General features: G+C 46.8%; 3 protein-coding genes across 9 annotated transcripts in view; 1 reads left to right on the top strand and 2 right to left on the bottom strand.

Annotated features, from left to right (window-relative positions):
• The first annotated feature begins 1,623 nt into the window (after window positions 1-1,623).
• LOC148882701 (voltage-dependent calcium channel gamma-6 subunit-like) lies at window positions 1,624-7,666 on the top strand. Of its 2 annotated transcripts, none has more exons than XM_089023937.1 (6): window positions 1,624-2,149; window positions 3,342-3,452; window positions 3,547-3,622; window positions 5,654-5,728; window positions 5,941-6,078; window positions 6,169-7,666. In XM_089023937.1, exons 1-6 carry the CDS (start codon window positions 1,922-1,924, stop codon window positions 6,378-6,380), a joined length of 840 nt encoding a protein of 279 aa, XP_088880063.1. In that variant the 5' UTR covers window positions 1,624-1,921; the 3' UTR covers window positions 6,381-7,666. The 2 variants fall into 2 exon arrangements, with proteins under 2 accessions (XP_088880063.1, XP_088880062.1); XM_089023936.1 differs by having other exon boundaries at window positions 1,625-2,149; window positions 3,514-3,622.
• A 4,265-nt stretch (window positions 7,667-11,931) lies between these two features.
• LOC148882702 (voltage-dependent calcium channel gamma-4 subunit-like) lies at window positions 11,932-50,474 on the bottom strand. Of its 5 annotated transcripts, none has more exons than XM_089022976.1 (10): window positions 50,318-50,474; window positions 38,245-38,618; window positions 38,038-38,138; window positions 37,141-37,239; window positions 36,836-36,926; window positions 23,760-23,873; window positions 21,065-21,319; window positions 19,776-19,859; window positions 18,697-18,837; window positions 11,932-12,945 (listed from the first exon to the last, which is right to left on the bottom strand). In XM_089022976.1, the coding sequence occupies exons 6-10, from the start codon at window positions 23,788-23,790 to the stop codon at window positions 12,164-12,166; spliced, it is 1,293 nt and encodes a 430-aa protein (XP_088879102.1). In that variant the 5' UTR covers window positions 23,791-23,873; window positions 36,836-36,926; window positions 37,141-37,239; window positions 38,038-38,138; window positions 38,245-38,618; window positions 50,318-50,474; the 3' UTR covers window positions 11,932-12,163. The 5 variants fall into 5 exon arrangements, with proteins under 5 accessions (XP_088879102.1, XP_088879101.1, XP_088879105.1 ...); XM_089022975.1 differs by having other exon boundaries at window positions 37,128-37,239; XM_089022979.1 differs by lacking the exon at window positions 18,697-18,837 and having other exon boundaries at window positions 37,128-37,239.
• A 16,120-nt stretch (window positions 50,475-66,594) lies between these two features.
• grin2da (glutamate receptor, ionotropic, N-methyl D-aspartate 2D, a) overlaps window positions 66,595-71,214 on the bottom strand; it is a 124,503-nt gene continuing 119,883 nt past the window's right edge. The window contains exons 19-20 of one of the 2 annotated variants that reach the window (XR_016118582.1): window positions 68,869-71,214; window positions 66,595-66,651 (exon numbers count right to left, since the gene is read on the bottom strand). The exon at window positions 68,869-71,214 is cut by the window's right edge and continues 4,580 nt beyond it. The gene's annotated coding sequence lies outside the window, so the exon portion shown is untranslated. Of the gene's footprint in view, window positions 66,652-66,747 lie in introns of those variants that run through there. The other variant, XM_089022994.1, reaches the window with a different exon arrangement.

Here is a 71,214-nt window from a genome sequence, read left to right on the forward strand (position 1 = left end):
ATCTATCTATCTATCTATCTATCTATCTATCTATCTATCTATCTATCTATCTATCTATCTATCTATCTATCTATCCCTCCTTCCCTCCCTCCTCCCTCCCTCCATCACTCCCTCCCTCACTCCCCCTCCCTCCCTCTCTCTCTCTCTGAGAGAGAGAGATTTATATATCTAGATACAGTATATGTTTTCTTTCAAATATTAATCTCTTTTCATATTGTATTTATTATTATTATTATTGAACGTTTCTTTCCAATGTTTTGGATTGGATTGGATATGCCTTTATTAGTCTCACAGTGGAGAAATTTACATTTCACAGCAGTAAAGTGATGAAAGGAATGAAAGTAGAAAAACAAAATACATTCATTTGAAATTTTCAAATCACCATTTCACAATATGTGAATAATATGTGAAATGTATAAAATACTGTATCTCGATTTAGACTCTGAGCGCGGAGAAGCGGTTTGGCAAAGAAGTTGACCGCTTGTGTTTGGTTTATATTTGATTCAGATTCATTTCAATTTAGATTATATAAATATTTTTTAAGGACATCCGACACCATTTTTTTGTTTCCTAACTGACACCAGAAAAACGTTTCCAAATCACGCAGACTGATATTTTTAGTCAAATGAAAATCACCAATAAAAAAATTACGTGTTTATCGGTTTGAAATAAGTAGGAATTTTATGTTGCCAAAGGACTCTTTGTAATTTTTCAGAAACTCCTGCAATGTACGGTACTGCTACTCCTCTCCTTTTTGAATCTTGAGAATTATTGGTTTCGTTCGCTATTCTTTCTTTCTGACATTTGTTGAATGACCACTGAGGGTACCCACAGTTAGTGAGTGCTCTCCTGATATGTTTTGACTCCTTTTCTTGACTCCTTTTCTCTACCTTCAGTGCTAGTTGGTATTAGTTTAGCCCTATGCTGTATTTGAGATTATACCCGGGAGAGGCCACGCCATGTATCTATGGCCTGCCAAAAATACATAAAGAAGGGTTCCCCCTCAGACCCATTGTTTGTAGCATTGACTCCTCTACATACAATGCTGATGAGGGTCGTTATGCTGATGAGGTGATACCGGGGGGAGTGGGGGTAATAGACCAGTCGTTAGTCAGGAATGTAGGAACAATCAGTGGGGCCACAGGGAGGGGTTCCCCTGCCCCCCCAACCTGAGAGTAGGGACCTATCATAGCTGTGTCCGGCGCCACCATGTCTGGACATTAGGGATATATAAATGGGGCCGATACGACCAGTCAATAATAATAATAAATAATACATTTTATTTCAAGCGCCTTTCAAAACACCCAAGGACACTTTACAATAAAAACAATAGAACACAGCACATAACAATAAAACCATAAGTAAAATGATAAATAATAAAATAGCAGAGAGAATTAGACATTATATATATATATATATATATATATATATATATATATATATATATATATATGTGTGTGTGTGTGCGTGTGTGTGTGTGTGTGCGTGTGTGTGTGTGTGTGCGTGTGTGTGTGTGTGTGTGTGTGTGTATGTATATATAAATTTATATCTAACAATGTATAAATATATACGTATATATAAAGTATTCTTGGAAAAAGGCGTGACATATTTACTGATTCTCTTTTGTTTTTCTGTTTGTCCAGACAGAGTCCATCTGGTGCCAATCGTTTTCTTCAAGATTTAGTCACAATGGTTTTTTTTGTTGTTTGTTTTTTCCCATCTTTTTACCCCAGCTGACATCTTGTCCCCACCAATAGACGCACACGTCCGACGCTGGCACAGGATGTTTTTGAGAACATGCTTTTGCACAATCAGCCATAAGCATTTTTCATTTTTCTTGTTTTTGGGATAATTTTTTTAAATGTTTGTCCATATTTTTTTTCCTATTAGTGAAAGGTGATTTATCCATTTTTTTTCTTCAATGATGTGGTCCACCTTCCTGGTGACGGACGAGGAGGGTCTAGCGGTGGGCCCGGCCGCTGCCCCAACAGTGGGGGGCGGTGTGCCGCCCGGCAGTGGCGGTGGTATGGCTGGAGGGGCCCAGGCCATGGGTGGCCTGGCAGGACTCATGAGCGGCCGCAGCACCTTTGGTGGCAACAAGCGGCGCAGGACTGGACAAAACGCCCTGACCGAGGCGCAGGAAGGCAAGGTGTGTTGACATGTAGCTGCAAAATCCTCAGGCCTCGGCCACAGGGCAAAACAACAAGAAAACATGGATTGACTCATCGGCACTTGGAATGCTGCGTTTAACATGAATGTGATTGGTTCATTTTTTTTTGGGGGGGGGAGGGATTAATAATTAATAATGAATAATTAAAGGACAACCGACGCCTGCGGACAAGTTGTGTCCATAATTTCTAAAATAACTTCAAATGACTTCTACTGAGCGTATTTTACAAAGATTCCACCGCATATAGCTACATTTTCCGTTTTAAGACTCGCGCTGAATATTCAGGAAGTCTTGTTTTCGAGTTGGTGACGATGCCTGACGTGACGTCACGGAGGGAACGCCCCTGACTGAGAAAGCGACCCACAATGCATTTTGGGTACTTTGTTTGGGCTGAAAACTTTGTGTTGATCCGTGTTGATGGCGAAATTAGAAGGAAAAAACATAAATAATGCGATAGTGAATCATTGTGTGTTGCACCAAGACTACTATTTGATACTAGCTGACACAAATTCCCAACAGACAAAATAGCCCATTTCCAGCCGAGCTTGGGCGCCCTCTTGTGCATTTTCTGGGTGCTACATTGTAGTCCAGACGCCTCAAAATGTGACGGAAGGATTTCTTTAATCGATTGCAAACATGTATGCTTTCCTCTTCAGAACTATTTGAATCATGTTCATAACTGGATGAGTAACAAGAAAGAATCTTCTCCAAATCTGAAGCCATTGTTTTGATTCTCGAGCAAGGCAAGACGTCCTGGCGTCACATCACGAACAAGGGGGCGGGACTTTCTGGATCTGCATTTTGAAGTAGTTTTGGGACACTAAGTCATTTTTATTGGTGTTTTGCATTTGACCAAAAATATCAGCCTGCGTGTTTTGGGTATTTTAGATGCTATGAAACGTTTTTCTGATATCAGTTAGGAAACAAAAAAATGGTGTCGGTTGTCATTTAAAATAGGAAATCCGACATTTTAAACCACCTTTCACATTTTGAACTTTTATAGAACTCATTTTATCAAACACAAATTTAATTTGATGTTTTTCAGGTTCTCAAAATTACAGTTTCTTGGTGCCGTAATCGCAATTTGCCAATGCCAAAATATGTAGAGGGGTGCTTGTGACTCAAATTTTAGATTTTGCACACAAAAGAACATAATTTAATCCATGCACAGATCAAGCTGGCATTCTTCGTGGCTATCGTGGGTGTCATCCTAACCCTGCTGGGCGTGGGCACGGAGTTTTGGGTTGAACTGGCGCCACCCAAAAATTTCTACAGCAACCAGGTGAGAATGCGGGCTTAGTTGGAGTCATGGGGGTGTCCGGGGCTGACATCTTGTGTGTCAGACATGTCCAGCGATGCACTTTGGTCTGTGGAAGGCTTGCACCAAGCGATTGTGGGTGACTGACATCGACCCAGACAGAGAAAGCTGCGGGCCTGCTGAGCTGCCCGGAGGTAAGCGCCTTGAAACATGTCGCCATATTTGGATCGTCTGTTATCTGTATTGTCACTGTCATTTAATTTTGTTTCATTGATTTTCTTTTTTTTATTTTATAGGGGGCGGGGTTGGGTTTCTTTCTATCTATCTATCTATCTATCTATTTATCTATCTATCTATCTATCTATCTATCTATCTATCTATCTATCTATCTATCTATCTATCTATCTATCCCTCCTTCCCTCCCTCCTCCCTCCCTCCATCACTCCCTCCCTCACTCCCCCTCCCTCCCTCTCTCTCTGAGAGATTTATATATCTAGATACAGTATATGTTTTCTTTCAAATATTAATCTCTTTTCATATTGTATTTATTCTTATTATTATTGAACGTTTCTTTCCAATGTTTTGGATTGGATTGGATATGCCTTTATTAGTCTCACAGTGGAGAAATTTACATTTCACAGCAGTAAAGTGATGAAAGGAATGAAAGTAGAAAAACAAAATACATTCATTTGAAGTTTTCAAATCACCATTTCACAATATGTGAATAATATGTGAAATGTATAAAATATACTGTATCTCGATTTAGACTCTGAGCGCGGAGAAGCGGTTTGGCAAAGAAGTTGACCGCTTGTGTTTGGTTTATATTTGATTCAGATTCATTTCAATTTAGATTATATAAATATTTTTTAAGGACATCCGACACCATTTTTTTGTTTCCTAACTGACACCAGAAAAACGTTTCCAAATCACGCAGACTGATATTTTTAGTCAAATGAAAATCACCAATAAAAAAATTACGTGTTTATCGGTTTGAAATAAGTAGGAATTTTTTGTTGCCAAAGGACTCTTTGTAATTTTTCAGAAACTCCCGCAATGTACGGTACTGCTACTCCTCTCCTTTTTGAATCTTGAGAATTATTGGTTTCGTTCGCTATTCTTTCTTTCTGACATTTGTTGAATGACCACTGAGGGTACCCACAGTTAGTGAGTGCTCTCCTGATATGTTTTGACTCCTTTTCTTGACTCATTTTCTCTACCTTCAGTGCTAGTTGGTATTAGTTTAGCCCTATGCTGTATTTTAGATTATACCCGGGAGAGGCCACGCCATGTATCTATGGCCTGCCAAAAATACATAAAGAAGGGTTCCCCCTCAGACCCATTGTTTGTAGCATTGACTCCTCTACATACAATGCTGATGAGGATCGTTATGCTGATGAGGTGATACCGGGGGGAGTGGGGGTAATAGGCCAGTCGTTAGTCAGGAATGTAGGAACAATCAGTGGGGCCACAGGGAGGGGTTCCCCTGCCCCCCCAACCTGAGAGTAGGGACCTATCATAGCTGTGTCCGGCGCCACCATGTCTGGACATTAGGGATATATAAATGGGGCCGATACGACCAGTCAGACTTTAGTTCGCTGACGAAGCCTCTTGGATAGGAGGCGAAACGTCCGAAACCTTCACTTTTGTACAGATGACGGCGGAAGAAACCTTCTCATCGATGGACCACTCCTGTACAACTGAGAGCTTACACAGACGTTGTGTAAACTTACACCTTCTTTATGCATGTTACCGCAATTGGCTGTGACACGCAACGATTCACCATCACATTATTCATGTAGTTTTCCTTCTAATTTGGCGATCAACACAGTGTTTGCAGATGAAAAAAAGTACAGAAAAACATTGTGTGTTGCTTTCTCGGTCAGGGGCGTTCCCTCCGTGACATCACTTAGGGCATCGTCATCAACTTGAAAACAAGACTTCGTGAATATTCAGTGAGAGTCTTAAAATTACTTAAAATAACTATTTGCGGTGGAATCTTTGTAAAATGCGCTCAGTAGAAGTCATTTGAAGTGATTTTACAAATTATGGATGCAACTTGTCTGGAGGTGTCGGTTGTCCTTCAAGCGGAGGATTGAGCAGGGAATGTATTTTGATTAAATGGGTTATTTTGAAATGTGTGTCATTGAAATCATTTCCTCAAATTTATTTCTGGATATGTCACATATTTTTGATGAATATGTTACTTGCGTGTGTTTGTCTTTCAGAATCTAACTGCACATACTTCAAGTACTTCACGACGGGCGAGAACGCAGTCATGTTCCAGAAGACCACAAGTAAAAGTGAGTTGGGACCATCATTTTATACCTTCACTTGAAAAGCCTAAGCTGCTCCCTATCACAGGAGTGACATTTAGACCAAAAGTGGGCTTTTGCGTTTGCGCTTTTGTCACCTTCCTTCTAGCCGTCATCCTCGCTTGCTGTTGTCACGTTTTTTTCCGGAATGGACTTTGTTCAGGCATACCAAACAGGTTGCTTTTGTGTGCTCGTGTTAGGCCTAAACGTGGCGTCGGCCATGTTGTCGCTATTCAGCCTATTGCTGATGGCGATGGGCGGCATCTGCATCACCATGGCACTCAGCAAGGAAATCGCCTTCTTCCTCAAGCCCGCCTCCGTCTGCTTTGTCCTCTCCGGTAACCGCAGAATAAAATGGAGCATTTGTCCATGTAAGGCGGTCCGGGCTGTGTCTTGTGTGAAACATCCCTTTGTCGCCCCCTCTCTAGGTGTACTTGTGCTGCTGTCCTTGCTGATCTTCCAGCAGTCAGTGTGGTCCCTCCTGGCCAGTGACCACTCTGTGCCACTGCACTACAACTTCTCCTGGTCTATGTCATGCGTGGGCTGTGCCGGTGCCATTTTGATTGTGGGCGGGCTGCTCTTCCTTCTGCTGGCGTTGCCCTGCAGCCTGTGCCAGAAGTGTCACAGCAGTGCCAGCTAGTGGTGGAGGCGCGACTGCACATAATTGCTGCCGCCTCCGCGGAGACTTGCCATTGCAGACATACACGACTTGGAAAGCACAACTTTTTGTTGTTCCTATCAGTGGTGCTTACCCTCGTTGTCCTCACTAGTAAGGCAATTCAGCTCACTAGTACAATAACAAGTTTTAAGATGGCTTTTGGCAAAACGGTGCTCAATGTAACATTCTTCTCCTACTAGTCAGGCGCTATATGTTGAGAAGTATGTGCATTGTTTTACAATCTTGCTAGCACACAGGCATTGACAAGTTCCTAATTTGGCCTCATTATCTAACACCTAGTTCTACCAGTAGGTTATGAAATGTTGTGCTACTAGTCTTTCATATTAGTTTTTTTTCATATTTCATGTTCGTCAGCCTAAAGTGAGAGTCGTAATGGAGGAAAGTAGGACTAGTATAACACAGTGGTTGTACTACTGAACTGTACCAGTGAGGACAAAGTGTGTACTAGTACAAGGACCTAAAGATGGATATTCCGAATGTGGAATCAAGGCCATGCTTGGAAACCCCTTTGTGTGGCAAATACAGTACTATGTGATGCCATATTGGATGTGGCAAAGTGGGGTGACGATGCCTAGTCGCTTTGCTGCTTGGTGATGTCACAGTAGTCAGATGACCTTTTACAGAAGAAGACTCAGAACAGCACAATTTGGCCACTTGGAGGTGAGGAAGACCCAGGTAAGCATAATATCGCCAGCTGCTTGCTTTCCCCTTTACACAGAGAATTTGGTCCGAAGTAATGATAGCGTTGTCCCAATTTACAGATCATTCTTTGGGAACTTGGAAATTATCTTGAAAGACCATTTTCTTGAGATGAGGTAGTTTCTCCTGAAACCAGAATCTTCTCACGGGGCTACCTTTTTCAGCCATAGTTGCCAGTTAACTTGTATTAGTTGCCAGGGCACATTTGCCACATCCAACATGGCGATCAAGTCGATTGTATATCGAGGGGAGTGACACCTTCCAGTATGTCTCCGGCTGCTTCCGCACATCCAACACAAAGTCTTAAACCACACAAACAATCCTGCTTCGATTCCGTCATCATTTCGCTCACTCTGCAATTCATCAAATTCAACAAACGGCTGTTTCTCACTAATAGAAGCCTCATTTGATAACCTGTGATGAACAATGTTGTCAAGGAAAACGATAATCATAATGTTGTGTGTGTGCTCTTGTATGAAGAAAAAAAAACTACTTTTCTGTATTTTGGATGTGCATGTCGTCATTTTCCAGTAAACTGTCTTCCTTTCTGCCTTTTTTGTTTATCTCTGAGATGATCATAAATGTGTGTCCGAAGAAAGCATGTTCTTTTTTTGCTGTGTGGGTGTTGTGTGGGTTCAAATGCTTTTCACTTGATTCAGTGGTTGAGGAGGGACAAGTGGCAAGTCTGGTCTTCCCTGCTTAAATTACAGCCCCCCCCCCCCCACTGGATGAGTGCAAGACGAGGGATGAATGTGAGTAATTAACCTTCCTATTTACTGGCTACTCAAATTGCATTAGCTTAGCTTGTCGACGTACTCTGCATTTCTTTCTAGCAGGACTCTGCAAGACCACACAATTTTTCCAAAACAACTTTATTAAATGTCAGAGTATCCTTTTTGTAAATGTATATATACACGTACCTTTAAATGACAACCGACACCATTTTTGTTTCCTAACTGACATCAGAAAAACGTTTTATAGCATCTGAAATACCCAAAACACGTAGGCAGATATTTTTAGTCAAATGCAAAACACCAATAAAAAATATTTAAAGTGTCCCAAAACGGCCACAAAATGAGCTGGAAAATGGGGAGATTCAGAAAGTCCCGCCCCCTTGTTCGTGACGTCACGCCAGGATACTCATTCACAAACTGCCTTGCTCCAGAATCAAAACAATGGTTTCAGAGAGTTCAGATTCGGAGAAGATGCTTTCTTGTTACTCATCCAGTTATGAATATGATTCAAATAGTTCTGAAGAGGAAAGCATAAATGTTTGCAATCGATTAAAGAAGTCCTTCTGTATCAATTCAAGCCGTTGCGAGCGATGAAACTGGTGAAGATCTGGACTCCAATGTAGCACCCAGAAAATGCACAAGATGGCGCACAAGGTCCGTTGGAAATGGGCTGATTTGCCCGGTGGGAATTTGTGTAATCTTAGACCTTCTTTATGCGTGTTACCACAATTGGCTGCGACACACAACGATTCACCATCGCGTTATTTATATAGTTGTCCTTCTAATTTCGCGATCAACACTGTGTTTTTAGATGAAAAAAGTACCCAAAATGCATTGTGTATCGCTTTCTCTGTCAGGGGCGTTCCCTCCGTGACGTCACTTAGGGCATCATCATCAACTCGAAAACAAGACTTACTGAATATTCAGCGCGAACCTTAAATTGTAAAATATAGCTATATGCGGTGGAATCTTTGTAAAATACAGTCAGGTCATTTAAAGTGATTTTACAAATTATGGACACAACTTGTCCGGGGGTGTCGGTTGTCCTTTAATTATATGTCTGAGTTATATTGCTTCCCTTTATCTTTTCAGTGAAAGTGGTTGAGAAAAGGAGCTGATGATAGACGCCCCCCACACACACCCCTCCCATAAAATGTATTTGTAAAATGAATCATGTCGACTCGGAATGTGGCAAGTAGCTTATTTTTGTACACAAAACGGGAAGGAAGCTTCCCCTTCTCAGCACTGGCACATTTTGAGAATAGATATATTCATACAGAAATCACCAAGTATTAAACTATATGGCTTTACATGAACACTTTAAAGACATTAAAAAGTATATTTTCACATTATTACTGTTCAAATACCATCCTGGACATGTTGATAGAGGGAAAATTAACAACCCCCTAACCCCCAAAATACTCAGTTGTTCACGTGACTCCACCGTAATCACAAAGTACAACAGTCTTTAAATAACAAGGCGTGTCTATTCAAAACTAAGGTGCTCAAGTGCGCCCAAGGTTTGAAGCATACCATAAATCCGATAATTCTCATCAAAGTTCTTCTACACGGCCAAGGAGTAAATTGTCATGCCGTGTTTGACATTCAGCACTTGGGACTAAGTCGTTTCGTCCTGTTTGAGGCTCAGATGTTGAAGCTGACACTTGAAAGATGGAGGCAACCACCCCCCCCCCCTTGTCCCCTCAAAAAACTATCTTCTATCGATATCCTCCGATCATTTAGCATTCAAGTGTGACATCATCAACGTGAGACTTTTTGCTCTGCGTCATGTGATGTCTTCCTCACATTGTGTTCGGAAAGGACGGCGTCGAGTTCCTGAGAGAAAGAGATCAGGAGCGTGCACGGGTAGAAGCACTCTCAATTTTCACAGTTTTCAAAAAATACGACAACCGCGGCCAACGTCCGATCGGCCTTCTCGTCTCCAGTTTGCTGGCGGTTGTCTTGTGCTCACAGAATGTGTGTGTGCGTGTATTTGTCTGAAATCTCTTATTAGCATGAATGTGTGCGAGAGCCTGCACTTGGCAATGTTTGTGTGTGTCAACCTTTGTATTTGTGAGAATGTGTATTTATGTCTGCATTTGCAGATTTTCCAACGTGTGTTTTGATGCCTTGTGTGTTTGTGTGTGTGGGTGGCTGTGTGAATGTGTGGGTGGGTGTGTGAATGTGTGAGTGGCTGTGTGGGAGGGAATGTGAGTGGTTGTGGGTGTGCGTGAGTAGGTGTGGATGGGTGAATGTGCATGGGAGTATGGGTGTGTGTGCGGGTGTATGTGTTGCCGGGTGGCTGTGTGGTTGGATGGGTGAGTTAGTGTGTGGGTGTGGGTGGGTGTGTGGCTAGTTGCTATGGAAGCACCTCTCCAAACTTGGGGTTCCACCCAAGTTACTTTGCATCCTCCAGCAGCTGCATGACGGGATGCAAGCCAGAGTACTCTTCGGAGAGCTCCAGTCAGAGCTCTTTGGGGTGAACGCTGGAGTGAAGCAGGGCTGTGTCTTGGCGCCAGCACTCTTTAATATCCTCCTTTCTGCCATCACATGCCTATTTCACAAAGGCATCGGACATGAAGATGGCACCCGCGTAGAATACCGCCTCGATGGAAACCTCTTCAACATCAGACGGCTCCAGGCCCACACAAAGACAAATATCTGCCACATCTGCGAACTTCAGTATGCTGATGACTGTGCTGTACTAGCTCACAGCTCAGAATCTATGCAGCATGCTCTCAATACCATTTCTAACTTATACCAGTCTTTTGGTCTCCAGATCAACATAAAAAAACAGAGCTCATGTTCCAACCTGTGTCGCTAACTCCCACACCACCCAGCCTTCACATCAATGGCATTTCACTAAATGTAGTGTATTGTTTTACCTACCTTGGCTCCACTTTGTCCACCAATTGCTCCCTTGACATTGAAATACACAATCGTATAAATAAAGCCTCATCATCGTTTGGACGTTTACGCAGCAGAGTGTTTATGAACCGTAACCTGAGAATTGGAACCAAGATTGCCGTATACAGCGCAGTATGTCTGTCCACTCTCCTCTATGGGGCAGAAACATGGACCACAAACCGCCGGCACTTAACTACCCTTGAGGCCTTCCACATCCGGAGCCTGCAGAAGATCCTTGGCCTGTCCTGGGAAGATCGAGTTCCCCACTCAGACATCTTTCAGCACACAAATTCCATCTGCATGGAAGCAGCGGTTGCAAAAAAACACCTTCGGTGGATTGGACACACCATCCGCATGCCCGATAGCCGCCTACCCCGCCAAGTCCTCTATGGACAGCTGAAAGATGTGAAGCGCTCTGCAGGGGGGCAAAAGCGACGCCTCAAGGACTACACCAGGGATCGCCTCAAGCGAGCCAACATCAACATCACGGAGCTCGAAGCTTTGGCCTCAGACCGACAAACCTGGCAGACCACTTGTGCCAGGATAGTCTCTAAAATACATCAAATCCACATAGACAGACAGAGAGACACATTCAACGGCACCAGCGGGCGGCTGGTACCCCCCTGCCATCCGGCCTCCCATGTTCCATCTGCGGACGTGTCTGCGGCTCAAGGATTGGGCTCTATGCCCATGAAAAGTGGCACTAGCGACATCGTCGCTAAGCCCCACCCCCCCCTGCCTCAACATCCCCTCCCTGGGAGTAAGCGTCATCATCACCTATAATGGACAGCTAGAAGTGAAGAAGTGTGAGATGTGTTGCTGGGTGGATGTGTTGCCGGGTGGACGTGTTGCTGGGTGGATGTGTGGGTGTGCAAGTATGTGTGTGTGTGTGTGTGTGTGTGTGTGTGTGTGTGTGTGTGCGTGCGTGTGTGGGCGTGTTTGTGGGTATATGCGCATGTGTGTGTGGGCGTGTGTGCGCGTGTTTGTGCGTGTCTGCGGGTGGATGTGTTGCCGGGTGGATGTGTGGGTGTGTGTGGTGTTTGAGTGTGTGTGCGTGTGTGTGGGTGTGGATGGTTGTGTGGGAGCGTGTGCGGGTGTATGTGCATTTGTGCGTGGGTGTGTGTGCAGGTGGATGTGTTGCCGGGTGGAAGTGTGGGTGGGCATGTGTGCGTCTGTTGGTGTGGGTGGGTTGGAGGCTGTGTTGGTGTGGGTGTATGGATGTATGGCTGGCTGTGTGTGGGTGTGTGTGTGGGTGTGATTGTTTGTCTACTTGCTGTATGTCTAAGTCATTATGGCTGCAGAGTCCAAAAAGTCAGGACAGGTCATTGGATTCTTCATCAGTCTCAGTCTCCAATCATGTTTGGACCGTCACCCCGCTTTCTTCTCGCCCTCACCATCCAGCTTTCAAACGGGCGTGGTCTTCCTGTTGAGCGTATCTGAATTGCTGTCACGGTCCCGTTTGGCCGTCAGCCGGTCCAGCGTCCCGGCAAGGCCCCTCTCCCGCTCCATGGTAGCACCCGACATGGCCGGCTGAGCGGCGGCGGATACCGCGGAAGTGGCGACGCTGTTCAGCTGCGCGGCGTTCTGTCCGGCGGCTGCCAGGTTGGACTTGGAGCGCGACGGGAGCGTTCCGCTACCGCCACCGCCGTCCTTGGGGAAGTAGTTATGTAGCTGGTAGAGCGTGGCGCGGTCCATGGTGCCGTAGAGCGGCGCAGTGCCGCCACCCAGGCTGCCCAGCTTGCTGTCCCTGGAGAGGGTGTACATGGAGATGTCACCGCTGTCGTGGTGGGGGTTGGGTAGAGTGGCCACGGAGAAAGGAGGCGCCGACGGCGGCAGATTAAAGGTTTTGGCGCCGACGGGCGAGGTCTCCTGTGAGTGGGACGGTTCGGTGGAGCGTAAACTGGAGTGCGAACGTCGGCGGAAGCGGTAGCTGGGCAAGCGTAGCATAGCGTGCGTGGTGTTCTTAAAGAGGTCAGTGCGAGAACGGCACCGCAGCTCTTTGCTCTTCTCGATGTAGATGTTCACGGCCAGGACGCCCACCATCTCGGCTAAGATGAAGGACAGGCCGCCGAAGTAGAAGGACCACCCGTATGAGTAGTGCCACTTTTTGTCTTCGTCCTTTTTGGGCGAGATGTCGCTGAGTGCCGCCGAGATGTAAACGATCACGCCAATGATGTTGCTCAGGCCTGCATCCAAAACATCAACTGCGTCAGATAGCTCGACGCTACTCTGAGAATGTCACCCTTCTTACTTTTTACAGTTTAGCCACTTAGAGATGAAAGTTCTTTAGAATTTCAGATTTTTCAAAAGATCATGAAAGTTCAGTTTCTTGTTTTGCTTTTACCAACAGTCTGTCGCTCTCTGCTGTGTGTGTGTCAGCGTGAACATTGGATTGGATTCACCTTTATTAGTCTAGCATTGAAGATATTTACATTTCACATCAGCAAAGTTTTGAAAGGAAACATGTACACATTGGCCCGTCTTTTGGTTTCAACGAATCGGCGCCGACCCAACCAACGTCTCAGATTGAAGAAGCTTTGATCTACGACTGTAGTGGGCCTCATCAACAACGACGAGGAGACAGCCTACAGGGACGAGGTCAGCCGCCTGGCCACGTGGTGCAAGGACAACAATCTCCGTCTGAATGTGGAGAAGACGAAGGAGACTGTTGTGGACTTCAGGAGAGTGCGCCCCCAGCATGCTCCACTAACCATCGACGGTGCTGCAGTGGAGAGAGTGAGCAGCACCAAGTTCCTGGGAGTGCACATATCCGAAGACCTGTCCTGGAGCCACAACACGGCATCAATCACCAAGAGATCCCACCAGCGCATGTACTTCCTCCGCAAGCTTAAAAGAGTTGGAGCCCCGACCCCCATCACGACCGCCTTCTACCGCGGTACCATCGAGAGCATCCTGACCAGCTGTATCACCGTGTGGTACGGCACCTGCACTGTGTCCTGACGTAAGACTCTGCAGCGCATCGTGAGGACAGCTGAGAAGATCATCGGTGTCTCTCTCCCCCCCCTTCAGGACATCTACAACACCCGCCTCACCCGCAGAGCCATCAGGATCGCTGACGATCCCACACATCCCTCCCACAGCCTCTTCAGCCTGTTGCCATCGGGTAGGAGACTGCAGAGTCTCCGAGCCAAGACCAGCAGGCTCAAGGACAGTTTCTGCCACCAGGCAGTCCGGACACTCAACTCCCTCCCAGCCCTGCCCAGCCTGCCCCTTCCCACTGCCACACTCACCGAACTCTGAGTACACGCTACATGCTGTACGATCATCCTGAACTCTATTTTTTTGTTCTTTCTCATTTTTTTCTGCAAGACCTCACTTCAACCCTTTCTTGTTGTTTGTTTTTGAAATACTACATTACGTCACTTTATGTATGTCACTTCCTCACTTTACATATGTCACTACCTCACTTTACATACATCACTGCCTCACTTTCCAGACGAACACTACCTCACTTTACATACAGAAATTAGAAGTATTGTCTGTTGTCAATTGTTTGTCTTTTAGCCACGTTATAAGTGCCTTGCATGTCTTGCACGCTGAGTCCGAGAGGACATTAATTTCATTTGTGCTGTATGTCATGCATATTAGCACGTTTGACAATAAAGCTGACTTTGACTTTGACAACAACAGCTAAACTAGCTAAGATTATAATACAGCGGGAACTTGGCTTATGAACTTAATTGCTTCCCAGACAGAGTGTGTAAGGTGAAAAGTGTGTATCCCAAAAAAATAATTTCCCATAGGAAACCATTAAAATGAGAATGATCCGTTCCCAGGTCCCCATAAAACAATTTTCTACTTTCTAATTTTCTAAGCCTTAAAATATACCTTATTTTATGTATAATAAATGTGCTATAGTATTATGATTAAAGAAATAAACTGTACTGTACGATAAAGTCATTTTATTTACCTTTGCGATGGTCGTTAATGGCTTGATGGAATGGAGTGTCCGGTTTCCTCAGCATTAAACACTTGATTAGGAACATGGGCTTCTTTCACCATCTTGAGTATAGTTTTTGCTTTTTTGAATGTTGCTGTGCCGATGACCATTTTGTGTTTGGGAGCCTTTTACTGAGCGAGTTGCTTGTTCTGTAGCCACAAAGGGACATATGTCTTCATGTGCCGGTCCCAAGCCCGGATAAATACAGAGGGTTGTGTCAGGAAGGGCATCCGACGTAAAAGCTTGGCCAAAACAAACATGCGGATCAAACCTCTAAAGATGGAGGACACTGATTTGCTGTGGTGACCCCTTGAGGGGAAAAGCCGAAAGGAAAAGAAGAAGAAGAAGAGGAATGATCCCTGGTAGGTGCTTTCTCTGTGATAATTGTATCTAGTTCATCAATTGTGATCTGTTTATCTGGGTTAACAGCTTTTTGCATCAAGTGTACAGATGACTTGTGCGGGTTATTCGTGGAGCCTGATTGATGGGAAATTTAACTTTCCAGTCTACACTCTGCTTTTGAACTATCAAAGTTGAAATGGGTCCAAATTTCACTGTTTTCTATCAATGTTCTCACCATTTTACTGGTTTTTTCCCCTTTTCTCTTTTTTTGTTTCAAGCTCTATCCTCTCCCTTTCGTGTGTGTGTGTTTTCTCTCTCTCTCTGTCTGCCTGTCTCTTTAATGTTTAAACCCCCCCCCCCCCCCACTGCTGGGTTCTTGACCAATCACGTGGCTTTAACCGAAGACGCCATTTTGTTCTTTGGAGAACGGCCTCAGTCTCTCTCTCTGTCTCTAACCCCATCCCCCACTGCTGCGTTCTTGACCAATCACGTGGCTTTAACCGACGACTGGGGGCGGGGAATAGAGGACAAAAAAAGTCTGCTGCCATTTCCTTGTTTGAAGAACGGGCTCATTCACGAACGACGCATCACTCACTGTGGCAGCTCCATATGTGTCCCGAAAAATAGTTTGTATGCCAAAGTAAAATTTTCATAAATCTAACGTTCGTAAACCGAAAAATTAATAACAATAATAATAAAATAATAATAATCATAATAAATTGTTTTCTTTAAAAAAACTCTCAAGGACACTTTACAGACATAGGAACAACATATATATATATATATATAATCCTTAAAATCCTCGTCTCACCCACCATGGGTGGTGTCTGTCCCCCATTTCAGCTCGGGTCCTCTACCAGAGGCCAGGAAGCTTGAGGGTTCTGCGCTGTATCCGTGTTGTTCCCAGCACTGCGCTTTTCTGGACCGAGATATCCGATGTTGTTCCAGGGATCTGTTGCAACCACTCGTCCAGTTTGGAGGTCGCTGCCCCGAGTGCTCCGACCACCACAGGCACGACTGTCACCTTTATCTTCCAGGCTCTCTCCAGCTCCTCTCTGAGCCCTTGGTATTTCTCGATTTTCTCATGTTCCTTCTTTCTGATGTTTCCATCACTCGGGACCGCTACATCCACGACAACGGCTTTCCTTTCCCCTTTATCTATGACCATGATATCTGGTTGGTTGGACATTACCATCTTGTCAGTCTGTATCTGGAAGTCCCACAGGATCTTTGCTCGGTCATTCTCCACCACCTTGGGAGGTGGTGAAGAATGACCGTGGGGTTTCCAGTCCATACTCCGCACAGATGTTTCGGTAGACTATGCCAGCCACCTGGTTATGGCGCTCCATGTAGGCTTTCCCTGCCAGAATCTTACACCCTGCAGTTATGTGTTGGATTGTCTCAGGTGCCTCTTTGCACAACCTACACCTTGGGTCTTGTCTGGTGTGGTATATACCTGCCTCGATGGCTCTGGTGTTCAGGGCCTGCTCTTGGGCAGCCAGGATGAGTGCCTCTGTGCTGTCCTTTAGGCCAGCCCTCTCTAGCCACTGATAGGACTTCTTGAGATCAGCCACTTCTGCTATAGTTCGGTGGTACATCCCGTGTAGGGGCTTTTCCTCCCATGATTGTCCCTCATCCAGCACCTCAACCTCTGTTGCCCATTGTCTGAGACATTCTCTGAGTACATCATCCGTTGGAGCCTTCTCTTTGATGTATTCATGGAGCTTGGATGTTTCATCCTGGACAGTGGCTCTCACACTCACTAGTCCCCGGCCTCCTTCCTTACGGCTTGTGTACAGTCTCAGGGTGCTGGACTTGGGATGGAACCCTCCGTGCATAGCGAGGAGTTTTCGGGTCTTAACATCCGTGGTCTGGATCTCTTCCTTTGGCCACCTTATTATTCCTGCAGGGTATCTGATCACTGGCACGGCATAGCTGTTTATTGCCCGGGTCTTGTTCTTGCCATTGAGCTGGCTTATGAGGACTTGCCTCACATTAGGGATATATAAATGGGGCCCGCTGGAGGTAGCCTTTGGTCGTAGCCACTTTCCTTGTTGCTAGTTCGAGGTTGCCATTGGCCTGTAGTTGTGTGTGGCATCGAGTCATATGCTTTCTTGTAATCAATCCAGGCTGTGCACAGGTTGGTATGTCGGGACCTGCAGTCTTGTGCGACTGTTCTGTCAACCAGCAGCTGATGTTTGGCACCTCTCGTATCTCTACTAATGCCTTTCTGTGCTTTGCTCATGTATTGATCCATGTGTCCACTTATCTTAGCCGCAATGATGCCTGACATGAGCTTCCATGTTGTGGAGAGACAGGTTATTGGCCGATAGTTGGAAGGAACTGCACCCTTTGAGGAATCCTTCATGATCAGGATTGTTCGCCCTTCGGTTAGCCATCCTGGGTGAGTCCCATCCATCAGCAAGTGGTTCATTTGTGCTGCTCGGCGCTCGTGGAGAGCTGTGAGTTTCTTTAGCCAGTAGGTGTGGACCATATCCGGGCCTGGTGCCGTCCAGTTTTTCATACCTAGGTACTTGTAGCTGTTTTCAATGTCTGCTATTGTTCTCTTCAGAGTGAGAGCCATTGTGCCTTCAGTGTGGACTACCTAGCCCCCTCTTAGTCACCATCCGACTACATTTCTCCAGCCCGAATGACATTCCGATATCACTGCTGTAGATCCTGGTTGTGTGGATCAGTGCTTCAGGAGTCTATGTCCCTTTCGCTTTTAGCATACAGCTTTATGTCATCCATGTAGAGGAGGTGACTGATCGTAGCTCCATTTCTGAGGCGGTATCCATAGCCTGTCTTGGCGATTATCTGGCTGAGGGGGTTCAGCTCATTGGTTTCCGTGATCGTTCCGGTCGGAATCGTTCTCAGTGCTGCATTCACAGTTTCCATGAGACTTTCAGGTGGTACTTCACAGAGCCGTTGTAATCGGTTTCTTAGTTGCCCAGTTTTCATTCTTGCCATGATCTGATCTCTCAGGTCAGTTGCTGCCTCGCTCAGCATTTCATTCATTAGGGTTGGCTTCCCAATCTCATCATTCATTGGGGCTTGCCTCCCAAACCTCCGATGCAGAACAGCAGCGGGGAGAGTGCATCACCTTGGTATGTCTGTGTAAGCTCTCAGTCGTACAGGAGTGGTCCATCGATGAGAAGGTTTCTTCAGCCGTCATCTGTACAAAAGTGAAGGTTTCGGACGTTTCGCCTCCTATCCAAGAGGCTTCGTCAGCGAACTAAAGTCTGACTGGTCGTATCGGCCCCATTTATATATCCCTAATATATATATATATATATATATATATATATACAGTAAAGTCTCGTTATATCGATATCGGATATATCGATAGTCCCGGTTATATCGATACTATTTCTATGCACGCACGGAGAAAATTACATGCAAACAGGGTCGGATATATCGATAGTCCCGTTTATATCGATATTTTTTGGACTCCCTTGAATATCGATATAACGAGACTTTACTGTACATACATACATATACATATACATATATATATATATATATATATATATATATATATATATATATATATATATATATATATATATATATATATATATATATATATATATATATACACATGTGATGTGTGTGATTGAAAACATGTCCTGACCTGCAGCCACAAAGAGAATTCCACCTCCCAGGATGACGTTTCTTTTGCTCTTGTCAAAACCGCTGGAAGCCACGCAAACGGCGCCCAGCAGCAGCAACACTGAGCTCAGGATGGGGAATATACTGGAAGCGCGCACCACACCTACACACACACACACACACATACACACACACACACACACACACACACACACACACACACACACACACACACACACACGCGCACGCACACACACACACACACACACACACACACACACACGCACACACGGTTGTTGTAATTTGTTGACGGCGACATGACACCAATTGCCTCTCATTTGTGATTAAAAAGCATTTTTCCCAAGATTTTTTTCATATGTACAAAGTGACATCATGTGCCAAAACAATATGCTAGCGTGTGCCCACCGAGCAGTAGTCAGGAACAAAATGGTGTCTTTATGGATGACACAGCGAGCACTAGAACATCATCTTCCCAGCTCGGCTGAAAATAATTCATGAGCTGCTTTTTTTATTGTCTGCATGAAACACACACCACGCGCACATGCACACACACACACACACACACACACACACACACACACACACACACACACACACACACACACACACACACACACACGCACGCACAGACACATGTACAAACACTCATACACACATGCAACACACTTGCACTCACAATCACTCATGCATGTGCGCACACACACACACACACACACACACACACACACACACACACACACACACACACGCACACACACTCACACAATAACACACACACACACCTAAACATGCACACACACACACAATCACACACGCACACAATAACACACGCACACACCTACACAATCGCGCAGTCACGCACACACACACAAGCACACACAATAACACACACACACACAATAACATGTACACACACACACACACACACACATGCACACACACACACACAGATCCAACAATGTGACTCTGACATTGTGTGCATTGATGTCCGCCCACGAGCTCCTTGTGTCCTTCCCGCAGCAACCCTTGTGAGCGTATGCATGCATGTCCACGTGTGCGCTCGCCCAACGTGTCACTCACGCAGCAGGTATTCAGCGGCATCTTGGTCGTAGTCGGCGTCATCCGGGAAATGGTTGATCTGCGAGCACACTCCTCGTTTCAGACCTGATGGGATGGCGAATATGAAGAGAAGCTCAGTCGGAAACCGTCGCATATGTATCACGATCGTTCATTTATCGCTTATTTGAATGACCGGCAGTTGTCGCTGCCCCAAATGACATTTTCATGAGATGGAGCGTTCTGTCTGGAGAGGGATTGGCCTGGTATGTCTCACAATCATGGTAAAAAAGGACAAACTGCAGGTCTGACCCTTGAGCAAGACCAGGCGTCCATGTTGCCATCTACCAAAATGGCTGCCACTTGAGCTTATGATCGCTTAGGTGCATCACAAACATCATCATTGGCCTTAGTGGCACTCGTCAAAGAACCTCAACAAATAACCGCTCAAGGCGCTAATTTGTGTTTGTTTAGCATGCCCAGAAAGCATGTTGCAAATCATGGAAGTGTCATTTGGGCCACAAACCACATTTTGCCATGATCGGTGACACGGATGACTCATTTGACGACAATGAGGTTAAAATCTTAGCGAAAGAACATAGATGGTTTGAAAGGGGAGTAAAAGAAGCTATTTTCATACAACAGCAAAACCCTTCACTAAATCGCCACGGTGGGTTCAATTTGGATCGTTCGTACAATAGACTGCTTAGGCAACATAGGCTTAGTTATGGTGATGAGGTGATACCAGGGCAAATTGGGCAATCAGTCCAGTCGTCAGTCAGGACAATATAAGCAATCAGTGGAGCCGCAGGGATTAGTCCTCTGCTCCCCCAGACCTGAGAGCAGGGACCAATCATAGCCGAGTCCGGCACCGCCACGTCTGAACAGTAGGGATATATATAGGGCCGAAACTACCAGTAAGGCTTTAGTTTGCTGACGTAGCTTCTTGGATAAGAAGTGAAACTTCAAAGAAGTACATATGACAGCTGAAGAAACCTTTTCATCGATGCCCCAATAAAAACACCCCCAAAAAAGCACAAACACACACACACGATTGTATGAGATGTTGCAAATAGCTGAACATCGCTTACCCCCCTCCTTGTTAAATATTCATATATACCAGGAAATTTTTGTTCTATATCATGCGGTATTGTTTTAATGGGCACCAATCACACAATTGACCCAACTTTTCATTCCGTGTGCTGTCATTACACGGATGAAGACCTCGACGTGCACACCCACGGACACACGCATTTTTTTTTTAAATCAAGACGTTCTCGCACAAAGACAAAACGCTCTCAAGGAAGTGGTACCCTCAAGGCAGCAGATCCTCCAGAGTCCAGAGTGCGTGAGGGCCCCGGGGTCCTTCTTGTCTTTGGGGCTGTCATCCTGTGCCGAAGATGAATTGGCGGTGCTGTTGCAGATGAAGGCGCGCGCGTACAACCAGTAGTCGGTACCAATGGCCACCGTCATCAGGGCGAAAGCGGCGAAGGCGCCCATGCTGGTCAGAAGCACCTGAATACCTCGCTCGCACCACGCCAAGGCCGGGTGCGCCAGGAAGCTTGGTTCTGCACCGTCATCATCATCATCATCATCATCATCATCATCATCATTGTCACACGTGTGTATGTATGGTACAGTGGTGTACGTGTGTAAGTATGGTACAGTGATACCTCAGTTTACAAACTTAATTGGTTCCCAGAAAGTGTGTCTAAGCCGAAAAGTTCATCTGCCAAACATTAATTACCCATAAGAAACCATTAAAATTAGAATAATCCGTTCCCAGGTCCCCATAAAACATAATTTTCTATGAAATAAGCTACAACAAACTACACAAAATATACCTTATTTACGTCTGTGTAAGCTCTCAGTTGTACAGGAGTGGTCCATCGATGAAAAGGTTTCTTCAGCCGTCATCTGTACTTCTTTGAAGGTGTCAGACGTTTCGCTTCTTATCCAATAGGCTTCGTCAGCAAACTAAAATCTTTTCCCCGGTAGTTTCGGCCCTATATATATATCCCTACTGTCCAGATGTGGCGGTCCCAGACTCTGCTATGATTGGTCCCTGCTATCAGGTTGGGGGCAGCAGAGGACTACTCCCTGCGGCTACACTGATTACTTCTATTGTCCTGCCTGAGTATGGGGTCTACGACTGGCCTGAATGCCCCATTTGATCTGGTGTCACCTCATCAGCATAACTAAGGCTATGTTGCCTGATTTTATGTATAACAAATGTGCTATTGTATTGTAATTAAAGAAATAAACTGTACTATATAATAAAGTCGTTTTATTTACCTTTGTGATGGACATTGACGTGGTTTCCTCTTGATGATATCCGAGTGAAGTTGCCGTGCTTTCTCGGCGATAATACCCTCATTCACACTGTACCCTGCTAGCTGCTTTTCAATAATCCAAATCAACAGAAGTTTTTCAACCTTTTCTATTGCCTGAGACCGTTGCTTAAACAACACAGAAACACCCTTAGCCACACGTAGCAATGGTCGACTTAGCATACTGGTATTGGGACGCTAAGTCACACAAAAACACACCTCGTTCATGTTTTTCGATTATCTCCTTCTTCTTCTCACCCGTAATTTTCTTTTGTGTCCACTTCGGCTTAACACTAGCCTATGGTGGGGTCTTTTTCGGTCCCATAATAGCAAAATTACTCCACTCGATAACAACCCACATCTGCACACAGAGAAATGTAGTGACGAAAACTAGTCCACCAGCCACCGTGGCGCTCCGTGTGGTTTGTTTTGTCCGCCAAAAACTAGTTCGTACCCCAAGCTTATATTCTCACGAATTCAATGTTCGTAAAGCGAGAGATTTGTGAGCTAAAGCGTTCGTAAACTGAGGTATCACTGTATTTCCAAACAGGTGAAAGACACACGCAAGTATGCATATGAAATGTAAATTTCTCCACTGTGAGACTAATAAAGGCAAATCCAATCCAATCCAATCCAATCCAATCCAATCCAATAATTTGTCCGTTTATTTTAATTGCATGTGAGATTGTGCGGGTGTCTCTCTGGATTGTGTGGGTGTTTCTCTACCTTACGTGTGGTGCATCTGCATCTTTCTGTTTGCGCTTGTGTCAGCATGGGTGTTTCACTGGGTTTGTGTCTATGCTTGAGTGTGTCATTAGATGTGTGTTTCGGTCAAGGTATGTGGTCTCTGTGAGCGATGGCTGGCTTCCCAGAACAAGGCGCAAAAAGACGCTACTGGTCTACAAAATCGAGGGCGGGGCAAGGTTACAAATTGGAGACAATGAGGTGGCGAAATACAAGTGACTCATTGGAAATTTTCATAGAAAAATGCATCGCTTTCATTTCATTGAGGAAAATAAACGATTAGCACTTAGCATGTTAGCATTGTCACCATATTGTTTTTGCATGTTCATCATCGCCATATTGTTTTTGCATGTTAGCATCATCGCCATATTGTTTTGGCTGGATATCTATTGGCTATATATTATATTATTTAACGGCTGGTAAGAAAATAACCTGTTTTAAATTAAATATCAAGTAGACAGGATGAACTTAATTCAACTATAGGCTGGCTAGCTAGTTGGCTGGCTATCTATTGGCTATCTGTTTGCTAGCTGGCTATCTATTGGCTGTCTATTAGCTAGCTAGCTAGTTTTTTATTTATTTGAGTTATTCTGGGTTGAGTGAACGCAGGCGCATGTGGCTGTCGCTGCTCACCCACAGAAAAACTGATCCAGTGACGGTAAAGTGACACTGAGAGTTTTGAAAGGCACTTAGAAGTCAAATGGATAATGATGATGATGATGAATGTGTGTGAGGGTCGGCGTATACTTGTGATTAATTGTGCACGTTTGTGTGAGTGTTGTTGAATCAGTGCTTTCCAGTGTGTATGTCAGCGAATTAAAACAAATGGTGTCATTGTACATTTCAGCACGATATTGTGTGTGTCATAGTGAGAAGGTGTCTGTCAGTGCTTGAGTGTGAACATGTGAATGCGTTTTTCACGTATGTGTGTTACCTGACGGTACATTGCTGCCTTTTGCCTCCATCCTGCGTCTGCTCCTCTTATTCAGTTCCTCTCAATCTCTTTGCCGGCGTCAGCTCTCCTCTGCCGTCTTCTGATTTCCACTTGCTCTCGGCAGAGAAAATAATCAAGTGAGAAAAGAAGGAAGGAGGAATGAGAAGGTGTGAAACAAACAAAAGGTGATGAGGAAGGAGGATGAAGAAGAGAAACTGCCTTGTGTTCGCTGATGGAAAGGCGACGACGATTTGAGCGAGCGAGTGAGAGAAAGAGAGAGAGAAAGAAATCATGTGAGTGAGTAGTCCGGTTGCTCTACCATCACCATGGCAACTGTGGATTCCAAAGTCTACTGTGGAGAGTGCGCTCCCAATGTGTATACACTACGCCAGGGATTAAAACAGCTGGTTGGACCCCCCCCCCCAACCCCCCACATCAACGTAAGTCTAGAAATATAACACCTCCATTCACATGTCTAATGTATGCACATCTGTAGCAGCAAAATTTGACACTTGGGCCTTCAGTGGATGTTGAGTGAACTAATCCAGCTCTTAACGCCATCATGACACCATCTAACTAAGCTCCCAGGCTGAGTTTGAAGGAGAAACCGTTTCAAGGGGCGAGAAATTATTAGCCTATTTGAGAATTGGAGGACAATTCTCTTCAAAACTCGTGAAGAGAAAAAAATGGCATTTTTTTCAGATTTTTCGTCTTTTAATAATTGTCTTATTTCGATCACATGCACAACAGGAAGGCATGAGAAAGAGTGAGACGTTTATTCAAGGCTATTTTACAAAACTGGTATTAAATATGAGGTCATATCTATACTCGATTCATTGTTTTGGAAAGTCAATGATGCCAAACCAACCGTATCATGTGATTCGACACATTTCTCAATGTTAACTCATTCACTGCCATTCCCGAATTTATTTGGCATTTGAAATGTGTGACGTGGAGCACCATTCACGATTTTTTTTCCTTGCAGGGGTGCTGATAAAGCACTGGTCAGACCTCTGGCAATGTTTTTTTCCTCAGACGAGGGGGGAAGCATTTGCCTTTTGTCCATGTTAGCATATATATGTTATAGTATATATATATATATGTTGTATATTAATATATATATATAATCAAGTCTCGTTATATCGATATCGGATATAGCGATAGTCCCGGTTATATCAATATTTTTTCGGACTCCCTTGAATATCGATATAACGAGACTTTACTGTATATATATATATATGTGTTGTATTGTACAGGGTGACCCAAAATGATGCTTCAAAAAAAGACCATGTATAGTAAGGTATTTTTAATTTAAAAAAAAAAACATTCTCCGAAGGTGTTTTTGGGCCAAAAAAAATTACCATGTATAGTAAAGTGTTTTTAGCACGAAAACAAAACACGACCATGTATAGAGAGAAAGAAGGCGTTTTTAGCCTGAAAAAAACAACCATATATAGTAAGCAGTTTTTATGGCGAAAAAAAAAAAACCTTTCATGTATAGTAAGGCGTTTTTAGCCAGAAAAAAAATCCTTCATGTATAGTAAGGCGTTTTTATGCAGAAAAAAATGACCATGTATATAGTAAGGCATTTTTAGCCTGCCCCCCAAAAACGGCCTTGTATACAAACACGTTTTTAGGCCCAAAAAAGTATTTATGTATAGTAAGGCGTTTTTATCCCAACCTTGTATCATAAGGCATTTTCACCCCAATAAAACATTCATGTACAGTAAGGCATATTTAGCCAGAAAAAAATCCTTCAAGTCTAGTAAGGCATTTTTACGCCAAACCACCTCCCCCACCATGTATAGTGAGCAGTTTTTAGCCCCCAAAAAAGATCATGTATAGTAAGGTATTTTTAGCCCCCCCCCCCAAAAAAAAAAAAAAAGTTAATGTATAAGAAGGCGTTTTTGGGCCAAAAAAATGACCATGCATCGTCAAGTGTTTTTAGCAGGAAAACAAAAAATGACCACATATACTGAGGCGTTTTTTGCCTGACAAAAAAAACATTTATAGTAAGCAGTTTTTATGCCGAAAAAAATGACCATGTATAAGCTGAAAATGCCTTACTATATATATACTGTGATGTCACGAGAGGCTGTGTCCTGGAGGGCAAATACATCCCCCTAAGATGGCTCCACCCAGAGAGAGTCTTCGCCCCACCTGGTGGAAGGCAGCAATTAAACCCACACACCTGCAGGTGATCAGGGCTTGATTGGAAAGCTGGGCTCTTAAGGCAGAGAGCCTCTGAGTGTGCAGCTTGGGGAAAGACAAGCTCGTGTGCTGTGCTCTGTGGAGAAGTTGATTGCTGCGTGGAACTCATTGCCAGTTGGGACCACACGACTGGACACTGGATTTGAACCTAGCTAAGGTGGCTAGGCTACATGACGAGGACGTCAAGAGGGGTGAGGCCTAGAGACTCTTGTAAAGAACTCCGTCTTCAGTTTTACCTCAGAAGAGACTTTATTTGGATTTAAGTAGCAGAAGAGACTTTATTTGGATTTAAGTAGCAGAAGAGACTTTACTTTGACAAGTATTGGAAGAGACACTATTCAAACCTTTGTTGCTTGTGAATTCCCCCTGGAACCCTTGATTAAAACCTTTTGTTTGTATCCAAACCTGTCGTCCATTGCACTTCTTGTCCCGTCCCGCTGAGAGCTAGCCTCTAATGATATCACGTATGGTGGAGGATGCGGGCACTAGACAAGCGTTAGTAAGTGCATGGACATTGATGGTTTGTGTTATGTTTTTTCTAAAGTGAAAATATCCTCAATTACAAAAATGGAAGACATTTTGAAAACCCTGCTCGCAAGTCAGGAAGCCCAATATCAGGCCAATTTGGCTCTCCTGGAGGAGCAAAGGAGAGCCAATGAACTGAAGGCAGAGGAATTGCTCTTGCAAAAACAAATGGCCGCCAAGAACATACCCCGGATGAAGGCGGGGGATTTTTTAGCCAAGATGGGGGCGACGGATGATGTTGAGGCGTACTTGCATACGTTTGAAGCAACCGCCACTCGAGAAAAGTGGCCCAAGCAGCAGTGGGTGGGATTGCTTGCACCCTTCCTGACAGGGGAATCGCTGAATGCTGTCCTGGACTTGACCGCAGACAGAGCAGAAGACTACGACTATTTAAAAGCTGAAATTCTCAGCAGACATGGGCTCACCAAGTTCGGGATGGCACAGCGCTTCCACACCTGGACTTTCCAGCCAGACCAACCTCCACGGGCACAGATGCACGAGTTGGCCCGCATCGCACGGAAGTGGCTGGAACCGGAAAGGAGCACGGCAGCTGAGGTGGTCGGGGCCATTGTCGTGGATCGCTATTTACGAGCCCTGCCCTATGAGGCAAAAAGGATAATCAGCCAGCAGTCGCTGACTACTGCGGGTCAAACAGTGGCAGCGGTGGAGCAGTACCAGGCCACAGTGGAGATGCTGCAAACGACCAAGAGGGAAACCGGCAACACACCCCCATCCCGGACTGAAATGGCCCGCCCAAAGTTGCCCAAGCCTGCCAAGATTGCTCCATGTAGTGTCAGAAGTCCACCCAGGCAGTGGCGGACACCCAGTGGCACCGAAACCAAACGATGCTACAGATACGGAGAGACGGGACACATCTCATGGCAGTGTGGAAAACCAGCGGAAGAGTCCATGCCGACCGCTGACTCTTCTAGTGCCCAACCTGCTCACTATGCCTCCCTCCTGGGGCGTAGTGAAAGCGCACTAACAAGACCCCCCACCTGCCCAGTGACGGTGAATCAACAGGATGTTGAAGCCCTGCTGGACTCCGGAAGCCTGGTCACCTTGGTGCGCCCAACGCTGGTCGATCCAACCAGGTTATTTTAGAGGGTGTACTACTGGGGGAAAGGACAAGCCCCACATACCCCCATTTTGCGGTTGATCGGGGGCTATTATACCAGGTTACGAAGCAAAATGATGAAGTACGCAAACTACTTCTGGTACCACAACCACACCGAGCTACAGTACTGGACTTGGCACACACACACCTGCTAGGGGGACACCTAGGGGTCGAAAAGACAAAAGAGAGAATCTTTCAACGGTTCTTCTGGCCAGGGGTGCACAAGGATGTGGAAAACTATTGTCGTTCTTGCCTCGAGTGCCAACAGGTGGCGCCCAAGCCCACATACAGAAACCCGCTAATTCCCTTACCCATCATTGAGACCCCTTTTCAGAGGCTTGGGCTGGACATAGTCGGACCCCTACCAAAAAGTGCTAGGGGACACCAGTATATTTTAGTAATGATGGATTATGCCACCCGGTTCCCAGAAGCTGTCCCCCTCAGAAAGGCTACCACAAAGCAGATCGCAAAGGAACTGTTTGCTCTCGCCAGCCGGGTAGGGATCCCAAAGGAGATACTGATCGACCAGGGAACCCCCTTTATGTCCAAGGTCATGAAGGACCTGTGTGCCCTGCTCAAGGTCAAGCAGCTGAGAACCTCCATCTACCACCCACAGACAGATGGATTGGTAGAGCGATTCAACAAAACACTCAAGGCCATGATGAGGAAAGTTATCAACGAAGATGGCCGAAACTGGGATCAACTGCTCCCATACTTGCTGTTTGCCGTGAGGGAGGTACCACAGTCTTCTACCGGTTTCTCACCCTTTGAGTTGTTGTACTCTTACAGGCCCCGGGGACTGCTGGATATCGCCAAAGAGGCTTGGGAAGAGCAGCCGTGCCGACAACGTACCCTCATCGAGCATGTGGGGGACATGCGGGAAAGGATGAAGGCCATTTATCCCATAGTACGAGAACACATGGAAGCGGCCCAACGACAGCAGCAAGCCTCCTACAATAGACCTGCCCAGCCTCGAGAGTTCAAGCCAGGGGACCGAGTGCTGGTCTTGGTACCAACCGTGGAGTGCAAGTTCCTAGCATCCTGGCAGGGGCCCTTTGAGGTCATCGAACGCGTGGGGGAGGTAAACTACAAGGTGAGGCAACCTGGTAAGAGGAAACCTGAGCAGATTTATCACGTTAACCTCCTAAAGAAATGGCATGCCAGAGAGGCGCTGTTTAGTTGCCTACCCCCCAGCGAGGCGAAGGAACCGGCCAGAGAAGACGTCCAGACGGGTCCAAATTTGTCCCCACACCAACGCCAGATGACTCTCGAATTAGTTGAGCGTAACCAAGACGTCTTCTCCTCCATACCTGGACACACGGACGTGGTGCAACACGAGATACGCACCACACCTGGAAAAACAGTCCACCAACGTCCATACCGGGTGCCGGAGGCCCGTAAGGCAGCTATTCAGGAGGAGATACGGAAGATGCTGGAACTTGGAGTAATTGAGGAGTCCCAAAGTAACTGGGCAAGTCCGATCGTGTTGGTTCCCAAGCCAGACGGGTCAATACGATTCTGCAACGACTATCGAAAGTTGAATGAGGTGTCTGAATTTGATGCGTACCCGATGCCTCATGTTGATGATCTTATTGACTCCCTGGGACAGGCACGTTTCATCACCACTCTCGACCTCACAAAGGGTTATTGGCAGGTGCCCCTGACCCCGGCATCAAAGGAGAAGACAGCCTTCGCCACACCTGAGGGGCTCTACCAATACACCAGGCTCCCGTTTGGTCTCCATGGAGAACCCGCCACGTTTCAGCGCCTAATGGACCGGATTCTCACCCCCCACAAGAGGTACGCAGCAGCATACTTAGATGATGTCGTCATACAGAGTCCCGACTGGGAGAGTCACTTACCCCGAGTGCAAGCTGTGATTGACTCCCTCAGAAAAGCAGGTCTCACAGCGAACCCGAAAAAGTGCAGGTTGGCATTTAGCGAGACCAACTACCTGGGCTACACTATAGGACGGGGGCTGGTGAAGCCTCAAGAAGCAAAACTACGGGCTATACAAGATTGGCCCCAATCCCTTACCAAGAAGCAGGTGAGGTCGTTCTTGGGCATGGCTGGCTACTATAGACGCTTTATCGCTGACTTTGCTACTATAGCAGCCCCCATGACAGAATTGACTACCAAAAAACACTCCCGATTGGTGAAATGGAGCCCAGAGGCCGAAATGGCCTTCGCCAATCTAAAACAGGCACTATGTTCCAGTTCGATCCTGGTGGCACCAGACTTCAGCAAGGACTTCATGGTGCAAGCGGATGCGTCGGAAGTTGGTCTGGGGGCTGTACTCTCGCAAGTACATGGAGGAGAGGAACATCCCATCCTGTACCTTAGCAGGAAGCTGGTGCCCAGGGAAAAGAATTATTCCACCGTGGAGAAGGAGTGCCTTGCCATTATATGGGCGCTGGAGCCATTGCGCTTCTATCTCCTGGGAAGACGCTTCACGGTGGTCTCTGATCATGCTCCTCTCCAGTGGATGGCCAGGAACAAGGAGACCAACAGCAGAGTAACCAGGTGGTTCTTGAGCCTGCAGGCCTTTAACTTCTCTGTTGTCCACAGGGCTGGCAAGCGCCAAGGCAATGCGGATGCCCTTTCCCGAAGGGAGGCCTTCCTGGCCTGTTTCGCATCCTTCACCCCGCCGAGGACGTCGGTCTCAAGGGGGGATGTGTGATGTCACGAGAGGCTGTGTCCTGGAGGGCAAATACATCCCCCTAAGATGGCTCCACCCAGAGAGAGTCTTGGCCCCACCTGGTGGAAGGCAGCAATTAAACCCACACACCTGCAGCTGATCAGGGCTTGATTGGAAAGCAGGGCTCTTAAGGCAGAGAGCCTCTGAGTGTGCAGCTTGGGGAAAGACAAGCTCGATTGCTGTGCTCTGTGGGGAAGTTGATTGCTGCGTGGAACTCATTGCCAGTTGGGACCACACGACTGGACACTGGATTTGAACCTAGCTAAGGTGGCTAGGCTACATGACGAGGACGTCAAGAGGGGTGAGGCCTAGAGACTCTTGTAAAGAACTCCGTCTTCAGTTTTACCTCAGAAGAGACTTTATTTGGATTTAAGTAGCAGAAGAGACTTTATTTGGATTTAAGTAGCAGAAGAGACTTTATTTTGACAAGTATTGGAAGAGACACTATTCGAACCTTTGTCCCTTGTGAATTCCCCCTGGAACCCTTGATTAAAACCTTTTGTTTGTATCCAAACCTGTCGTCCATTGCACTTCTTGTCCCGTCCCGCTGAGAGCTAGCCTCTCATGATATCACAATACATTGTGCATAGCAAGGCATTTTCAGCCCCCCCCCCCCCCCAAAAAAAAACCAGCCTTGTATATTAAGGTGTTTTTAGCCCAAAAAAGTGTTTATATATAGTAAGGCGTTTTTAGCCCGAAAAAAACAACATTGTATCATAAGGCATTTTTAGCCCGATAAAACATTCATGTAAGCAAGGTGTTTTTGAGCAGAAAAAAATGACCACGTATACTCGTATAGTCAGCTGTTTTTAAGCCTGGAAAAAAAAATCATATGTATCATAAGGCGTTTTTGGCTGAAAAAAATGACATTGAAAGAAGAGCATATGAAACTGGTGGGGTTTGGTGACTCCAACATATTAAGAACCACTGAGTAAGGTGTTTTTGGCCCAAAAAAACCCACCTTGGATAGGTAGGCGTTTTTAACCTGACAGAATCGATCATGCATAGTAACACATTTTTAGGCCCAAAAACGACCATGTATAGTAAGTTTTTTTTGTTCTCTGACAGACTTTGCTGTTTGCTTTCAACTGCTCCCCCACTGACGCTGGAATGCCTCTTCCCACTCCCGTCTATATTTTTGTTACCATTTCCTCTTTTGAGGACTCGGAGTATGTGCTATAGTCGCCTTTTTTTTTTAAACCTGCTGTGCGGTAAGACGTTACTCAGCAACGATGGAGACAGGCAGCGGCACCTCGAAGGGGCATGGGATGCCTGTGTGGGTTGAGAATCTGTGTGTGTGTGTGTGTGTGTGTGTGTGTGTGTGTGTGTGTGTGTGTGTGTGTGTGTGTGTGTGTGTGTGTGTGTGTGTGTGTGTGTATGTCTGCCCCCACCATAAGCACACCCTTGGATGGCGGTGCCCACAGATGCAGGAAGTGGCTTTTGTCGTTGGACGTGTGGGGGCGGCAAAGCGCGGTGTGCGTCGGAAAGGCTCATTCTCGGTGCAGCGCCTCATGAACCGGTACACTGATACGACGCCTGCGCCCAGCAACATGCGCACGCAACATATCTTCACAGACGAAATCCAGAATCATTTGGAAAAAAAAGCAATGTTATCCATTCAAGCAGCCAAACATTCATTGGTTTACTACAAGTTGCCAATCAATCGATCGATCACCATGCAGCCAGTGTCAGGACAGTGTCACAGATACTCCCAAAAGACAATTTCCACTCCCAAATCAAGATTCAAAGTTCACTTGGGATTCAAACCACGAGCCTCAGCACTATGAGGCAAATGTGGCTCACCACGGGTCAACCGTGCATTGTCAGAAGCCGCCCCCCTTTTTTAAACTTGGCGGAAAGCTAATTATTCAATTTGTACGTCTATCCCTCACACTTATAGCTGCATCCATGTCTGATCATCATGCGTTACCATGGCAACAAGCACAAGTGTGTGAATATGTGCAAGAGAGAGAGTGAGAAAGCAACAGAGTGAGAGAGAAAGAAGAGAGAGAGAGAGGGAAAGAGAGAGAGCAACAGAGTGAGAGAGAAAGATGAGAGAGCAAGAGAGTGAAAGAGAGAGTAAGAGAGAGAGGGAGAGCAAGAGAAAAAGAGAGAGAATGAGAGCAAGAGAGCGAGAGAAAAAGAAGAGTGAGAGAGGGAAGAGAGAGAGAGCAAGAGAGTAAGACAGAAAAGAGTAAGAGAGAGAGTAAGAGAGAAAATAGAGAGTGTAGCGAGAGTGAGAGAGCAACAGAGTGAGAGAGAAAGAAGAGAAAGAGAAAAGAGAGAGAGAAAAGAGAGAGAAAGAGAGAGAGTAAAAGAGATAGAGTGAGAGAGAGAAAAAGAGAGAAAAGGAGAAAGAACAAGAGAGTGAGAGAAAGAGAAGAGAGTGAGAGAGATAAGAGGGAGAAGAGAAAAACAGATATAGAGCAAAACAGAAAAGAGTAAGAGAGAGTAAGAGAGAAAAGAGAGAGTAAAGAAAGAGAGAGCAAGAGCGAGAGAGAAAGAGAGAAGAGGAAAAGAGAGAGACAGAGCGAGCAAGAGAGAAAAGAGAGAGCGAGAGAGAGAGAGCAAGAGAGAAAAGAGAGAGCGAGACAGAGAGAGAGAAAGAGAGTAAAAGAGAGAGAGCCAGAGAGATAAAGAGTGAATGAGAGCAAGAGAAAAAGAAAAGACAGAGAGCCAGAGAGAGTAAGAGAAAAAAAGAGAGTAAGAGAGAAAAGAGAGAGAGCCAGAGAGCGAGAAAGAGAGTAAAAGAAAGAGAGAGCCAGAGATAGAAAGAGAGAGAGCAACAGAGTGAGAAAGGAGAGAGAGAGGAAAGAGAGAGCAAGCGAGAAAAAGAGAGAGAATGAAAGCAAGAGAGAGTGAGAGAAAAAGAAGAGAGGGAGATAGAAAAGAGAGAGCAAGACAGAGAGAGAGAGAGAGTAAAAGAGGAAAAGAGAGAGAGCCAGAAGACAGAGAGCAAGAGAGAGAAAGAAAGCAGGAGGGAAAAAGAGAGAATGAGAGCAAAAGAGCGAGAGAAAAAGAAGAGAGAGAGGAGAGAGAGCGCAAGAGAAGAGAGCAAGAGAGAAAGAAGAGAGTAAAAGAGAAGGAGGGACAGAGAGAGCAAGACAGACAGAGATAGACAGAGCAAAGAGAGAGAGAGTAAGAGAGAAAAGAGAGAGCGTAGCGAGAGCGAAAGAGCAACGGAGTGAGAGAGAAAGAAGAGAAAGAGAAAAGAGAGAGAAAAGAGAGAGTAAAAGAGAGAGAGTGAGGGAGAGAGCAAGAGAGAAAAAGAACAAGAGCAAGAGAGTGAGAGAAAAAGAAGCGAGTGAGAGAGATAAGAGAATGTCGAGCAAAACAGAAAAGAGTAAGAGTAAGAAGAGAGAGTAAAGAAAGAGAGAGCAAGAGAGAGAGAGAGAAAGAAGAGAGAAGAGTAAAAGAGAGAGACAGAGCGGGCAAGAGAGAAAAGAGAGAATGAGAGAGAGAGCAAGAGAGAAAAGAGAGAGCGAGACAGAGAGAGAGAAAGAGAGCAAAAGAGAGAGAGCCAGAGAGTTAAAGAGAGCGCAAGAGAGAAAATGAGAGAGCGAATAAGAGCAAGAGAGTGAGAGAAAAAGAAGAGAGAGAGCAAGAGAAAGTAAGACAGAAAAGAGAGTAAGAGAGAAAAGAGAGAGAGTAAGAGAGAAAAGAGAGAGAGCCATAGAGGGAGAAAGAGAGTAAAAGAAAGAGAGAGCCAGAGAGAGAAAGAGAGAGAGAGCAACAGAGTGAGAAAGAAGAGAGAGAGAGGAAAGAGAGAACAAGAGAGAAAGAGAGAGAATGAGAGAATGAGAGCAAGAGAGTGAGAGAAAAGATAGAGCAAGAGAGAAAAACAGAGAGAACGAGAGCAAGAGAGCGAGAGAGAGAGAGAGAGAGAGAAAAAAGAGAGAGAGCAAGACAGAGAGAGAAAGTAAAAGAAAGTAAAAGAGAGAGAGCCAGAGAGAGAAAGTGAGCAACAGAGTGAGAAAGAAGACAGAGAGCAAGAGAGAGAAAGAAAGCAGGAGGGAAAAAGAGAATGAGAGCAAAAGAGAAAAAGAAGAGAGAGAGAGAGAAGAGAGAGAGAGAGAAGAGAGCAAGAGAGAAAGAAGAGAGTAAAAGAGAAGGAGGGACAGAGAGAGCAAGACAGACACAGAGAGAGAGAGAGAGAGAGAGAGAGAGAGAGAGAGAGAGAGAGAGAGAGAGAGAGAGAGAGAGAGAGAGAGAGAGAGAGAGAGAGAGAGAGAGAGTAAAAAATATTTTTTTGTACAGCTTCAGGAAAAACTGGCGGAGGCATGAAAAAGGGGATTAAAGAGTGAGGTGGAAGAAGAAGAAAGATGACGTAAAAAAGGAAGAGCAAGGAAAGGAGGGAGCAAAAAAAGAAGAAAAGATGAATGACAGAAGAACTGTGGGAGGAAGGCAAGAAAACGGCAGACAATGCAAACCATGAATATTGATGAGACGAAATGACAAGGTGTGTGTGATTGAGTGGGTGGGTGAATCTGCATTCAGCAGTGTATGTGTGTGTGTGTGTGTGTGTGTGTGTGTGTGTGTGTGTGTGTGTGTGTGTGTGTGTGTGTGTGTGTGTGTGTGTGTGTGTGTGTGTGATAGTGGAAGAAGTGCTCAGCTTTGCACGGTCGTTTCATGACTTCATCGTTCATGCTAGAGATGAACAACACAAGGCCCACCACCAGGCTCAAGATTAAAGGACAACCGATGTCACTTTTTCGTTTCTTAACTGACCTGATCAGAAAAACCTTTTATAGCATCTAAAATACCCAAAACTGATATTTCTAGTCAAATGCGAAACACCAATAAAAATGACTTAAAGTGTCCCAAAACCACTTCAAAATGAGCTGAAAACTGGAGAGATTGAGAAAGTCGCGCCCCCAGTCCGTGACGTCACGTAAGGAACCTTCACAAACTGCCTTGCTTCAGAATAAAAATGGCTTCAGAGAGTCTCTTTATCATCTCTTGTTACTCGTACAGTTATGAATATGATTTACATAGTTCAGAAGAGGAAAGCACAAGTGGTTTGCGATCGATGAAAGAAGTCATTCCATATCAATTCGAGCCGTTTGCAAGTGATGAAACCGGAGGAGAAGATCAGGACCGTGACGGTCGTATCCCAGAAAATGCACAAGATGGCGCCCAAGCGGCATTTCGTCCCAAGCTAGATATTGGACGCTTACAGAATAAAGAATGGTTTTGTATGTCCATAATGGATCTACATGTCGGCGTAGGGAACTTTTGACAGGGATATTGATATCTGCTTCTTGGCTTCAGGTGCATTTGTCAGAACTGCCAGGCAATGGAAACACCTGAAGAATGGCAATGTTGCCACGAAATACCAAAAGTGAAATGGAAGCAGAAGTGGAGCAGAAATGGACGAGGAGGGCAGCATTACCTGCATCACACCCGGGTTTCGAGGCACTCTGCCTGAATCAATGTTTTACGGGCCATGTATCGAGATTATGTCGGGCGCTATGGAGCACCACAAGGTCCAAGAGAAGTCCATCAGTAAGTAGTCCATGCTAATTCTGGTATGACTTATTGACTACGCAATGCGGTAACAAAATGTATAATTATATTTTCAGAAAATACCGCAATGTGGCGTATCGGAATTTCGTACGGCTTTGCTGGGTGCACCTGGGGCGTTCGGTTAGGGTTCCACTGCCATCATGCGCTGTTAGGTTAATTAATAGTTAGGTTAATTCGGAAAACCTTCACATCATCAGAATATTGTGGATTCAAATATCCAGAACTCTAGCCTATCTAGTCATGCTAATGAATTGATTCAAATCCTGATACGACCATTTTGTGCATTGTATTTATGAGCCAAACATACGTACGTGTTTTGTTCCTTTATTTACATTGTTTATTATGTAGTGACGACAAATGACAGTAATATCTATCTATCTATCTATCTATCTATCTATCTATCTATCTATCTATCTATCTATCTATCTATCTATCTATCTATCTATCTATCTATCTATCTATCTATCTATCTATCTATCTATCTATCTATCTATCTATCTATCTATCTATCTATCTATCTATCTATCTATCTATCTATCTATCTATCTATCTATCTAGTTAGGTTAAAATAACACAAGCTAATATTAGCATGAACAGTTTCCTTTGAACAATTATAAATGTAATTAAATATTTATTGTACAACGTAAACAATCCATTGGCTTGTTCTTTGCGAGAGGCATGACCAAAAAATCTGGCAAGTTACTAACAGACGGTTCATTCCTAACAATTTTATCTAATACAGAAATCTGGGTCTGACCTCTTTGGCACAGAAAATATTTGTGTGTCCTCAAAATCAGTAGGTGAGACAAAAGAGAGACAGAATGAAACTCAAATTTGGCTCAAACAAAAACGGACATTTCTGTTTTGTTTTATTTTGTTGTTTTTCAGATTTTCAGTTTTCTCCACCGGAAAGGAAAAATAAAGCTTTATACAGAAAAAAATCCAACCATGTGATGGACCATGATTATTATTTATTATGCAAATGTTATGTGTTGTTACCTCTAGATTTTCCTATAACATGAGCCTGAATCCTTTTGTTGCATCCTCTTCGTGCCTGTTTTGGCTTTGTTTGGCAGGCAAAATCTTTTGACTGAAACAAAAATAAATGTATGCATTAACATCATGCAAACTGAGATACAAAATCCTAGAATGGACTATTGATTAATGGACTATTAATCAATATCAATATGACCCAGCATATCAAGTGAATATTATTTGCATGATTTGAACAATATTTTTTTAGCTTGTAATAGCTAATGATTGTGTAAAAACCTAGCTAATATTATTGTACCCTCCTGAGCCACCTCTGGTTCAGTAGTTGGCTGATCCAGTACTAGATCTTGTTCAGGAACAGCTGCCATTGATGTAGTAGCTTCGTATTCTGCCATAGCTTCAGCAACAATCTGCAGGTATCAAATGTTTCAAGGAATCAATTGCATGAGGAAACAATTGAGACTTGTAAATCAGACATGAGTGGCACATGGCTAGGGGTGTACTACCGGCATAACATCTTGTCTCCTTATAATAATAATAATAATAATAATAATAGTAATAATAATAAATTTCATTTATAACCGCCTTTCAAAACTCTCAAGGACACTTTACTGTCACAAGACGCGATGTACATGTCATCATATCAATGTTACGATACGGGCTACTGGTAACAATATTATTGTATCCAACGGAGCGAACGAACATATTTTATGGTTATGCATTACCAACTGATTACGGATTTACCATGATTACCAACTAACCGGTACAGAGCGACGGTTTGATTTCCCACGATTCGATTCGAATCACGATATTTTTTCAGTCACATTCAGTCACATTCAGAATACTCCGACGAAGACGGTATTGCGCGATCGGTAAATATAGTCAGAAGGCACAATCAAGGGAATGACAAACAGCTGTGGGAACCCAGGTGCGTGATGATGGGAGGGGCCGTCTCCAGGGAGCAGCGGAGGAGGTGACAGGAGGGGCGGGGCGCGCCCCGGGCGGCGACGAGATGTGACAACACCTGTGAAGCTACAGGCAGGGGCCCGACAGTGCCACCTATTGATCGCAAACCGGAACGTGACAACATAAACTTTGAAAATCTCAACATTGTCCTTCCGGCTTTGTCCACAAGATAGCAGCATGGTCATCTCAATTGTAGAAAGCCAGAGCACTACTGACACACACCACCTTGCTAATGTGCTCACCTGACAGGATGAAGACCCCCCCCCTCGCAAACAATGGCCAGAATGGTCCGCTGAGGCCTGACATGGCCGACTCCAGCGACCAGCACACCCGCCAAGACCAACTGCAACGAAACCAATGGGTATATCTTATTTTATGTATAATAAATGTGCTATTGTATTGTAATTAAAGAAACAAACTGTACTGTATAATAAAGTCATTTTATTTACCTTTGTGATGGTAATTGTCAATGGATGGTAGCAATTGTCGACTTAGTGTAATGGTACTGGGACAGCTAAGTCACACAAACGCACACCTTGTTCGTGTTTTTCGATGATCTTCTTCTGCTCGACCATAATTTTCTTTCGTGTCCACTTCGGCTTCACACTAGCCTGTATTGGGGTCTTTTTCGGTCCCATAATAGCAAAAGTACTCCACTCGATAACAAACCACGTCTGCACTCAATGAAATGTAGAGGGGGGGGGGGGCAAAAACTAGTCCGCCAGCCAACACCTCGTTAGTTTTTTTCGATGATCTCCTTCTTCTGCTTGACCGTAATTTTCTTTAATGACTTCTGAGGCTTAACAGTGCTGAAGCCGCTCATCTGTCACAAAAAGAGACACATTATGATAGACAACCGAGGATTCCCAAAGTCGGACAAGGACACAACTTGACATGCTACCAAGAATCCAAACAAAGGCCAAAGGGGGCAAAATGATACACAAAATGACTTCTCCACATATGTAACATTGGTGCACGATGTTGCTGCCCATGGTGCGCAGAGTGGTGTTACACACTTTTTTTGTGTGTTGAAGGTGACACGTGGGGACTTCAACATAGCCCGGCTTACTACACATACATATACAATAGGGATGTGACAAAAAACTTCAATAATTCATCACACATATTCTCATACCATATTAAAGTGCATTTAAATCACTTTCAAATGATGTAGAGATTCTTGTTCTATGACAGATAATAAGGAAATAATGGATTTTTTTTATTTTCGAAATACTGTCTGAGGGGATTTTCTGCCTGTAATTACACAGTTAAAACAATGAAAATCTGTGACCAAGTTCTTCATCACAGTTTAACTGTCAGAGATATGACAGACAGACACCGTGGACAGAGACTCAGAACCAGAAAGATTGTCCCCACTGCCGGCAGGAGACGCAGTCATCAGATGACATACGTCTGAATTCTGCGCCCCTCTGCCAAGCTATTTATTGAGAGTATATGTAAATTACAGTGATATATTAGTAAACATAGTTTTCTTGATTATAATGCCACGCCTCTGGGCGTTCTGAGCACCAACAGCTGCAAGCAGTAAAACATAAGACATTTTAATTGGTTGTCTTTTCCAAGAACTGATAAGTTTGCAATCTGGCGCTTGTGCAGGATGTTTAAGCCGTAAATAACTTTGGTGAAAAAGGAGTATCTAAAGCCCTAAATTCTGTGCAAGGCCGGACCTTCTAGAATCTAGATGGAGACGACAGTTCACCTTGCCGTGTCTGTTTCACTCAGATTTACTGTGGCCATCTGCGCTTTTGACTGTAGGCCCATTGTTTAGTTGGTCAGCAAAGCACGGCACTTTTAAATATGATAAATTATTATTCTCCATCATTAACCTATCATAACTTTCTTAATTTTTGGCAGATCTTAACGAGTAAGGTACTATTGGAAAGCATTTGTAATGTTTAACAAGAACAAAAAAAACACAAGAAAAGATTCAAAATATAAAATGTAGCCACAAGGGGGCACAAGCCAGTGTCTTATTGTGCCGGTCCCAAGCCCGGATAAATACAGAGGGTTGTGTCAGGAAGGGCATCCGACGTAAATTTTTTTTGCCAAAACAAATATGCAAATCAAACCTATGAATCCCATACCGGATAGGTCGAGGCCCGGGTTAACAACGGCCGCCATTGGTACTGTTGACCTTCAGGGTGCCAGTGGAAAATGGACTGGTCGAAAATGGTTGGTCGAAGAAGGAGAGGAGGGAGGTGTGCCCGGAGGAAAAGAGAGAAATGGAACGCCAAGAGTATAGAACTAAGAGTAGGAACTTTTAATGTAGGGACAATGACAGGTAAAGGTAGAGAGCTGGTTGACATGATGCAGAGAAGGAAGGTAGACATACTGTGTGTCCAGGAGACCAGGTGGAAAGGGAGCAAGGCTAGAAGCTTAGGGTCAGGGTTTAAGTTGTTCTATCATGGTGAAGACAGAAAGAGAAATGGAGTTGGGGTTATCTTAAAAGAGGAGTTTGTTAGGAATGTCTTAGAAGTAAAAAGAGTATCAGATAGAATGATGAGTCTGAAGCTAGAAATTGAAGGCGTGATGTTCAATGTTGTTTGTGGGTATGTCCCACAAGTAAGATGTGAGCTGGCGGAGAAGGAGAAATTTTGGTTGGACTTTGATGAAGTCATACAGAACATCCTGAGAAGTGACATGGTCGTAATTGGTGGAGACTTCAATGGACATGTTGGCGCAGGGAACAAATATGATGAGGAGGTGATGGGCAGGTTTGGACTCCAGATGGACTCCACATCTCGGCGCCGTCCTGGGCGCGCCTCGCCCCTCCCGTCACCTCCTCCGCTGCTCCCTGGAGACGGCCCCTCCAATCTCCACTCACCTGGGCTCCCACAGCTGTTTGTCATTTACTGATTGTGCCTTCTGACTATATATGCCGATCGCATATCGTCGGAGAGAATTCCGGAAGCTACCCTCGCGACTACCTTGCCGTCAGGTCTGCCTTTGTTGGTCACAGTCACTTACCTGTCCCTGTTCATTATTTCGCATGCGTGTCTCAGTAAAGACTTTTTCCTGGAAACCTGTCTCGCCGTGTATTTCGGATCCTAACCGCCCCACCTTCCTTCGTCACTCGAGTCCTGCCCGCAAGCCTCGAGTGCCCTGACATAATTCTCCGACCACCTATGGATCCCGCCGGTGAAGACAGGTCCCTCGCCGCCCTTGTCCAAGAGGCGGAGCGTTCGAGCCAGTTGGCCCAAGCAATCGAGGAAGTCCGCCATGTTACTTCCTCACTGGCTCAACGGCTAAAGGAGATGGAGACACGCATCGCCACCCTCACAGCACCTTCCGCCCCGCCCGTGGGTAAGCGCGATCTTCAGCTACCTCACGCTACGCAGGCAAAACCGCGCGCTGCGCTCAATTTTTAATGCAGTGCGCGCTCGTGTTTGAGCAACAACCATACGCCAATGTTAGCGATGAGGCTAAGGTAGCCTTCATCACCAGCCTGCTCAGGAGAGAAGCCGAGACCTGGGTGCTGGCCGTTCGGGAGTCCCGACCGGAGCTGTGCGCCTCGTACCCGGACTTTGTGGCCGAGATACGCCGGGTCTTCCATCATCCGGTGATGGAGGTCGAAGCTGAGGGGAGACTCCTCGACTGCGTCCAAGGGGCCCGTTCGGCCGCGGAATACTCTGTCGCCTTCCGCATCCAGGCCGCTGGCAGCGGTTACAGCGACCGAGCGTTGAGGGGTTGTTTCGTCGCGGTTTGAACGGCAATCTCAAGGACGAGTTGGCTACCCGCGACGCTGGCACCACCTTCGACGACCTGGTCGACATAGTCATCGGCCTGGATCACCGTCTTCGGAAGCGGCAGAGGGAGCAGAGCGGCCGGCGGCCCGACGAACTCCCAGGACGACCACACCCGGCAGCGAGCGCGTGCGCCACCTGGAAGGATCCCCCAAACCTATGCTGATAGGGGGGGACCCGTCCATTTCCTGGGAGGGCCCCCCCATTCAGGGCTGGAGCCCCTACTGCTACGGCAACTGCCTGCGGTCGGCGACGGCAGGGCGAGATCCCTCCTGCGGTGGTCCGCCCGAGGGCATCTGCCTCAAGGGCGTGCCGAAGTGCTACCACGACCTGCGGGAGGTGTTCAGCAAGGACAACGCCCAATCCCTGCCGCCCCACCGACCGTATGACTGTGCCATTGAACTGCAGCCAGGGGCTCCACTACCAGACTCCAGACTTTTTCATATCTCTCAACCGGAACGAGAAGCCTTGAGCACTTACGTCACGTTCTCCGCTGGGCGCATGGTTCTTCTTTATTGATAAGAAGGACGGATCCCTGCGCCCGTGTGTCGATTACCGGGGCCTGAACGACATCACCATACGTAACAAATACCGTCTCCCCCTCATTGGACCTCCGTAGCGCATACCACCTGGTCCGCATCCGGGAGGGGGATGGATGGAAAACAGCGTTCAAGACGCCATTAGGGCATTTTGAATACCTGGTGATGCCGTTCGGACTCACGAACGCGCCCACCGTCTTACAAAATCTAATCAATGATGTGCTCAGGGACTTCCTCAATGTTTTTGTGTTTGTATACTTAGATAATATTCTCATTTTTTCTCGATCCGCAGAGAAGCACCGGCAACACGTCCGGCGGGTCCTGGCGCGGCTCCTGCAAAACGTGAAGGCAGAGAAGTGCCAGTTCCATGTCCGCTCTCTGTCTTTTCTAGGGTTCGTCGTGGAGCAGGGTCAGCTCATGGCCGACCCCGCCAAAAGCAAAGCGGTGGTAGAATGGCCTACCCCGAAGACGCGTAAGCAGCTCCAGCGGTTTCTGGGGTTTGCCAACTTCTACCGCCGCTTCATTCGCGGTTATAGTCAGAAGGCACTCCCCCTCACTAACCTCACGTCCACTAAGGTTCCCTTTAGGTGGACGCCCGACGCTGAGGTAGCGTTTAATCGCCTCCGACTAGCCTTCACCAATCCCCCTGTCCTGCGTCATCCCGACCTGGACCTCACGTTCACGGTCGAGGTTGACACATCCGAGTCCGGAGTAGGGGCCGTCCTGTCCCAGCGCTCTCCCACTGACCAGAAGCTACGCCCATGCGCCTTTTTCTCCCGCCGGCTCAGCCCCGCCGAAGCCAACTATGACCTCGGCAACCGTGAACTGCTGGCGGACGTCCTGGCTCTGCACGAATGGAGACACTGGCTTGAGGGAGCTAAACACCCCTTCACCGTCTACACGGATCATAAGAACCTGGCGGCCATCCGGTCTGCCAAGAGACTTAACTCACGACAGGCCCGATGGTCCTCACCCATTTCAACTTTTCTCTCACCTACTGCCCAGGGTCGCAGAACACCAAGCCCGATGCCCTATTCCGCATTCATGAGCCGGCAGAAAGGGAAGAGATCATCGCCAACATCCTGCCGGCCCAATGCATCCTGGGCGCCCTGCGGTGGGAGGTTGAGAGGAAAGTTCAGCAAACCCAGGGGACGGACCGCATCCCCAGGGGCTGTCCCGCGGATCGCCTGTTCGTCCCCCCGCCCCTACGCACTGAGATGCTCATCTGGGGGAACACCTCCAAGATAGCCTGTCACCCGGGGGTCAACAGGACGATCCAAGTCATCGCCCAACGGTTCTGGTGGCCGGGGTTCAGGAGGGAAATCACCCTCTTCGTGAAGGCCTGCCCGGCCTGCGCCCGTGGGAAAGCCTCCAACCAGCCTCCGGCAGGTCTCCTCCAGCCACTACCGGTACCATCCAGACCCTGGTCCCACATCTCCGTCGACTTCGTGACACGCCTCCCCCTTCCCGTGGCAAGACGGTCGTCCTCACTATAGTGGACAGATTCTCTAAGTCGGCCCACTTCGTCCCGTTAACCAGGTTGCTGTCCGCCATCGAGACGGCTCAACTCCTGGTTAACCATGTCGTCCGTCTCCAGGGGATTCCGACAAACATCGTGTCGGACCGGGGACCGCAGTTCGTGTCCAAGGTATGGAAGCGTTTCTGTCAGTCCTTAGGGGCGTCGGCGAGCCTGTCGTCTGGATACCATCCCCAGACCAACGGACAGACAGAGAGGAAGAGCCAGGACCTGGAGGCGGCCCTCCGGTGCGTGTGCCTCCACAGTCCTGCATTGTGGGCCCTCCACTTACCCTGGGTGGAGTACGCCCACAACTCCCGGGTCTCCACAGCCACAGGTCGGTCCCCATTCATGTCCACCTGTGGCTATCAGGCTCCTCTGTTTCCCACACAGGAGGGCCAGGTGGAGGTCCCGTCGATCGAACATCACCTCAGATGGGCCCACCGAGTCTGGAAGGAGACCAGGGCCGCCCTGTCACGCACGGCGTCCAGGAACTAGCTGGTCGCGGACCGTCGTCGTCGACAGGCATCCAGCTACCAGGAGGTGTGGCTGTCCACGAGGGACCTTCGGCTAGCGGGGACTTCAGCCAAACTGAGCCCACGCTTCACGGGTCGCTTCCCCATCGAGGCCATCCTCAACCCGGTCTCGGTGAAGCTCCGGCTGCCACCCACCATGCGGATCCATCTGTATTCCACGTTTCCCTCCTCAAGCCAGTGGAAACCAGCTCCTTAGCGCCCACGCCCACCCCCCCACCTCCCCCCCGGATGTTGGATGACGGACCGGTCTACACCGTGCGGGAGATACTGGACTCCAGGCGCATGGGCAGGGGAATGCAATACCTGGTCGATCTAGGTAAAGGTAGGTCCTGGCGACAGGTAAAGGCGGGTCCTGGCGCGGCTCCTGCAAAACGGGAAGGCAGAGAAGTGCCAGTTCCATGTCCGCTCTCTGTCTTTTCTAGGGTTCGTCGTGGAGCAGGGTCAGCTCATGGCCGACCCCGCCAAAAGCAAAGCGGTGGTAGAATGGCCTACCCCGAAGACGCGTAAGCAGCTCCAGCGGTTTCTGGGGTTTGCCAACTTCTACCGCCGCTTCATTCGCGGTTATAGTCAAAAGGCACTCCCCCTCACTAACCTCACGTCCACTAAGGTTCCCTTTAGGTGGACGCCCGACGCTGAGGGGGCGTTTAATCGCCTCCGACTAGCCTTCACCAATCCCCCTGTCCTGCGTCATTCCGACCTGGACCTCACGTTCACGGTCGAGGTTGACACATCCGAGTCCGGAGTAGGGGCCGTCCTGTCCCAGCGCTCTCCCACTGACCAGAAGCTACGCCCATGCGCCTTTTTCTCCCGCCGGCTCAGCCCCGCCGAAGCCAACTATGACCTCGGCAACCAGGAACTGCTGGCGGACGTCCTGGCTCTGCACGAATGGAGACACTGGCTTGAGGGAGCTAAACACCCCTTCACCGTCTACACGGATCATAAGAACCTGGCGGCCATCCGGTCTGCCAAGAGACTTAACTCACGACAGGCCCGATGGTCCTCACCCGTTTCAACTTTTCTCTCACCTACTGCCCAGGGTCGCAGAACACCAAGCCCGATGCCCTATTCCGCATTCATGAGCCGGCAGAAAGGGAAGAGATCACCGTCAACATCCTGCCGGCCCAATCCATCCTGGGCGCCCTGCGGTGGGAGGTTGAGAGGAAAGTTCAGCAAACCCAGGGGACGGACCGCATCCCCAGGGGCTGTCCCGCGGATCGCCTGTTCGTCCCCCCGCCCCTACGCACTGAGGTGCTCATCTGGGGGAACACCTCCAAGATAGCCTGTCACCCGGGGGTCAACAGGACGATCCAAGTCATCGCCCAACGGTTCTGGTGGCCGGGGTTCAGGAGGGAAATCACCCTCTTCGTGAAGGCCTGCCCGGCCTGCGCCCGTGGGAAAGCCTCCAACCAGCCTCCGGCAGGTCTCCTCCAGCCACTACCGGTACCATCCAGACCCTGGTCCCACATCTCCGTCGACTTCGTGACAGGCCTCCCCCCTCCCGTGGCAAGACGGTCGTCCTCACTATAGTGGACCGATTCTCTAAGTCGGCCCACTTCGTCCCGTTAACCAGGTTGCTGTCCGCCATCGAGACGGCTCAACTCCTGGTTAACCATGTCGTCCGTCTCCAGGGGATTCCGACAAACATCGTGTTGGACCGGGGACCGCAGTTCGTGTCCAAGGTATGGAAGCGTTTCTGTCGGTCCTTAGGGGCGTCGGCGAGCCTGTCGTCTGGATACCATCCCCAGACCAACGGACAGACGGAGAGGAAGAGCCAGGACCTGGAGGCGGCCCTCCGGTGCGTGTGCCTCCACAGTCCTGCATCGTGGGCCCTCCACTTACCCTGGGTGGAGTACGCCCACAACTCCCGGGTCTCCACAGCCACAGGTCGGTCCCCGTTCATGCCCACCTGTGGCTATCAGGCTCCTCTGTTTCCCACACAGGAGGGCCAGGTGGAGGTCCCGTTGATCGAACATCACCTCAGACGGGCCCACCGAGTCTGGAAGGAGACCAGGGCCGCCCTGTCACGCACGGCGTCCAGGAACTAGCTGGTCGCGGACCGTCGTCGTCGACAGGCACCCAGCTACCAGGAGGTGTGGCTGTCCACGAGGGACCTTCGGCTAGCGGGGACTTCAGCCAAACTGAGCCCACGCTTCACGGGTCCCTTCCCCATCGTGGCCATCCTCAACCCGGTCTCGGTGAAGCTCCGGCTGCCACCCACCATGCGGATCCATCCCGTATTCCACGTTTCCCTCCTCAAGCCAGTGGAAACCTGCTCCTTAGCCCCCACGCCCACCCCCCCACCTCCCCCCCGGATGTTGGATGACGGACCGGTCTACACCGTGCGGGAGATACTGGACTCCAGGCGCATGGGCAGGGGAATGCAATACCTGGTCGATTGGGAGGGCTATGGACCGGAGGAACGTCAGTGGGTCTCACATTCCTGGATCCTCGACCCATCTCTCACCCGGGCGTTCCATGCGGCTCACCCATCCAAACCTGGTGGGCCGCCAGGAGGCGTCCGTTGAGGGGGGGGAGGGGACACTGTCACATCTCGGCACCGTCCTGGGCGCGCCCCGCCCTTCCCGCCACCTCCTGGAGACGGCCCCTCCCATCATCACTCACCTGGGTTCCCACAGCTGTTTGTCATTCCTTTGATTGTGCCTTCTGACTATATTTGCCGATCGCACACTACTGTCTCCGTCGGAGTATTGAGAAAGCTACCCTCGCGACTTCCCTGCTCTCAGGTCTGCATTTTCCATTGATCCTCACTCATCCCCTCCTGTTGTGATTTTTTTGGCATATGTGTCTCAATAAAGACTTTTTGTTCCGGAGTTCTGTCTCGCCGTGTATTTTTGGATCCAACCTCCCCGCTTTCCATCGTCACTTGCGTCCAGCCCTCAAGCCTCAAGCGACGTTACAAGTGGAGGCAGAAGTACACAAGTAGACTACATTTTGTGTCAACGGCGCCATCTAAAGGAAATCAGTGACTGCAATGTAGTGGTTGGTGAGAGTGTAGCCAGACAGCATAGGTTGGTGGTGTGTAGGATCACGCTGGCAGTGAGGAAGATGAAGAAACCAAAGGCTGAAGTGAGGACAAAATGGTGGAAGTTGAAAAAGGAAGGAGGTAAGACAAGGACATTTAGGAAGGAGGTAAGACAAGCACTGGGTGGGCAAGAGGTCCTTCCAGATGACTGGCAAACTACAGCGAACATAATCAGACACACAGGTCGGAAAGTACTTGGTGTATCGAGTGGAAGAAAGGTAGATAAGGAGACTTGGTGGTGGAATGGGGAGGTGCAGGAGTGTATATAGAGAAAGAGGTTAGCAAAGAAGAACTGGAACACTGAGAGGACAGACGAGAGTAGACAGCAATACAAGGAGATGCAGTGCACGGTTAAAGTAAAGGTGGCAAAGGCCAAACAAGAGGCCTAAGATGACTTGTATGCTCGGCTGGACAGCAAGGAAGGTGAGACTGATCTTTACAGGCTGGCGAGACAGAGAGACAAAGATGGTAAGGACCTGCAGCAGGTTCGGGTAATTAAGGATAGAGATGGCAATGTATTAACAGGTGCCAGTAGTGTGATGGCAAGATGGAAAGAGTACTTTGAAGAATTGATGAATGAGGAAAATGAGAACGAACAAAGAGTAGAAGACGTGACTGTTGTGGACCAAGACGTAGCAAGCATTAGCAAGGATGAAGTGAGGAGGGCGCTGAAGAGGATGAAGGGGGGAAAGGCACTTGGGCCTGATGATTTACCAATTGAGGTATAGAAGTGTCTTGGAGAGGTGGCGGTGGCGTTCCTGACTGGGTTATTCAACAAGATCTTAGATGGTGAACAGATGCCTGAAGAATGGAGACGAACTGTACTCGTGCCCATTTTTAAGAACAAAGGAGATGTGCAGAGTTGTACTAATTACAGAGGAATAAAGTTGATGAGCCATACAATGAAACTGGGAAAGAGTAGTTGAAGCTAGACTAAGAGCAGAAGTGAACATTTCTGAGCAGCAGTAAGGCTTCATGCCAAAAAAGAGTATGACAGATGCAGTGTTTGCTTTAAAAATGCTGATAGAGAAGTACAGAGAAGGTCAGAAGGAATTGCATTGTGTCTTTGTAGATCTGGAGAAAATGTATGACAGGGTGCCCAGAGAAGAGCTGTGGCATTGCATGAGGAAGTCTGGAGTGACGGAAAAGTATGTCAGAGCGGTGCAAGCCATGTATCATGACTGTAAGACAGTTGTGAGGTGCGCTGTCGGTATGACTGAGGAATTCATGGTGGAGGTGGGACTCCACCAGGGGTCAGCTCTGAGCCCCTTCTTGTTTGCTATGGTGATGGACAGACTGACAGACGATGTTAGACAAGAATCTCCTTGGACCATGATGTTTGCAGATAACATTGTGATCTGTAGCGAGAACAGGGAACAGGTGGCGGAGAAACTAGAGATGTGGAGATATGCCCTGGGAAGGAGAGGAATGAAGATCAGTCGCAGCAAGACGGAATATATGTCAATGAGAGGGATCCAAGTGCAAGAGTGATGCTACAGGGGGAAGAGATAAAGAAGTTGGAGCATTTTAAGTACTTGGGGTCAACTGTCCAGAGCAATGGAGAGTGTGGATACGGCCGTTCGGGGTGCCATTCTGCGCCTGGCAGTTCGACATCCACGCAGAGCCCTGCGCCGTCGCGTGACCGTGCGAGAGGGATCGCACTCACGCCCACGACGGTCCGTGCCGCGTCTTCGTCCACCCCAGGCCGAGTCCCGTTCCCATCAGGCCGCCGCCGTCGTATGCTGGAGAGGCAGCGGTTGCCCTCTCCACCGACCGTTCCCTGGCGAGTGGACCTTTTTGGGAGACTGTTGAAGGAACTTCTGGAAGCAGCCCCTTGATTGGGGGGGGGGGGTACTGTCATGATCTGGTTGGCGACCAACGGGGGGCGCTGTCAGCCCCGCCTGCACACTGCACAGGTGCTGGTCGTCCCGATCAGATTGGCGACCAGCGGGGGTAGCGACGTCAGCCCTGCCGGCAGCCTCGCAGGTGCTGGTCGTTAAAATCAATGACACTTAAAAAGGACACCTGGCACGATCATCCGGTGCCGATTCATTTTGTTTGTTTGCTGCTTAAAGAGGTGAAGAAGCGTGTCCAGGCTGGCTGGAGCGGCTGGAGAAAAATGTCAGGTGTGATGTGTGATGGAAGGGTTTCAGCTTGGATGAAAGGAAAAGTGTATAAAACCGTGGTCAGACCAGCCATGATGTTTGGACTGGAGACAGTGCCACTGAAGAAAAGACCGGAAGCTGAGCTGGAGGTAGCAGAGCTGAAGATGTTGAGGTTTTCTTTGGGAGTGACCAGGTTGGATAGGATCAGGAATGAGTACATTAGAGGGACAACTCATATTAGAGGCTTTGGAGAGAAAGTCAGAGAGGCCAGACTGAGATGGTTTGGACATGTCCAGAGGAGAGAGAGTGACTATACAGGGAGAAGGATGCTGAGCCTTGAACTGCCAGGCAGGAGACCGAGAGGAAGACCGAAGAGGAGGTTTATGGATGTGGTCAAAGAGGACATGAAGGTGGAGGTGGAGGACATTGATTCGCTGTGGCGACCCCTGAGGGGAAAAGCCGAAAAGAAAAGAAGAAGAAGAAAAGATTCAAAATATAAATGAGCAAATATCAATGATCGAATGCAGGCAGATTTTCGCCAGAAGTAAAAAATGGCTGTCACTCAATACTAGGAAAGAAAATTGCGAGCTCTAGAAATATACATGCTAATGCTTCTTTTTGCTTGAACCTTGGTAGTTATGACGAAAATAATACATTCTACCACTTCTATGAGCTATAAAATTACAACTTACTCACCTTTATAAACTGTAGTGTTAGCAAAAACAGTGTAAACTTAAATCAATTTTTTCCCCGTTTCTCATTGTCGTATTCGGAAATGTCAAGAATAGCAAGGAGGGAAACATGGGTATAATACGTGACCATAAGCTGAAAATGCAATACGACTGCGAGTACAGAGTGCGCTCGGTTCACTGGACAGAAACAATCGCGGTGGAATATAGGTCACTGTAGCGTACCTATATACAAACTCATGCACACACCTGAGAGAGACCACAGAGAGAAAAGAGCACATGGGAAGGACGATATGGGAGGTAAAGCGGGGGAGTTGAAGAGAGACTCACCTTTTAGCAGAAGAGGTGCACCCACTTTGGGATTTCCACGCGGTGGAGTCTTGGGCACTTGCTCTATAAAACCCTGACCCCTCCTGACCCCTCCCTTGCTCTCAGAGTGCTTCCCCCCTCCTTCTTGTCTACTGCGGAGAATCTCTGATTTTGCTCCACATAGTAAAAGAGCACTTTCTCATCTTGTAGCTGAAAAACAAATCAATAAATACACATATAAATAAATGCATTAACATGTTAACAAATAAATACACACAATTGCATAAATAAACACACAAATAAATAAATACGCTCATACATGCATCAACACAAAGAAATAAACAAAGAAATACACACAAATGCATAAACACATAAATAAACACATTTTGAAAGGTGCTTACAAATTAAATGTATTATTATAAGCACACAAATAAGAAATAAACTAATAAATAAATACACAAATAAATAAATACACAAATATTAAACAAAGGAATACACACAAATGCATAAATACATACACATTTTGAAAGGTGCTTACAAATGAAATGTATTATTACAAACACACAAACAAACAAATACACAAATAAATGCATAAACATATGGATTGGATTGGATTGGATATGCCTTTATTAGTCTCACAGTGGAGAAATTTACATTTCACAGCAGCAAAGTGATGAAAGGAATGAAAGTAGAAAAACGAAATACATGAGCTGCTGGAAAGGCAGCCACTCTCGCGGCGCCGTCTTGAAGTCAAAAGAACAAAAAAAAACTAAATACCAAATAATATGACAGCATAGAGACAATATGACAAAACAATGACACAGAGAGACATTCATTCTTCAGGACTTGCTGTACCCTCTGTATGAACAAATAAACAAATACACACAAACGCATAAACAAAAATAAACACATTTTGAAAGGCGCTTACAAATTAAAGGTATTATAAACACACAAATAACAAATAAATAAATACACAAATAAATGCAGAAACACTTAAATAAATTAACAAAGAAATACACACAAATGCATAAATACATAAACACCTTTTGAAGAGGCGCTTACAAATTAAATGTATTATAAACACACACAAAAAAATACACAAATAAATGCCTAAACATGTCAACAAATAAATAAAAAATAAACAAATACACAAACATGCATAAATAAACACAAACACACAAATAAATACACTAATAAATGCATAAACACATAAATAAAAAAACAGTAAATGCACACCAACAAACACACATTTTGAAAGCCGTTTATACATTTTGAAATGCGTTTATAAATAAAATGTATTATTATAAACACATAATTAAACAAACAAATACATAAACAAATACATAAAACACATAAATAGATAGACGGATAAATAAATAAATAAATAAATAAATAAATAGTTCCTGTGCCGTGTGTAACTGGTCCAACCAGAAGTAAAAAAAAACAAACATCTCCTTTAGTGATTTAATTTTTTTCAGTGACTTTTTGTGGCCCACTTAGCACAGGTGCACAGCAAAAATGTTCAGCATTTTATTTATTTATTTATGCAGGAGGCCTGCCAGGATGTCACATGACAGCAGAGTGGGAGGAGGAGAGAAAAAACAAGATTCCCAATCCCATCCCACTTAGACATCTGGCAAGGAAATCCGATAGACTGGCACCAAGTTATTTATAGATTATAGAAGCATTGATCCAACATGCGAGCTACATCAAGTGCCCGTAGACTCAGACTCATCTGGGGGTGGACGTTTCTTTTGTTGCCTTTAGCAATGCTTGAACGTCTCGGTGGCCTTTAATGTTTATTAAAGGGCATTTCGCTGGGTTGGCTCCGACCTACCTTCTCTCTTTTCTTCCTTTCATCCTGCATGTCTTACATTCAACCTTGACCTTTCTACTCTTTTAGGGCATGCAACCTCATTTCCATTAATCTTTCTGTTCTACTTTTCCTTCATCCATCCTTCCTTCCTTGCTCCGTTTCATTTTTTTCTTTCCTTTCCTTCCATCCTCTTTTCCTTGCATTAACCAGCACAACTCCTTTTGGCACAGGCGTGGGTCAATTTTGTCTCTCGTGGACTGCGATGTGAGACAAAAGGAAAGACACAAAGGACAAGCGGTGTAATAAGACGACCAACAGATGTCTTATTCTAATATGCACACTCACAGGGGGGGTGACCTGTCTTTCGTCATTTTATTCATTGACTCTATAGTGGCGGCTAGTCAATTGTCTATTTGCCCTGATATTGGCTGGTGACCAGTCCAGGGTGTACCTTTTCCTGTGGCCAATTCTCCAAAATGAGAGCGAACAACAGCTGAAGAAAATGGAGGATCAAATAGGCCGACTAGAAAATTGTAGTTGTAGTTTGTGTCCACTAGCCAGCAGTATTGCTATTCATGATTTTAACCCCAGCCAGAGGAAAGAGTCTTTTTTTTATTCTAAGTTTAGTTGGTGGCTACTAAGCAGTGGTGGCCTGCAAGGCCCTCTCTGCTGGCCTGAAAATATCTGAATCACAGACAGATAATTATATTTTCTGATTAAATAATTCCAAATTGTCTTTCAGCTTCTTTTCATCGCTTTTGTGTTGCATCCAAATGTGTGTTTTCTTATTTAAACATTTAACCAATCACATTTCAGCCATCATTTGTTACCAGGGTTAGAGATCTACCTGGACACCTTCACAATCAGTTCTGCGGGCCCTGTCGCATCAAATGTGTCTGTTGATGCGACCAATTAGATTTTGTGTGGCCAACTCAAAAGGGGTAGCAACGCCTTCTTGAAGGCGCTGGTCAAAGTCAGAGTTTTCTATGATTGGCTAGTCACTGGCCAATCATAGTATCACGAGCCTCTAGTGAAGAGCATACTGGCCAGAGCTAGCACTGTATCGGTAGCGAGCTGCATAAGCAAATATATTGTGTTGATTTAATAGTGGTTTAATAGCATTTCTTCCCAGGCTCTGAAAAAAATAAATTTCTCCACTGTGAGACTAATAAAGGCAAATCCTATCCAATCCAAACCTATATGGCACCTTCACAATCAGTTCTGCAGGACCTTAGCATAAAACAAGCTTCGATAAAACTGTTGCTTTAACCAATCAGATTTCGAGTTGCTGAAACCATGATCTTCTCACCGGCCTTATTATAGCACTACTGAATGCCCAGGAGTGAAATGCACGGCTCATCATTGCTTCTAACTAAGAATAATACAAACAACCAATGAAGCTATCTTCTAAAAATAACTTTTAAATTACCTCATCTTTTGTCATCAATTCGTCCAGCTTGCTCATGGTTAGCGTTGTTGACTTTTTGGTGCATACGAATGTTCACTTCCTGTTCGAAGCAGGGCTGATTGATGCATTTGGGATGTGGCTGCTCACTGAGGGCCTCGAAATGTCGCCATCATTGAGCAATTGGCAACATATTCAAAAACACAACAAAATGCATCATCTGTCTTACAATCTCAATTCGACGTTGACAATCGATTTTGTAACAAGTACATCATACTCACCAGAATGCTGATGATTTATCAATCCACCCTTTTTTCGTATCTGTTTTTGTCATCAGGGTCGAAGCCGTGCTGCAGCCTATTCTGGCTGCCTTTGGAAAGTAGGCGGGGCCAATTGCATGAAAAATAAAGTTCACCATCATCGACTATTATGCAACTTCTGGGTTTCATTTTAGGAGTAACCTATCACATGACGTAGAAGCGCTCCTCGCTGTGGTAAGGTTTAAACAGACCTTCCAAATAAGATACACAGCAAATACAAAAGTGCATGAAAAAAAACAGTTCACCATCACCGCATATTATGCAACTTCTGGGTTTCATTTTAGAAGTAACCTATCACGTGACCTAGAAGTGCTCCTCGTTGTGGTAAGGTTTAAACAGACCTTCGAAATAAGACACACAGCAAATACAAGGTGCATCAAAAATACAGTTTACCATATTATGCAACTTCTGGGTATGGCAAACTACGGCCCGCGGGCCACATAGGGCCCATTAGGCTTTTTAATCCGGCCCGCCGAATTTGTCCAGCAATCGCAAAACAAACAAATGTCACAAAGTATTAAGTTTTTTATATTAATTAAGGCTGTACCTACCACTAATGTTACCTTGCTTAATTTACGGTAAATGTCCAAGGCTGCAGATTTCGCTGCAGTAATCATTTGTCACCATGGTGCACAATGCAATGATTGCATTGCTTGCTACAAGCCACTAAGCACCTTTCATAACTTTAACGTACACTTTACAATCACGGTTTGATATAAATTTACGTTTTGTAGCGTCACATATGTTGTTAGCTTCTTTTGAATCTTTCTTCTGGGCTGAGGTTCTGTGCATCTATTTTGGAAAATGAGATGCAAATGCACAACCTTAGAACGCTTGCGAAAGTCCGGAAGAAAGAAGCAGACTTCTGATTGGCTGCCGTGCCGAGTATGCAAATTTCAACTGCAGGTAGCCTATGTCTGTGTGCTTGGCGACGGCACACGTGTACTGTTTGCGCGTGAAGGCGAGGGCGTCTGTGGAGAGTTTGTAGAGGCGCGGTCAAGACAATCCAATCATGATTTTGCGGAATTTAGCACAAGTAGGTATTATTGAGCTTGAATATTTCGTTGTGTAATAATATGTTTTGAATGTTGAAAGTGATTCCATTTTTCAATAAATGTTGATTTCTTAACTTTGCCCCTTTGATTGAAACTTATTAAAAACAGACGCAATCTTGATAAATCACAGTACACATGTTATTTTATTTGTTATTTCTATTTCCCCCTCCCAGTATCTGCGAAATAGTCTGTAAAAGCCATATCTTGCATATTCCTTGAGCTAAATTTATTAATTGATCAGGGATATTTTTCACATTTGAAAGACAGTTAATAAATTGGGTTGTAGTGTTCTTACTGTGCTATGAAGTTTGTACACACTACGTTTAAAGGACAACCGGCACCATTTTTTTTTGTTTCCTACTGACATCAGAAAAACGTTTTATAGCATCTAAAATACCCAAAACACGCAGGCTGATATTTTTAGTCAAATGAAAAACACCAATAAAATGACTTCAAAATGAATCCGGAAATGGCAGGTTTCAGAAGGTCCCACCCCCTTGTTCGTGACATCACGCCAAGACGTCTTGCCTTGCTCGAGAATCAAAACAATGGCTTCAGATTCGGAGAAGATGTTTTCTTGTTACTAATCCAGTTATGAATAGGATTCAAATAGTTCTGAAGAGGAAAGCATAAATGTTTGCAATTGATTCAAGGAGTCCTCCCATTTCAATTCGAGCCGCCAATGACAGCAATGTAGCACCCAGAAAATGCAGAAGATGGCGCCCAAGCTCCGTTGGAAATGGGCTGATTTGTCTGCTGGGAATTTGTGTCAACTAGTATCATCCTCCATGAGTCGTCACCTTACCGTGGTGGAGGGGTTTGTGTGTCCCAATGATCCTAGGAGCTAGGTTGTCTGGGGCTTCATGCCCCTGGTAGGGTCACCCATGGCAAACAGGTCCTGGGTGAGGGACCAGACAAAGTACGACTCAGAAGACCCCGTATGATGAGAAAGTCAAATGGACCTAGTTTTCCCTTGCCCGGACGCGGGTCACCGGGGCCTCTCTCTGGAGCGAGGCCTGGAGATGGGGCTCGTTGGCGAGCGCCTGGTGGCCGGGCCTACACCCATGGGGCCCGGTCGGGCTCAGCCTGAAGAGGAAACGTGGGTCCCCCTTCTCAAGGGCTCACCACCCATGGGAGGGGCCAGAGGGGTCGGGTGCAATGTGAGCTGGGCAGCAGCCAAAGGCGGGGACCCTGGCGGTCCGACCCTCGACTGCAGAAGCTAGCTCTGGGGACGTGGAATGTCACCTCTCTTACAGGGAAGGAGCCTGAGCTGGTGCACGAGGTTGAAAAGTTCCGTCTAGACATAGTTGGGCTTGCCTCCACACACAGCCTGGGTTCCGGTACCAGCCCTCTCGAGAGGGGTTGGACTCTCTTCCACTCTGGAGTTGCCCACGGTGAGAGGCGTAGAGCAGGTGTCGGCATACTTATTGCCCCCCGACTCGCCGCCTGTACATTGGGATTCACCCCAGTAGACGAAAGGGTTGCTTCCCTCCGCCTTCAGGTGGGGGGACGGGTTCTGACTGTTGTCTGTGCATATGCACCAAACAGCAGTTCAGTGTACCCATCCTTTTTGGAGACCTTAGGGGGTGTGCTGGAGAGCGCTCCCCCTGGGGACTCCCTTGTTCTGCTGGGCGATTTCAATGCTCATGTGGGCAATGACAGTGGGACCTGGAAGGGCGTGATTGGGAGGAATGGCCCCCCCGATCAGAACAGGAGTGGTGTCTTGTTATTAGACTTCTGTGCTCAACACGGATTGTCTATAACAAACACTTTATTCAAACATAAGGGTATCCATATGTGCACGTGGCACCAGGACACCCATGGTCGCAGTTCGATGATTGACTTTATAGTTGTATCATCGGATTTGCGGCCTCATGTTTTGCACAATCGAGTGAAGAGAGGGGCGGAGCTGTCAACTGATCACCACCTGGTGGTGAGTAAGCTCCGTTTGGTGGGGGAAAATGCCAGTCCGACCTGGAAGACCCAAACGTGTTGTGAGGGTTTGTTGGGAACGTCTGGCAGAATCCCCTGTCAGAAGGAGTTTCAACTCCCACCTCCGGCAGAACTATACACATGTCCCGGGGGAGGTGCGGGACATTGAGTCCGAATGGACCATGTTCCGTACCTCCCTTGCTGAGGCGGCAAATCAGAGTTGCGGCCGTAAGGTGGTTGGTGCCTGTCGTGGAGGCAATCCCCGTACTCGCTGGTGGACACCAGTAGTAAGGGATGCCGTAAAGCTGAAGAAGGAGTCCTACCGGGCTTATATAGCCTGTGGGACTCCTGAGACAGCTGACACGTATCGACTAGCCAAGCGGAATGCAGCCTCTGTGGTCGCCGAGGCAAAAACACGGGCATGGGAAGAGTTCGGTGAGGCCATGGAAGCCGACTTCCGGACCGCTTCGAGGAAATTCTGGTCCACCATCCGGCGTCTCGGGAGGGGAAAGCAGTACACCACTAACACTGTGTACAGTGAGGGTGGGGCGCTGCTGACTTCGACTCGAGACGTCGTGAACCGGTGGGCAGAGTACTTCGAAGACCTCCTCAACTCCACCAACACGCCTTCCTTGGAGGAAGCAGTGTCTGGGGACTCCGAGGTGGGCCCTCCGATCCTTGTGACTGAAGTCACCGAGGTGGTTAAAAAGCTCCTCGGTGGCAAGGCAAGGGTGGATGAGATCCGACCGGAGTTCCTAAAGGCTCTGGATGTTGTGGGGCTGTCCTGGCTGACACGCCTCTGCAACATTGCGTGGTCATCGGGGAGAGTGCCTCTGGATTGGCAGACCGGGGTGGTGGTCCCCCTTTTTAAAAAGGGGGACCGGAGGGTGTGTTCCAACTACAGAGGGATCACACTCCTCAGCCTCCCTGGAAAGGTCTATTCAGGGGTCCTAGAGGGGCGGGTCCGTCGGAAAGTCGAGCCTCAGATTGAGGAGGAAAAGTGTGGTTTTCGTCCCAGCCGCGGAACAGTGGACCAGCTCTACACCCTTAGCAGGGTCCTCGAGGGCGCATGGGAATTCGCCCAACCACTCTACATGTGTTTTGTAGACTTGGAGAAAGCGTTTGACCGTGTCCCTCGTGGAGTTCTGTGGAGGGTACTTCGGGAGTATGGGGTACAGGAGCGGCCGATACGGGCCGTTCGGTCCCTATATGACCGATGTCAGAGTCTGGTTCGCATTGCCGGCAGTAAGTCGGAATCGTTTCCAGTGAGGGTTGGGCTCCGCCAAGGCTGCCCTTTGTCACCAATTCTGTTCATAACCTTTATGGACAGAATTTCTAGGCGCAGCCGAAGCGTTGAAGGTTTCCGTTTTGGTAGCCTCAGTATAGCATCTCTGCTTTTTGCAGATGATGTTGTACTGTTGGGGCCTTCAAGTGGAGCTCTCCAACTCTCGCTGGAGCGTTTCGCAGCCGAATGTGAAGCCGCTGGGATGAGAATCAGCACCTCCAAATCTGAGACAATGGTTCTCAGTCGGAAAAGGGTGGAGTGCCCTCTCCGGGTCGGGGAGGAGATTTTGCCTCAAGTGGAGGAGTATCTGGGTGTCTTGTTCACGAGTGAGGGTGAAAGGGATCGAGAGGTCGACAGGCGGATCGGTGCGGCGTCTGCCGTGATGCGGACTTTGTACCGATCTGTCGTGGTGAAGAAGGAGCTGAGCCAAAAAGCAAAGCTCTCAATCTACCGGTCGATCTACGTCCCAACCCTCATCTATGGTCACGAGCTATGGGTTGTGTCCGAAAGAACGAGATCCCGGATGCAAGCGGCCGAAATGAGCTTTCTCCGTCGGGTGTCCGGGCTCTCCCTTAGAGATAGGGTGAGAAGCTCGGTCATCCGGGAGGGGCTCAAAGTCGAGCCGCTTCTCCTCCACATCGAGAGGAGCCAGATGAGGTGGCTCGGGCATCTGATTAGGATGCCCCCGGGACGTCTCCCTCGCGAGGTCTTCCGGGCATGTCCCACTGGCAGGAGACCCCGGGGACGACCCAGAACACGCTGGAGAGACTATGTCTCCCAGCTGGCATGGGAACGCCTCGAGATCCGCCAGGACGAGCTGGAAGAAGTGGCTGGGGAGAGGGAAGTCTGGGCTTCCCTACTGAAGCTGCTGCCCCCGCGACCCGACCCCGGATAAGCGGCAGAAGATGGATGGATGGATGGATAGTATCAAATAGTAGTCTTGGTGCAACACACAACGAGTCACCATCGCGTTATTTGTGTTTTCTTCTAATTTTCAACACGGATCAACATGAAGTTTTCAGACCAAACAAAGTACCGCAAAATGCATTGTGTGTCGCTTTCTCGGTCAGGGGCGTTCCAAACGTCCCTCCCAGTATCTGCGAAATAGTCTGTAAAAGCCATATCTTGCATATTCCTTGAGCTAAATTTATTAATTGATCAGGGATATTTTTCACATTTGAAAGACAGTTAATAAATTAGGTTGTAGTGTTCTTACTGTGCTATGAGGTTTGTACACACTACGTTTAAAGGACAACCGACACCATTTTTTTTTGTTTCCTACTGACATCAGAAAAACGTTTTATAGCATCTAAAATACCCAAAACACGCAGGCTGATATTTTTAGTCAAATGAAAAACACCAATAAAATGACTTCAAAATGAATCCGGAAATGGCAGGTTTCAGAAGGTCCCACCCCCTTGTTCGTGACATCACGCCAAGACGTCTTGCCTTGCTCGAGAATCAAAACAATGGCTTCAGATTCGGAGAAGATGTTTTCTTGTTACTAATCCAGTTATGAATAGGATTCAAATAGTTCTGAAGAGGAAAGCATAAATGTTTGCAATTGATTCAAGGAGTCCTCCCATTTCAATTCAAGCCGCCAATGACAGCAATGTAGCACCCAGAAAATGCAGAAGATGGCGCCCAAGCTCCGTTGGAAATGGGCTGATTTGTCTGCTGGGAATTTGTGTCAACTAGTATCATCCTCCATGAGTCGTCACCTTACCGTGGTGGAGGGGTTTGTGTGTCCCAATGATCCTAGGAGCTAGGTTGTTTGGGGCTTCATGCCCCTGGTAGGGTCACCCATGGCAAACAGGTCCTGGGTGAGGGACCAGACAAAGTACGACTCAGAAGACCCCGTATGATGAGAAAGTCAAATGGACCTAGTTTTCCCTTGCCCGGACGCGGGTCACCGGGGCCTCTCTCTGGAGCCAGGCCTGGAGATGGGGCTCGTTGGCGAGCGCCTGGTGGCCGGGCCTACACCCATGGGGCCCGGTCGGGCTCAGCCCGAAGAGGAAACGTGGGTCCCCCTTCTCAAGGGCTCACCACCCATGGGAGGGGCCAGAGGGGTCGGGTGCAATGTGAGCTGGGCAGCAGCCAAAGGCGGGGACCCTGGCGGTCCGACCCTCGACTGCAGAAGCTAGCTCTGGGGACGTGGAATGTCACCTCTCTTACAGGGAAGGAGCCTGAGCTGGTGCACGAGGTTGAAAAGTTCCGACTAGACATAGTTGGGCTTGCCTCCACACACAGCCTGGGTTCCGGTACCAGCCCTCTCGAGAGGGGTTGGACTCTCTTCCACTCTGGAGTTGCCCACGGTGAGAGGCGTAGAGCAGGTGTCGGCATACTTATTGCCCCCCGACTCGCCGCCTGTACATTGGGATTCACCCCAGTTGACGAAAGGGTTGCTTCCCTCCGCCTTCAGGTGGGGGGACGGGTTCTGACTGTTGTCTGTGCATATGCACCAAACAGCAGTTCAGTGTACCCATCCTTTTTGGAGACCTTAGGGGGTGTGCTGGAGAGCGCTCCCCCTGGGGACTCCCTTGTTCTGCTGGCCGATTTCAATGCTCATGTGGGCAATGACAGTGGGACCTGGAAGGGCGTGATTGGGAGGAATGGCCCCCCCGATCAGAACAGGAGTGGTGTCTTGTTATTAGACTTCTGTGCTCAACACGGATTGTCTATAACAAACACTTTATTCAAACATAAGGGTATCCATATGTGCACGTGGCACCAGGACACCCTTGGTCGCAGTTCGATGATTGACTTTATAGTTGTATCATCGGATTTGCGGCCTCATGTTTTGGACACTCGAGTGAAGAGAGGGGCGGAGCTGTCAACTGATCACCACCTGGTGGTGAGTAAGCTCCGTTGGTGGGGGAAGATGCCAGTCCGACCTGGAAGACCCAAACGTGTTGTGAGGGTTTGTTGGGAACGTCTGGCAGAATCCCCTGTCAGAAGGAGTTTCAACTCCCACCTCCGGCAGAACTATACACATGCCCCGGGGGAGGTGCGGGACATTGAGTCCGAATGGACCATGTTCCGTACCTCCCTTGCTGAGGCGGCAAATCAGAGTTGCGGCCGTAAGGTGGTTGGTGCCTGTCGTGGAGGCAATCCCCGTACTCGCTGGTGGACACCAGTAGTAAGGGATGCCGTAAAGCTGAAGAAGGAGTCCTACCGGGCTTATATAGCCTGTGGGACTCCTGAGACAGCTGACACGTATCGACTAGCCAAGCGGAATGCAGCCTCTGTGGTCGCCGAGGCAAAAACACGGGCATGGGAAGAGTTCGGTGAGGCCATGGAAGCCGACTTCCGGACCGCTTCGAGGAAATTCTGGTCCACCATCCGGCGTCTCAGGAGGGGAAAGCAGTGCACCACTAACACTGTGTACAGTGAGGGTGGGGCGCTGCTGACTTCGACTCGAGACGTCGTGAACCGGTGGGCAGAGTACTTCGAAGACCTCCTCAACTCCACCAACACGCCTTCCTTGGAGGAAGCAGTGTCTGGGGACTCCGAGGTGGGCCCTCCAATCCTTGTGACTGAAGTCACCGAGGTGGTTAAAAAGCTCCTCGGTGGCAAGGCCCCGGGGGTGGATGAGATCCGACCGGAGTTCCTAAAGGCTCTGGATGTTGTGGGGCTGTCCTGGCTGACACGCCTCTGCAACATTGCGTGGTCATCGGGGAGAGTGCCTCTGGATTGGCAGACCGGGGTGGTGGTCCCCCTTTTTAAAAAGGGGGACCGGAGGGTGTGTTCCAACTACAGAGGGATCACACTCCTCAGCCTCCCTGGAAAGGTCTATTCAGGGGTCCTAGAGGGGCGGGTCCGTCGGAAAGTCGAGCCTCAGATTGAGGAGGAACAGTGTGGTTTTCGTCCCAGCCGCGGAACAGTGGACCAGCTCTACACCCTTAGCAGGGTCCTCGAGGGCGCATGGGAATTCGCCCAACCACTCTACATGTGTTTTGTAGACTTGGAGAAAGCGTTTGACCATGTCCCTCGTGGAGTTCTGTGGAGGGTACTTCGGGAGTATACAGTACAGGAGCGGCTGATACGGGCCGTTCGGTCCCTATATGACCGATGTCAGAGTCTGGTTCGCATTGCCGGCAGTAAGTCGGAATCGTTTCCAGTGAGGGTTGGGCTCCGCCAAGGCTGCCCTTTGTCACCGATTCTGTTCATAACCTTTATGGACAGAATTTCTAGGCGCAGCCGAAGCGTTGAAGGTTTCCGTTTTGGTAGCCTCAGTATAGCATCTCTGCTTTTTGCAGATGATGTTGTACTGTTGGGGCCTTCAAGTGGAGCTCTCCAACTCTCGCTGGAGCGTTTCGCAGCCGAATGTGAAGCCGCTGGGATGAGAATCAGCACCTCCAAATCTGAGACAATGGTTCTCAGTCGGAAAAGGGTGGAGTGCCCTCTCCGGGTCGGGGAGGAGATTTTGCCTCAAGTGGAGGAGTTTAAGTATCTGGGTGTCTTGTTCACGAGTGAGGGTGAAAGGGATCGAGAGGTCGACAGGCGGATCGGTGCGGCGTCTGCCGTGATGCGGACTTTGTACCGATCTGTCGTGGTGAAGAAGGAGCTGAGCCAAAAAGCAAAGCTCTCAATCTACCGGTCGATCTACGTCCCAACCCTCATCTATGGTCACGAGCTATGGGTTGTGTCCGAAAGAACGAGATCCCGGATGCAAGCAGCCGAAATGAGCTTTCTCCGTCGGGTGTCCGGGCTCTCCCTTAGAGATAGGGTGAGAAGCTCGGTCATCCGGGAGGGGCTCAAAGTCGAGCCGCTTCTCCTCCACATCGAGAGGAGCCAGATGAGGTGGCTCGGGCATCTGATTAGGATGCCCCCGGGACGTCTCCTTCGCGAGGTGTTCCGGGCATGTCCCACTGGCAGGAGACCCCGGGGACGACCCAGAACACGCTGGAGAGACTATGTCTCCCAGCTGGCATGGGAACGACTCGGGATCCGCCAGGACGAGCTGGAAGAAGTGGCTGGGGAGAGGGAAGTCTGGGCTTCCCTACTGAAGCTGCTGCCCCCGCGACCCGACCCCGGATAAGCGGCAGAAGATGGATGGATGGATGGATAGTATCAAATAGTAGTCTTGGTGCAACACACAACGAGTCACCATCGCGTTATTTGTGTTTTCTTCTAATTTTCAACACGGATCAACATGAAGTTTTCAGACCAAACAAAGTACCGCAAAATGCATTGTGTGTCGCTTTCTCGGTCAGGGGCGTTCCAAACGTGACGTCACATGGGGATCGTCATCAACTCAAAAACAAGACTTCATAAATATTCAGCGCGAGTCTTAAAACGTAAACTATAGCTATATGCGGTGGAATCTTATTAAAATACGCTCAGTCGAAGTCATTTGAAGTGATTTTACAAATTATGGACATAACTTGTCCGGAGGGGTCGGTTGTCCTTTAATGCTTTAGGTTTAGTATTTCCGGCCCAAACACTCCCTCCAAATGCTCCTGGCATCCCCTCTGTCAAATTTTAGAACCCATTGCGGCCCACGAGTCAAATAGTTTGCCCACCCCTGGTCAAGAGTGATATATTGTAGACACACAATGCGGTAATTTCTCAAAATAAAACGTTTCAGATACCAATATGAATACAACTGATTCCGAAATGAATAAATTGTAAGTAATGAAAGTATTTCTCTGCGGCCTGGCACCAAACGACCCACGGACGGTTCCGGTCCACGGCCCACAGGTTGGGGACCACTGAATTAGAGGGACAAGGCAGTTAGTAATGACCCGTATTCTGAAGGAAAAAAATCAAACAGTAGTTTGGGAGCCTTTTACTGAGCGAGTTGCTTGTTCTGTAGCCACAAGGGGACATAAGTCTTCTTGTGCCGGTCCCAAGCCTGGATAAATACAGAGGGTTGTGTCAGGAAGGGCATCCGACGTAAAAGCTTGGCCAAACCACAATGTGAATCAAACCTCTGAAGATGGAGGACACAGATTCGCTGTGGCGACCCCTTGAAGGGAAAAGCCGAAAGAAAAAGAAGAGTCAAAGAGCCAAGAAGAAATGAAGTTAACAGACTGATGAAACTAAGACAATTTCATGTCATCCATCAATATATGATCATATTTTGGCCAAAAGTGACATATTTGCATCTACTGCTTAATAGTGTTGAAAAGTCAAAGTCAGCTTTATTGTCAAATATGCTAATATGTATGACATACAGCACAGATGAAATTACTGTCCTCTCGGACCCAGCATCTTAAATATCTATCTATCTTATATATATATATATATATATATATATATATATACAGTCTCATTATATCGATATTCAAGGGAGTCCGAAAAAATATCGATAACCGGGACTATCGATATATCCGACCCAGTTTTCATGTAATTTTCTCCGTGCGTGCATAGAAATAGTATTGATATAACCGCGACTATCGATATATCCGATATCGATATAACGAGACTTTACTGTATATATATATATATATACAGTGAGACCTCAACTTACAACTTTTTGTCTTACAAACGTCAAATTTATGAAAATTAAACCTTATAATAAGCACTATTTACATAATACACATCCACCACGGGCGGCGGAGTGATCTTCGGGGGAAGCACACGACCGAACAGCACCAGAGGTTAAGTTACCAACAGTCCTTATGGAAGGTGACTCTCCTTCCATAAGCCATCAATGACCATCAAAAAGGTAAATCAAACTTTATTTTACAGCACAGTTTATTTCTTTCATTACAGTCCTCATGTAATGCGCCTCTCTTTCCAAACAGCAATTCACTTTGACCTTCGACCTCCAACGCCATTCCATCCATCTTCTGCCGCTTATCCGGGGTCGGGTCGCGGGGGCAGCAGCTTCAGTAGGGAAGCCCAGACTTCCCTCTCCCCAGCCACTTCTTCCAGCTCGTCCTGGCGGATCCCGAGACGTTCCCATGCCAGCTGGGAGACATAGTCTCTCCAGCGTGTTCTGGGTCGTCCCCGGGGTCTCCTGCCAGTGGGACATGCCCGGAACACCTCGCGAGGGAGACGTCCCGGGGGCATCCTAATCAGATGCCCGAGCCACCTCATCTGGCTCCTCTCGATGTGGAGGAGAAGCGGCTCGACTTTGAGCCCCTCCCGGATGACCGAGCTTCCATCAAGCCATAAATGACCATCACAAATGTAAATAAAGTGACTTTATGATACAATGCAGTGTATTTCTTTCAGTACAATACAATAGTACATGTATTATACATGGAACAAGGTATGTTGTGTGTAGTTTTAAGGGTTATTTAGTTGAAAAGTATATTTTCTGGAAACCCTGGAACGGATTATTCCCATTTTTTTTTTCACCTTACACACTGTCTGGGAACCAATTAAGTTCGTAAGTTCAGGTCTCACTGTATATATATATATATATATATATATATATATATATATATATATATATATATATATATATATATATATATATATATATAATCTTCGGCTGTTCTGTTCTGCTAACTCAGCATCGCGGGCCATGATTGTACTCCAGGTGTTAGCTGAGCTGTAATTGGCATAGCTGTTCTTGTCCAAGAATTAAGCGAAGGTGAAGAAACATGTCCAGGCAGGCTGGCTAAGGCTGGAGAAAAATGTGTGATCGAAGGGTTTCAGTTGTAGGATGAAAGGAAAGTTGTACAAAATGGTGGTGAGACCAGGCATGATGTTTGGACTGGAGAAAGAAGTTCATATTAGTTTGCTACTCGGCTGTTTGATCGCGTTTGAGGCTTTTCTTGTGGACGTATTAGCCTTCTTTTAAGCTGTTTGCTAGCATTTGCGACTGCCTGTTAGCATTTGTAGCTCGCTTTCTGGTGGCAAGATGCCCGAAGACGGCTGAGATAGGCTCCAGCAACCCCCGCGACCCTAATGAGGAATAAGCGGTACGGAAAATGAGATGAAATATTAATAATAATAATAATAATAATATGTCTGTGTAAGCTCTCAGTCGTACAGGAGTGGTCCATCGATGAGAAGGTTTCTTCAGCTGTCATCTGTACTTCTTTGAAGGTGTCGGACGTTTCGCTTCTTATCCAAGAGGACAAAGCTGCTTGGATGAGAAGCGAAACGTCCGACACCTTCAAAGAAGTACTGATGAGGGCTGAAGAAACCTTTTCATCGATGGACCACTCCTGTACGACTGAGAGCTTACACAGACGAAGTCCACTTTGTGGTTTTTAATAAAAAAGATGGACACTCATATTTTATTGTCTGATAACATCTACTGGAGGTAGATGGTGCACCTAACCGAGGACTATTAACTATGGTATTAGCTTAACGGCATACAAGCAGGAGTCAGGATGCAGCACATCTATTAAAAACTTTGAACAAGTTTTTCTGCTCCAGGATAGAAGCTTCTAAGTGCCACCAATCTCCCAAATCCAATCAGCTGAGTTTTTATTGATGAACCCAGCTGCACGAGCGCTCTCACAGATACACATGAGCCACTCTGAAGGTGTGGGTGTCTCTCGGTGTAACTGGAAGCTTACGGGAATGCGGCAGAGGCGTCTCCAGACGACAATCTGCAAGATACTCCGGTTTACCCCTGCAGAAGCGACATCAAGGAGAGAAAGAGCAAGAGAGAACCCACTGACTCACGTGAAGAAATGCGCAAAACTCACATGCACACCCTCACAATGTCAGTTCAGACGCTCAGTTTGGTAAATGCACGCACACAAACATGCACACATTAGTAGGAACATTTTTGAACAGACCCACTTGGTACTTTACTTTGTAGAACTTTATTAAAATTAGCTGTCCTGCTCCATCACATTACTGTATTGTCATCACCCTCTCGCGTGTGTATGTGTGAGTGTGTGACAACAAATGTGTGAGTAGCATAATTCTTGAGTTTCAGCTTGTACAGTTTGTTTGGCTGCAGGCTGTTTCCCCCCCCACCGCAAGGCTTGAAGTGATCATTTCCAGACACGCGCCGACTTTAGAAGTGCGTACGTGTGTGCACTTACACTTTTGGCTTCCATTTTAAAGGACAACCGACACCATTTATTTTGTTTCCTGACATCAGAAAACCGTTTTATAGAATCTAAAATACCCAAAACACGCAGGCTGATATTTTTAGTCAAAAATGACTTAAAGTTGCCCAAAACTGCCACAAATGAGCTCAAAACTGAAGAGATTCAGAAAGCCCCCCCCCCCCCCTTGTTCGTGACATCTCGTCAGGAAACTCCTTCACAAACTGCCTGGCTCCAGAATCAAAACAATGGCTTCAGAGTTCAGATTCGGATAAAAGATCCTTTGTTACTCATCCAGTTATGAATGATTGAAATAGTTCTGAAGAGGAAAGCATAAGTGTTTGCGATTGATTAAAGAAGTCCTTCCGCATCAATACGAAACTGAAGGACACGACATATGAAGCATATATGAAGCTCTGTGAACAAGCAATATAACATCAACTTCGGTGATATCTGGCATATAAGGACATGAATAACAAATGATAAGCTACAATATGTCAACATCAATGTAGAATGGTTGTGCATGCAAAAAGTTGTTTAAACTTTCAAGATGAAGAGTTACGAACTTACGGATGAATGAGAGCGGTTATCCATCGCTAACTCCGCTTAGCTCCTTTGTGACAAAGAAGTATCAGGTTTGCTCCACTATTATGATGATTGTTCTCTTTCACCACTGGAAGCAACTTTCTACCCCTTGTCAGGCTGAGAGGATGACAGCGGGGATTCGCGCACTCCGGGGAGCCCCTCAGCTGGAGCTATACTGCTTTAGTCCGTTGCAAATGGCTGGTTTGTCCACTGGGAATTTGTGTATGCATGTTACTGCAATTGGCTGCCACACGACTCACCATCACGTTATTTATGTCGTTTTCCTTCTAATTTCGCCATCAACACGGTGTTTTCAGATGAAACAAAGTACACAAAATGCACTGTGTCGCTTTGTCGGTTAGGGGCGTTCCCTCCGTGACGTCACTGAGGGCATCGTCACCAACTCGAAAACAAGACTTCCTGAATACTCAGCGCGAGTTTTAACACGTAAAATATAGTTATATGTGGTGGAATCTCTGTAAAATGCGCTCAGTAGAAGTAATTTGAAGTCATTTTACAAATTAGGGACGCAACCTGTCCGGAGGTGTCGGTTGTCCTTTAAAGATGTTAAAGTCCAAATTGTTTGGAGTTAAAGTAGCTTTGGTTAGCCTAATCCGAGCCTCGGTGGGAACGGCAGCACCACTCCATCTTTGTCAAGTCAAGAAGGAAAGTGTTTGTCAAGATGAGGGTTGAAAAAATCCAGCATGAATTACTTGAAATTGGACGTTTTTCACAGGAGTAAAGAGAAATGAAGGTGACATTTGGAGGAATTTACAGAAATGCAGGTTGGCTTTGACCTCATTTGACCGGCAAAATACTGTCTTTTGTGACCATGTAAAAACACCAAGGAAACAAAAACAAAGCATTGATTCTTCTCTAACCACAGGAAAGATGGATAGGGGTATTGTTTCAAGCTTTTCTGTTCTTTCGACATGAGCAGTAGACTAAACGTCAGCTTTGCCATTCACCCCATATGAGGTAGCAAAATAAATAAATACATAAAAAACTGGAGTTTGGCAACCCTGGTCAAGAAGACACAGCATCAAAAAAAAAAGCTTGCTAGCTACATGGTGTCAGAGACTCCCTACGTGGTCCCCTGTGGTACCACGGTGGTAACAAGAGGTCAAAAGCCACGCTCTTGCCCACTTATACACACACACACATACACACGAGAGAACTTAGAAAGCAGCAAGCCCGTGACTCACGCATAGGCCAAGAAGCGAAGAGAAAGAAGGCCCCTCTAGGTAGACAAACGCTCGCCAGCGCCGCTACAGTGAGACGGTCATAAGACACTGGCGCACCCCCCCGCCGCCACCCTGCCACACTGTCACTGGGTTGGACCCTCGGTGTTGGCTCACGGAGGCAGTTACGTGGCGGTCTCTTTGAGAACGCGGTGGGGTGCTCAGTTAAGAGGGCAAGGTCCAGATGAGGACAAACGACAGAATAGAGAGTCAAACTTAGAGCAGATTCGATTTAAATATAGATCTCAGATATTTAAGAGCAACATATATCACACATTGATTCTTCCTCTTTTGAAAGCCGTACAAGCAGAACACACCTTCGGACAAGATGGATGGGAGATAAATGACATTCTTCAACATAAAATGGGCTAAATTTGTCATTTTGGATTCTTCCAGATACCTCCGCCAAAGGAAGTGTTGTGTTTACACCATATTTTCCAGTGTATAAGGCGCACCCAAAAGCCTTGATTTTCTTCAAAAGATGACCCAGCGCCTGGTGCGCCTAAGATTGAGCCACAACAGGTCTCGCAACTGCTCTCAGCAGCCACCGACTGCATTTTTGTACGTAGAAGTAGAGTGCGGTGCATGAAAATTTGGCCTTTTTTGTACTTAGTCTCTCAAGAAAAACAAAATTCCTTTATTTCTGAATAACATAAGGCCAGAATATTCTATAAAAACCCCTACGTTTTCATGAAAGATGATTGGTCATCTGATTTTTTTTACTATATTGTGATAAAACCGTGGAATATTTTTGAGCTCATAAATATTGAGGAAATATCTTACATTGTACTTTTCTGCAATTTCTATTTTTGTGTTTGACATCAAAAAAACAAAATTCTGGTGAAATCCTTTCCTTTAGCGCAGCAGCGTATAATGCTATCCATTAGCTCTGGCTGGCTAGCTAGCTATCTGGCTGACTAGATAGCTATCTATTCACTATCTAGCTGGCTGGCTTTCTTCTAGCTAGGGTGTCTGTTGGCTATCGATTAGCTAGCTAGCTAGCTTACTATCTATTTGAGTTATTTGGGGTTCAGTGAACGCTGGTGCGTGTGGCTGCCGCTGCTCACCCGCAGAATAACTTAACCTGTGACTGTAAAGTGACCTTGAGAGTTTGTATGAGAGAAAGGTGATTATGAATGAAATGTATCATTATTATTATGATAATGTAACCCCAGCCTTTAATGTAGCGCCCTATGTGGTGTGCCTTAAAACAATGTTTGAAAATACACCATTCATTGAGGGTGCAACTTATAGCCTGGTGTGCCTTATACATTGGAAAATAGTACTTTTCAGACAAATCCGCTATGTCAGGGGAAATAATAATCCATTTTCTAAAGCGCATCTTGTCATTAGCATCTCAAATGAGCAGGAATTGGGCCAAGAGGTGGCGTACGCCCCCCCAATGGGCTGGAAACCAACAATAACCATACCATGAAGTTTCTCAATTTTAGAATCTTCAGTTCATCTCAAACGCATGTTTTTTTGCGAAGCTGGAGTACCCGGAGAGAAAACACGCAAGCATAGGTAAGAAAAAATAAAACTGCACACAGCGAAGCTAAAGCCCAAAATGTGTGACCTCAAAATTGGCAGATGTGCTATCCACTCATCCAACGTGTTACCTAATGTGAGGACATTACTACAGAATTTTTTAAACTGATTGTTAAGCCTTGGCGGAGGTCTTTGGGATCATTTGAGAACTCAAAGGAGGGAAAACGGAAGATTGTTGATGAGACAAACACTTACGGCACATGTATGTACTGTATGTATATAGAAGTGGATTTAGCTCATTAGCAAAAAGGCAGATTGACTTAAAAAAAAAAAATCTAAAGTCTCTTCTGGTTGGAGTAAATAATGGCTCAGATGCAGTTTCAGGCAAGCTGAAAAGGTGACTCTAAAAATGACGTTGGCACTCCGCTCGTGTCCGTCACTGCTAAAAGTGTATCGCAGCAGGCTGGCAGCTAGCAGCGTGAATTCTTCTTATTTGCTTCTCGAGTTTGGCTGCTGGTGTCAGCTCGCTGGCAGGTTACAAAAAAAAGCCCATCTTCAAAGTGAGAACGTTTTTTGAAAAGTGCGCCAACAGGAGCGCTGCTCTGCCGCTTGCACCCCGCCGCGTATATTCCAGCCAATGCTGCCGCTAGCTAGGATCCCACATAGGCACTGTCTCTCCTCAAAACGGCACTTAACCAATCCAAATAAACTCTGCTGCGCCAATTCCACGTACAGACGCCAAAGTCACGTGTGTAATCCTTTGGGGAACAGCATTTAGCTACACTTAGCACATTTCCCTGTGACAACTTGTGGCCTGGTCAA

This window comes from Hippocampus bargibanti, linkage group LG20 (assembly GCF_051943395.1).
Source record: "Hippocampus bargibanti isolate YZ-2025 linkage group LG20, ASM5194339v1, whole genome shotgun sequence".
NCBI classification, from domain to species: domain Eukaryota; kingdom Metazoa; phylum Chordata; class Actinopteri; order Syngnathiformes; family Syngnathidae; genus Hippocampus; species Hippocampus bargibanti.

Bases quoted from the DNA above. Each gene is read 5' to 3' on its own strand.
- LOC148882701 (XM_089023936.1), top strand. From the start codon at position 1,922: ATGATGTGGTCCACCTTCCTGGTGACGGACGAGGAGGGTCTAGCGGTG. The intron at 3,453-3,513 runs GTGAGAATGCGG...CTTGTGTGTCAG, and splicing joins AAAATTTCTACAGCAACCAG to ACATGTCCAGCGATGCACTT. The intron at 3,623-5,653 runs GTAAGCGCCTTG...TTTGTCTTTCAG, and splicing joins GCCTGCTGAGCTGCCCGGAG to AATCTAACTGCACATACTTC.
- LOC148882702 (XM_089022978.1), bottom strand. From the start codon at position 23,790: ATGGAGGCAAAAGGCAGCAATGTACCGTCAG. The intron at 18,838-19,775 runs GTGAGTGACACG...GTGTGTGTGTAG, and splicing joins TGCCGCTGAATACCTGCTGC to GTGTGGTGCGCGCTTCCAGT. The intron at 12,946-18,696 runs GTCAGGACATGT...TTTTGGATGCAG, and splicing joins AATTCTCTTTGTGGCTGCAG to GCCTGAGCAACATCATTGGC.